Source organism: Theropithecus gelada, chromosome 14 (genome assembly GCF_003255815.1).
Source record: "Theropithecus gelada isolate Dixy chromosome 14, Tgel_1.0, whole genome shotgun sequence".
In the NCBI taxonomy this organism is placed as follows: Eukaryota; Metazoa; Chordata; class Mammalia; order Primates; family Cercopithecidae; genus Theropithecus; species Theropithecus gelada.
The window spans coordinates 14554390-14626478 of NC_037682.1; the positions used below are offsets into that span (position 1 = coordinate 14554390).

The following is a 72089-nucleotide window of genomic DNA, read 5'->3' on the forward strand; positions in this document are numbered from 1 at the left end:
CCCGGGTTCACGCCATTCTCCTGCCTCAGCCTCCCGAGTAGCTGGGAGTACAGGCGCCCGCCACCTCGCCCGGCTAATTTTTTTTTGTATTTTTTAGTAGAGACGGGGTTTCAACGTGTTAGCCAGGATGGTCTCGATCTCCTGAACTCGTGATCCGCCCGTCTCGGCCTCCCAAAGTGCTGGGATTACAAGCTTGAGCCACCGCGCCCGGCCCTATCAGCACGTCTGTTATCAAAACATAATTATATTATAAGGTTCAGTCTACCTAGATTCTATCACAGAAACTAGATTTTAAATTATATTTTAATATCAGTGACACTGCCTCAGACAAATCACTTGGTGGTAGCTGAACACAATGGCACGAGGAATCCAGGATGCCAGGTTCACACTTCTTTCTACCTATGTATTCTTGTGACCTACAGAATGTCCCTTACATATTTTTACTCATATCTTCCTTTTAATAATATTAATACTTGCCCAAATAGTATTCTTGCAGAGGTAAACATGTTGCTTTTTATCACCCTCTTGAGGGTCTCTTTATCTCTTTGTTCTATAGATCAGTGGCTTTATCATGAGGATAAGGATTACACAGAACACGGACAGCACCTTGTCCTGCTTCATGCAGTGGCTAAAGCTGGGATGCACGTACACAGGCAGGACTGTACCACAGAAGAGGGCACAGCTGACGGGTGGGAGGCAAAGGTATTAAAGGCCTTGGTACAACCTGTGGTTGAGAATATTTTCAGAATGAAAGCTGTGACAAAATTGTAAGACAAGAGAATATCAAGCTAAAACTGTACCCAACAAAAATAGCTACTGAAAGAAGAATCATCTGGCTGATGAAAGGATTGGAACAAGACAAGGAAATAATCTGAGGTAACTAACAGAAGAAATGTTGAACCATGTTTGCCTCACAGTAGCAAAGATGCAAACAAGAGATTGCTTGAATAGATGGAAAACAGAAAGAAGCAGGAATTGCTCTTTTAATTTCAGTAAAAATAGACTTTAAATCAGCAATGATAAGAAAAGTCAAAGAAGGGCATTACATAATGATAAATGGTTCAATGCAAGAAGAAGACCTAAATATTTTAAATATATATGCACCCAAGACAGGAGAACACAGATTCATAAAGCAAGTTTTCAGAGACTTATGAAAAGACTTAGATAACCACATTGTAATAGCGGGAGATTTCAACACCTGCTCACAGTATTAGACATATTATCAAGGCAGAAAACTAACAAAGATATTCAAGACCTGAACTAGGCACTCAAGCAAATGGGCCTAATAGATATAAAATCAATGTATGAAGATTAGTAGCATTGCTATGTACCAACAACACCCAAGCTGAAAGCCAAATCAAAAACTCAATTCCATTCACAATAGCCACAAAAGGAATAAAAACATAGAAATACAGTTAACCAGGGAGGTGAAAGAGCTCTACAATAAGAATTACAAAACACAGCTCAAGGAAATCCGAGATAAACAAATGGAAAAAACATTCCATGCTCATGGATAGAAGAATCAGTATTGTTAAAATGGTTATACTTCCCAAAGAAATCCACAGAATCAATGCTATTCCTATCAAACTACCAATAACATTTTCAACAGAATTAGAAAAAATACTTTAAAATTTGTATGGAACAGAAAAAGAGCCCAAATAGCCAAGGAAATTCTAAGCAAAAACAACAAACCTGGAAGCATCATGTTAACTGACTTTCATTAGTCTACAAGGCTACAGTAACCAAGCAGCATGTTACTGACACAGAAACAGACACATAGACCAATGGAACAGAATAGAGAGCCAGAAATAAAGCTACAAACCTACAACCATCTGATCTTCATAAAGTTGATAAAAACAAGCAATGAGGAAGGGACTCCCTATTCAATAAATGGTGCTGCAATAACTGGCTAACCATAGGCAGAAGACCGAAACTGGACTCGTTTCTTACACCATATAGCAAAATCAACTCATGATGGATTAAAGACTTAAACTTATAACCTAAAATTATAAAAACCTTGGAAGATAATCTAAGAAATACGATTCTGCACATAGGCCTTAGCAAAGATTTTATAATGAAGACGCCAAAAACAGTTGCAACAAAACAAAAATTGACAATGGAACCTAATTTAAAAAAAGAGTTTCTGCACAGCAAAAATAGAAACAACAACGACAAAAAACACACAAACAACTATCAACAGAGTAAACAGACAACCTACAGAATGGGAGAAAATATTTGCAAACAATGCATCTAACAAAAGTCTAATGCTCAGAATTTGTAAGAAACTGAAACAAATTAAGCAAAAACCAAACAACTCCATGAAAAAGTGGGAAAAGACATAAACAGACCTTTTCAAAGGAAGGCACACATGCGGCCAACAAGCTTATGAAAAAATGCCCAACATCACTAATTAGTAGGGAAATACAAATCAAAAACACAGTGAGATATCATCTCATGCCAATCAGAATGGCTATTACTAAAAAGTCAAAAAATAACAGATTCTGGTGAGGTTGCAGAGAAAAGGGAATGCTTATACACTGCTAGAGAGAATATAAAGTAGTCCAGCCATTGTGGAAATCAGTGTGGTGATTTCTCAAAGAACTCAAAACAGAATTACCATTTGACTCAGCAATACCATTATTGGGTATATACCCAAAGGCATATAAATTGTTCTACCATGGAGACGCATGCATATATATGTTTACTGCAGCACTGTTCACAATAGTAAAGACATGGAAGCAATCTAAGTTCCCATCATCAGTAGCCTGAATTTCAAAAAAGTGGTATGTATACACCATGGAATACTATCCAGCCATAAAAAAGGAACAAGATTATGTCCATTGCAGGAACATGGATGGAGCTGGAGGTAATTATCCTAAGCAAACTAACGCAGGAACAGAAAACCAAATACTGCATGTTCTCATTTATAAGTGGGAGCTACACATTGAAAACAAGTGGACCGACAGAAGGGAACGATAGACACCAAGGCCTACTTCAGGGTGGAGGATGGGAGGAGGGAAAGATAAAAAAACCACTTATTGGGTGCTACGCTTATTGCCTAGGTGACAAAATAATCTTTAAACCAAACTCTTGTGACATGCAATTTACCTATAACACAGCTGCACATGTACCACTGAACCTAAAATGAAAGTAAAACAGAAAAAGAGTTCACTTGAACTAAGCTACTAAGGACCCCAGGATGCCATCAATGCTGAATACTGCAGATGGTTGCCAATGGCCACATATCTGTTGCAGGCCATGGTGGCCAAGAGGCAGCTCTCATCCAGACCATCCAGGCCCCAACAAAATACTGAGTAGTACAGGCAAGAAAGAAATTTTTTTTCCCTCTTTTAGAAAGTCTGAAGGCATCCTTGGGCTGATGGCAGAAGAATAGCAGATGTCTATAAATGACAGGAAACTGAGAAAAAAGTACACGGGTGTGTGCAGGTGAGAGTTCATCCTGATGAGGATGATAAGAGTCAGGTTTCAAATCAGGGTCACAAGGTAGTCCCTCAGGGAGATTAGAAAGAAGATGAGCTGCAGTTCTTTTTTGTCTGAGAGTCCCAGGAGAACAAACATGGCTACAGAGGTGTGGTTTCCACTGCCTTCCATGGATCTGCTTGGTGCCATGTGCTGTAAAAAAAAGGGGAAAGAAGGAAATGGGTTTATTTCCAAAAAAAAAAAAAAAGAAACTTTAGTTTTTTATTCAGTTGTGAAGCTAGCTAAATATAAAACCTTGAATCATCAATGTTGAGTTAATTTATACCTTTCATGTACAATTATCAAACTTAACTGAAAAATTCTCTTTGATAAATATTATCATTGTTAATTTTGCTGAAGGAGAGCATTAAAAATATTATCATTCCAATAATACTTATGTAATAATGATGGATGGGTATCATTAGTATAATATCTCTTAAAATGGCTTAATTTCATGTTTTCTTATGTCATAATTTGCAAATATATGTGACTGTGGACATAGGCCACATTAGGAAAATATTGTCACCTCTCTGTATGATGAAAAAAGAAGATTCTGCTCAGGCATGGCTCTGCCATTCAGTCAATAATTGGAGAAGCCACTGACTCATGCTGAGGCACATGTGTAAAATGGAGATGGTGGAGTAGTTGCTTTTAAAAATCTCTTCGATAATTGACATTCAATGAATGTATAATCAGGAAATATTGACAATTCTTTAACTGTCTTTCTGCTTGCATAAAGCCTAGAGAGACATAAGAACAATGTAGTAGAATGGTAGCAGAGTCAAACAAAAAGAAGACACTTGGAAACTGATGTGGTTTAACCAAGTTAATTACTCTAGCAAGGTTCCTGAGAAGTTAGGTAAAACAAGGCGGAAAGCCATTATGCTCTCTTCCTCGGAGGTGCATATTTGTATTTTCTCAAATCAGAGACTTTTACAAATTAAATTTTCTAGAACAGGGTTTTTTGATCTTCTTTGGGTCAGTGACACTTGTACAAGTCTTTTAGAAACTACAGATCTTCTACTCTGAGAATACTGCAATCACTTTTCACTTTTGCCTACAGTTTTATTGAATCCTCAATCACCCTGAAGCCTATTAATGGTACCCAGGTTAAAGACTTCTCCTATAAGGAAGAGTGACTTGAACTCATGTAAAGTTTAGGATACTTAGGTGATTACATGGGGATGGGGAAACTGAGGCAGGATTTGGGAAGTTCTTTTCTCTTTTTCACTTTGGAGACAGTTCAGGGAAAGCAAAGCCCTAAGTCTTTAGCCAAATGGTAACTAAGCAAAAGAATATTTTTGCCTCAGGCACTATATGATCTCTTCAAGGTTCTGTAGCTGTGATTCTCTCTAGATAGTCATTATAACATCCCCCAACCAAACACATATTTACTCAGATGCACTCAAGTTAGAAAGAAAATCACGGGAGGCTTTGATCTGCAGAAAATAGCTGTCAAATATAGCCTAAGAGTTGTGTCTAAGGGCAGAAGTAGAAGTCTTAAATATTTCCCCTAAGAAAGACTGAAATTAATGAAATAAGCTATGTGTGAACTACAAATATTTGTCAACATTAGCCATCTAAGTTGTCTTCCTTCTCCCCAACCATTTCCCAGTTTCCTAGCTACACAAATGAATAAAACAAGAAAATCCCCATAGAAGCATAAGGATATATTTAGAGAAGTAGGTCCAAAGTGTTCTTTTCCCAAAATCAGATCAGTCATTGCTTCCTGATGCACTGTTTCGAGACAAATTCTGGAAACATGAGATGATTAATTGGAAAAGAAAGTCAAGGTATTTGTCATCAATATGAAAGGGAAGAATGGCAGCAGATGGGCAACATATCTATCATTGCAGACTTCTGGGAGTTTCCGTCTGCAGTGAGATTGAATGAACAATGAAGCTCGTGGGATGAGAGCAGAAAATTGTATTCATCATGTTTTTCTTCATCATAATCACCAACAGTCTTGAGAAGAAAAAGATTTAGTGAGTAGCTACAATACACACTGATACTCTCTTTGAAACTATAAAGATATGCACACCAGCCTGGGCAACATAGCAAGACTTTGTCTCTACAAAAAATACAAAAACTAGCTGGGCATGGTGGTGTGCACCTGTAGTACCAGCTACTTGGGAGATTGAGATGAAGGATAACTTGAGCCTGGGAGGCGGAGGTTACAGTGAGCTGAGATGGTGCCACTGCACTCCAGCCTGGGTGACAAGTGAGACCCTGTCACAAACAAACAAACAAACAAACAAAACTGATGTGCACAGCTTCCTCTAATTTCAATTCAATATAGTAACCTTAGATCTTATGTACTGTTTACTAAACACAGTATTTGTGTTCTGAAAATTGCCTCCATTTCTGTTGTATGTCTCTGGAACCTGAGTTAAATGTTCATCGGATCTTTTTGCTCTATCCTCCACATTAGTGAAATATTCATTATTTCTATTTCTTTGTTGTTTTCTGTTTTATTTTTACAGACCTCTTTTCTAATAAATTCACTCTATCATAAGTTGTGTTAACTGGCTGTTTATCACATCCATTGAGTTTCAAATTTTAGTCATAATATTTTGTGTTCTATAGGTTCAATTTTTCTCTTTTCCCACATGGTTGATTTTGATAGTCTCTTGTTGTTTCATCATACTTTTATTATCCTTTATTTAAACATGTTAAACATACTCATTCAAATTATTAGATAACTTAAATATTTAATTTTGCAAGGCTGATTCAATAGTTTGATGTTATGGCTGACTCTTGTTTAAGATGCTCTATTTTCCTGTGCGTTTAGTGAATTTTGATCATAAGTTCATGTTCCTTTAAACTTTATCTGCAGGAAGCATTGAGGCTTGATTCTAAAATGTGTTCCTTTAGATATTGTTTATCTTACTTCTGTTAGGGCAACACCTCCCCAGAATCCCTTTAATCAATAATTTTTACTTGGGGTTTCTCAGGGCCACAATAGTTGTAAAATTTAGGCCCCACAGCGAAATACGTACATGTTTGAGGTTAAGAATGATCAGAGGAGGCTTTTTACTTTTTCTTTGTCTCCCAAACTAATACTGAGAGAGTTGCTTACATCACTGTCTCAATTTGTTGGGTTACGTTTTTTTCTGTGTTGCTCCTTGAGAGTGTCACTCTTGGGAGCTCTTTTTCAGTGGCATGGAGGCCGCCTCTTACCAACCTCACCCACCGTCTTTTCCTCCTACCCTTCATCTACAGACCCATTAAAACTCACAAAGACTCTTTGCTTGGCCAAACTTTAGTCAGGCTTCTGAAGCTTCTCCTAGGCCTATCTGTGTAATTCCTCATAAAATTCAGTTTTAGTAAAAATCTCTCCTAAGTTAGGTTAGCCAGAAACCTCCATCTTCGATAGCTGATTGGATTTCTCATCCTTCATCATCCCCTAGTTGATGTGTAATCATCCTGACCTGTCCTAAGCAAGAATTCTGTTAGGTCAGTTTAGTCAGAATCTCCCTTAAGACATGATTGCTTCTACTTAGTAATTTTCCATCCACTGATCTCCATGACTCTTTGGCTGCACATTTCCACTTGTCCGTGCTATATTGGAAGTTGAATCCGATCTCTCTCTCCCTCACTGCACAACCCCATTGCAGTGGTCCGACACCTGTAGTAATGGTCCTGAATAAAGTCTTCCTTAGTGTGCTTTTACAAGTATCATTAAATATTTTTTTTTTTTCTTTAACAAAACCAGGTGTTAGGTCACCAGGGTTTAGCAGATCCCTCCTGGGAAAATGTTGGCCACAGTCCACTACTTTCTTGGGTTTGTACTTTCTTGTCATCTCTGTACTTTCAGGAATTTATTCCTTTCTCACTGACCAAGACATGAAAAAATGTGATTTAGATTTTATGTAGCATTTTTAGTGGTTTCTATGAATGTATAACCCACCGTATTCCCAGAAGCAAGTCTAAAAACAATGGTTTTGTGAAAGTTTTGGCTATCTCAGCTTATTACTGGCTAGTTTTTAAAAAAACTCTAAGTTATTTGATTTGCTTGTATTTTTCCTTTCCCTTTTTTGGAGCTGGGATGCTCTTTTTCTCCTGCCCTTGAACATCAGAACTCCAGGTTCTCCAGCCTTTGGACCCTAGGAATAGCCAGTTGCCCCCTAGTACCTTAGCCCTTCAGCCTTAAACTGAAAATGGCACCATCAACTTCCCTGGTTTTTAGTCCTTTGTACTTAGACAATCATGTTACCAAATCCCAGGGTCTCCAGCTTGCAGATGGCCTCTCGTGGGACTTCTCATCTTCTATAGTCATGTGAGCCAATTCCCCTAATAAATTCTTATTGATCTATTTATCTATCTATCTAATCTATCTATCATCTATCTAGAGAAATAAAGAGAGGTAGATAGATATGCATCCTATTGTTTCTGTCTCTTTGGAGAATGCTAATATACAAATCATCATGGGAAGAAATCATTTCTAGCAGGACTAGAACAAGGGATTCTGTACTTGTATGACCCTGAAAGTGAGTGTCTTCTTAAAGTTTTTAAAATGAGTGTTTTACTTACCTCATTTTTGTTCTGGCCTTGAATCCTAAAGCAGAAATGAAGAACACAGTTAATAGCTGGTGAAATTTTTTTTTTTCCTCAACCTTGGGCATTTGGAAACTAAAGCATTAGCTGGGGAGTAATATTCCAGGCAGTCACATTGGAGGGAAGTCATCTGGCTTGTGCTACCCAGCAGGACCCTAGAGGATAGGGCTAAAATAGTTTATATAAGACCACTGTGGATGGTCATGGCTTAGGGAAATGAGACCACTCATATCTCATCTGCAGTTTTTGGCTACTCTTTAAATCAGCATTTGCTTTTGTTCTTTGCCAGTTTTTGGGTAGGCTATGTCAGAGGGAAGATCTGGGACTCAGGGGCTGCTGTTCAGATTCTCAGACAAACAAATGCTGAGAGAATTTTGCTAGGCTTTTACAAATTTTTGGTGTTATATTACAGGCTTAAAATCAGCAATCTCTTTGGGATTCAGGGAATGAAAAACTAGAGGAGAAGCAAATGGGAGAGATTTGCTGAAAAGCAAGGCAGCAATCTACAACCTGATTTCTGACTGTGAAGGCAATGACAACTTGAAATAACCTGGAGAACACCAAGATTTCTTGGGGTTTCCTAGGAATATTTTCCTAGTCCCCTTAGAGGGAACCTAGGAAAATATTGGACTTATGCAGTTATGCAGGATATAAACTTGCACTTTAAAAATTGTATATGAAAAGAAATTGTAGCCATAGGCTGGTGAGATCAAGGACATACAGATATTGTTTATGATATTTAAAACTTGGTTATAGGGAAAAAAATGATGGCACATAGGAATCAAGACTGACTTGCAGTTCCCACTCAGACAGACAGAGAAACATGCAGAGACTCACGTAATGAAGTTTTGCTCCAAGAACTACCACAGAAACATACCAGGAAAGCCGAGAGATGCCACAGATCCTTAGAAGGAACTGGGTCACTGCTGCAGGCTCCATGAGACAGCCAAAAAGCTGTGAGTCAGCTTGCTTTCTCCATGGGGAGGCCTGTAGCCTGGGGCAAGTTCTGAGCCCTGATTGCAGGCTGCCTGGAGATAACTCAGTGTTGTTGGGGAACATAGTGGGAGTGAGACCGGCCATTCAGGCTGTGAACTGTGTGGGAGCTGGGTGAGGCCTGTAACTGCCAGCTTTCCCCCACTTCTCTGGTGACCTGTATGACTCAGCAGAGGCAGCCACAATCCCCCTAGGAATAAAATCCCTTTTGGCCTGAAAAATCACACCCCCATCCCTCACAGCAGCCACAGCAAGCCATGCCTAAGGAGAGTCTGAGCTCGGACATGCTTATTCCTGCTTCTACCTGATGGTTTTTCCCTATCCACCCTTGAAATTGAAGACAAAGAATATAATCTCTTGGGAGATCTATGACCCTGCCCACTACCTGCCCACTACTTCACTGACAGCACTAGACAGGTCATCAAGACAGAAATTCAACAAAGAAACAATGAACTTAAACTATACCCGAGAACAAATGAACTTAACAGATATTTACAGAACATTTTACCCAACAACCACAGAATATACATTCTATTCATCAGCACATGGAACGTTCTCCAAGATAGATCATATAATAAGCCACAAAATATGTCTCAATAAATGTAAGAAAATGGAAATTATATCAAACACTTGTTCGCACCACAGTGGAATAAAATTGGAAATCAGCTCCAAAAGGAACCCTCAAAAGCACCCAAATACATATAAATTAAATAACCTACTTCTGAATAATCATTGATCAATAATGAAATCAAGATGGAAATTAAAAAATTATTTGAACTGAATGATAATAGTGACACACCCAGTCAAAACCTGTGGGATACAGCAAAAGCAGTACTAAGAGGAAAATTCATAGCACTAAATGCCTACATCAAGAAGTCCAAAAGAGCACAAATAGACAACATAAGGTCACAACTCAAGGAACTAGAGAAATAGGAACAAAGCAAACCCAAACCCAGCAGAAAAAAAAAGAAATAACAAAGATCGGAGCAGAACTAAATGAAATAGAAACAAACAAAAGAAATACAAAAGATAAATGAAACGAAAAGCTGGTTCTTTGAAAAGATAAATAAATTTGGTGGACCATTGGTGAGATTAACCAAGAAAAAAAGAGAATATCCAAATAAACTCAATTAGAAATGAAATAGGAGGTATTACAACTGATACCATAGAAATACAAAAGATCATTCAAGGCTACTATTAACACCTTTATGCACAAAACCTAGAGGAGATGGATAAATTCCTGAAAATATACAACCCTCCTAGGTTAAACCAGGAATAAATAGAAACTTTGAACAGATCAATAACAAGCAGTGAGGTTGAAATGGTAATAAAAAAAATCAACAAAAAAGTCCAGGACCACGTGGATTCACAGCTGAATTCTATCAGATATTCAAAGAAAAATTGGTACCAATCCTATTGACACTATTCCACAAGATAGAGAAAGAGGGAATTCTCCCTAAATTATTCCTTAAAGCCAGTATCACCTTAATATCAAAACCAGAAAAAGACATAATAAAAAAGAAAACTACAGACAAATATCCTTGATGTATATATGATATGGTTTTGCTGTGTCCCCACCCAAATCTCATCTGGAATTGTAGTTCCTGTAATCCCCACGTGTCATGGGAGGGACCTGGTGGGAAGTAATTGAATCATGGGGATGGTTACCCTCATGCTCATTTTGTGATAGTGAGTTCTCATGAGATCTGATGTTTTTAGAAGGGGTTTTACCACTTTTCTTGGCACTTTTCTCTTCTGCCACCGTTTGAAGGAGGACATGTTTTCTTCCCCTTCTGCCATGATTGTAAGTTTTCTGAGGCTTCCCCAGCCATCCAGAACTGTGAGTCAATTAAACTTCTTTCCTTTATAAATTAACCAATCTTGTGTATTTCTTCATAGCAGCATGAGAATGAACTAATACAACATAGATGCAAAAGTCCTCAATGAAATACTAGCTAACCAAATCCAGTAGCATATAGAAGAGATAATTCACCATGACTCAGTAGGCTTCATACCAGGGATTCAGGGATGGTTTAACATATACAAGTCATTAAACATGATACACCACATAAACATTATTAAAGACAAAAATCACATGATCATCTAAATAAATGCAGAAAAAGCATTTGGCAAAATCCAGCATCTCTTTATGATTAAAATCCCCAGCAAAATTGGCATAGAAGGGACATATTTTAAGGTAATAAAAGCCATCTGTTGCAAATCCACAGCCAACATTACACTGAACAGGAAAAAGTTGAAAGCATTCCCCCTGAGAAATGTAACAAGTCAAGGACACCCACTCTTACCACTTCTATTTAACATAGTACTGGAAGTCCTAGCCAGAGCAATCAGACAAGAGAAATAAGTAAAGGGCATCCAAATCAGTAAAGAGGATGTCAAACTGTCACTATTTGCTGATGATATAATCGTATACCTAGAAAATCCTAAAGCTTCATCCAAAAAGCTCCTAGAACTGGTAAATGAATTCAGCAAAATTTCAGGATACAAAATTAATGTACACAAATCAGAAGCTCTACTATACACCAACAGTGGCCAAGCTGAGAATCAAATCAAGAACTCAGTTGCTTTTACGATAGCTGCAAAAACAAACAAACAAACAAAAAAACTTAGGAATATACCTAACCAAGGAATTGAAAGACCTTTATAAGGAAAACTACAAAGCATTGTTAGAAAAAATCATAGACAACACAAACAAACGGAAACACATCCCGTGCTCATGGATGGGTATATTTAATATTGTAAAAATGACCATATGGCCAAAAGCAATCTACAAATTCAATGCAATTCCAATCAAAATACCACTGTCAGTCTTCACAGAACTAGAAAAAACAATCCTAAAATTCATAAGGAATCGAAAAAGAGCCTGCATAGCCAAAGCAAGACTAAGCACATAGAAAAAATCTGGAGGCATCACATTACCTACTTCAAACTATAAGGCCATAGTCACCAAAATAGCATGGTACTGGTACAAAAATAGGCTCATAGACCAATGGAACAGAATAGAGAATCCAGAAATAAAGCCAAATACTAACAGCCAACTAATCTTTGACAAAGCAAACAAAACCATAAAGTGGCAAAAGGACACCCTGTTCAACAAATGGTGCTGGGATAGCTGGCAAGCCATACGTAGAAGAATAAAACTGGATCCTCATATCTCATCTTACACAAAAATCAACATAAGATGGATTAAAGACTTAAATCTAAGACTTGAAACCACACAAATTCTAGAAGATAACATTGGAAAAACCCTTCTAGATGTTGGCTGAGGCAAAGACTTCATGACCAAAATCTCAAAAGCAAATGCGAAAAGCAAAAATAAATAGATGGGACTTAACTAAACAAAAAAGCCTCTGCACAGCAAAAGGAATAATCAACAGAGTAAACAGACAACCCACAGAATGGGAGAAAATCTTCACAATCTATACATCTCACATAGGACTAATATCCAGAATACATAAAGAACTCAAACATGTCAGAAAGAAAAAAACAAACATCTCATAAAAAAGTGGCCTAAGGACATGAATAGACAATTCTCAAAAGAAGATATACAAGTGGCAAACAAGCATATGAAAAAATGCTCAGCATCACTAATTATTAGGGAAATGCAAGTCAAAACCACAATGCAATACCACCCTGCACCTGGAAGAATAGCCATAAAAAAAAAAAAATAGTTGTTGGCACAAATGTGTTGAAAAGGGAACACTTTTACACTATTGGTGGGAACGTAAGCTAGTACAACCACTACAAAATACAGTGTGGAGATTCCTTAAAGAACTAAAAGTAGATCTACCATTTGATCTCTCAATTCCATTGCTATGTATCTACCCAATATGCTTCACAACTCTTTTTTTTTTTTTTTTTTTTTTGAGACCAAGTCTCACTCTGTTGCCCAGGCTGGAGTGCAGTTAGTGTGATCTTGGTTCACTGCAGCCTGCACCTCCCAGGTCAAGTGATTCTCCTGCCTCAGCCTCCCAAGTAACTGGTACTACAGGCATGTGCTACCATGTCTAGCTAATTTTTTGTATTTTTAGTAGAGATGGGGTGTCACCGTGTTATCCAGGATGGTCTTGATCTCCTGACCTTGTAATCTTCCCTCCTCTGCCTCCCAAAGTGCTGGGATTACAGGCATGAGCCCCAGCGCCTGGCCCACAACTGTTAATTGGTTCACGAAGGATGGTGAATGAGACAGATGGGACCAGCTGAGAACATTTCCCACTCATTTTCCTTATCCAACACTCCTGAGAATAATTAATGGAAAATACTGTCTTCTGATAATTGCTTCTTCTTTTGTGTTTTTGTTTCCCTAAGGAAACATCTAAGAGAATCTCTAGTGGAAGGCATGTCTCCTGAAAAATAACTCTATGCTATTCTGAGGACCAAGGGCAAGGCTGAGGTATAGGACCAAGACAAACCAGCAGTGTTAGCCATATTCCCAGGTTCCACTTAGGCACAGAATTGTGAAGGATATCTTTGTAAGTAATGTTGGCAGAGGCATCCAAGAACAATTTGTCTTCGGTGTCTCCAATTCACCATCAACACTTGCTCCACACTGTCCTTTGTTTTTCCCTTTCCTCTTTTGTCTTGCTCTCCTAACCCATGGGTGGGCTTCAAGTAACAATGTTTGCTCCTCCCTCTTATTACCTATCTTCCCTTTTCCAACACCTATTATTTGTTGTTTTGTCATATTACCTTCACTTATCCAAAGTAGTTACTTATGTTTTGATAGACACCAGGGTCTCTTGGCTAAAAGTGAAACCTCTTGTGTGGAATGTTACGCATTACCCAGGATGTGGAGTGGTAATGGAGAGCAGAGATTTCCTGAGACCACACCATGCAGGACCGTGGTTCCAAATTCCACATTACCAAATGATTCCCCTTTTTGCTATTATTAACCCCAGCCTTGAAAGATTTACCCTCAAAACAACCATGTAAGTAATAATAATTATTAACAATAATAGTACAATAATAAACTCTTACTGTAACAACTATTAATCAAGAGTCTGCTCTTGCATTAGGTACTGTTTCCTATCTTAGAGCTTTAAACGACCCTGCGAGGTAGGCATTATTATCATTTTATATAAGATTAAAATAAAGCTCAGAGGAATTAAGTAATCTAACTAAAAGTCATAGCATAAACAAATATTGAAATTTAACTTTCCTCTTAATAATAAATTTCTCCATTTTTATTCATCAAAAACAATAAAATATTCTTAGTGTGACACAGAGAAACCACAGTAAAGTGCTGTTGTTCTCATAGAAAGCAAAGGAATTTAATGGTTTAATTTATCTGTATAGTGTACGTTAGAATAAATGTACAGATTTCTATTAGCATTTGAAATATTGATAATGGCTTGCTGCTGTTTTTGTAGGCTCTGGCAATTAATAAATATAGTAATTATTGATATAGGAGGTGACTTACCAATAATTGATATTGGGCCTGCATACCTCTTTTGACCTCTTACATTATTTTTTAACTTTAAAAAGCCAAAACCTAACATATTATTGGATACCCAAAATGTCTAATATGTATATTTTTCCAGAAAAATCTCGGATGGTGTTAATTTAAGCCTGTTCAAAGGCAGGAAGATGAACAAAACAACATCTGAAAATTCCCATTAATACCAGGAAGGTGATAGTATTTTCCAGCAATAAGAAAATCCAACATTGTCCTTTCCATTTGTTTAGATTGGAATGGTTCAACCTAAACAAAGCTTTGTAGGTCCTGACAGAGTCTGTTGATTCTTGCAAAAACTCATCTCCTCTGCTCTACAGTATTTGGACTATTGGAAGTGTTCACAGAAATTTACAGGAATGAACGTGGGTCCCTTTTGGAATGAGTTGAATTATTTTCCTTTATTCTGTTGGAATTTTTTGTTTCAAAACTGGCCTTTATGCAATGAGGAAATTTACTTAAATCATTTATTTTTAAAATTTTTCTTGTTTTTGCCTTTTATTGTAAAATTTCTACACACATACAAAATACATAAAGTATAAATGTACACTGCAATGGTATAGAAAAACACTAGTGTAACCACAACTAACATCAGGAAATACAGCACACCATCATCTCAGAGGCCCTCTGTGTCTTTCTGAATCACAAAAGCCTCCTTCCATATCTGATGTTACAATTTATTGCTTACTGTATAATTTTGCTATGTGTGTATCACTAACCAAAGTAGTTTAGTTTTGCTTCTTCCCAAGTTTTAAATTTTTGCAATCCTATTTAAATATCCTTTTGTGTTTTGCTTCTCTTACTTAATGTTATAGTTACAACCTTCTTCCATGTAATCCTGCAACCACAGTTTGTTTCATTTTTATATAGCACTTCAGTGTATAGACCAAAATTTCCATATCCATTCCACATTGATGGGTATTTGAGGCTAATACAATGTTGTTCTGGAGAAGTAGAATTACTGAGTCGTAAGGAATAAGCATGTTGTGTGAATTTTCAACTTTCCTGTTTTGAAAAGTTGTTGTCCAAGGTTGGAACTCCAGAAAACAAGCTGTGAGGCCAAAAGTTGCCTCCAGGAGATTTATTGTGGAATATTCTCAGAATCCACACTTGAAATGAAGTGGCTTTCCATGTACATTTTAGAATCAGTTGTCAACAATTGGTCACTTTGTGTATTAGTCCTTTCTCATACTGCTATAAAGAAATACCGGAGACTGGGTAATCTAGAAAGAAAGGAGGTTTAATTGGCTCACAGTTCCACAGGCTGTATAGGAAGCATGGCTGGGGAGGCCTCAAGGAACTTACAGTCATGGCAGGAGAAGTAAGGCACATCTGACATGGTGGCAGGAGAGAGGGAAAGCCAGGGGAGGTGACACACCTTAAAACTGTCAACTCTGGTGAGAACTTACTCTCTATCAGGAGAATAGCAGAGGAAAAATCTACCCCCATGACCCAGTCATCTCCCACAAGGTCCCTCCTCTGACACGTGGGGATTACAATTCAAGTTGAAATTTGGGTATGGACACAGAGTTAAACCATGTCAGTGGCTCCACTGCTGGGGGCATCAAGGTCGCTACCAATGGCTCACAATTTGACCCGTTGGCAGCAGCTAGCAGAGGCAGTGACTGGGGATGGAGTATGTCCATGGGGTTCCAGGGATGTGGAGATGCGTGGGCTGTTGTGTCCCAGGGCAGGATGCAATCTGCTGGGGGCTGGGCTTTTAAGGTGGCACTGTGCTGTAGCTGCTTAGGACTCAGGGAGTATGTGGGATCCAGTGTGAGCTCCCTCTCTAGAGCAGTGCCATCAAATGGTCTTCAGGCAGCTCTCTAGGTTAGTCTAGGACCCACATAGATTGATGGTTCTCTTGTGGTTATGATTACAGGAGTTCTCGGTGGAAATGTGAACCACTGGGGTTCTCTCACTTATGCTTGGCTCACATTGGGGAGCCTCTGCAGGTTCCCAGCTGATCCCAGCTGGGCAGGCTGCCTTGCTTCCCTCTCCTTCCTTGCCATAGGTGTTTCCTGTTACTTCTCTGTAGAATTCCAGTGTTCTTTCTTAGACAATCTTCTTGAAGTGTGATTATCTACTTGCTATTTTGGTTCTTCTTTGTGGTGGAGGAGAGTAACAGATGCCTCTAGTCAGCCATCTTAAAGCTCCTCCTCCTCTTTCCCTCTATTTTTAAAAGCTCCTTCTTCTTTCCAAATTTCATTTTTCTCACTTTTCTTGAAGCCTATTTTCTACATCATTTGCTGTTTTTAGTAGCTTATTTTTGTCCTCATTGCTACTCCCACACAGATTTCATTTTTGCGTTTCTGTGGTGTAATTTTTTCTTCTTCATAGCTGAGTTATGCCAAGGCATTTTTCATCCTCTTCTGTTATCTTTTCATTTCTGTCTTAAGCTTTCATATCTCTGTTTTAACTTTTGTATTATAGGTTTTAAAAAATTAACTGTTTTGATTTCATGGCCATATGTAGAAATCTTGTTTTCATCAGCTATTGGACAATAATTTTTAGGTGTATTTCCTTCATTTGCCATTTATTTTAGTTGTTCCCTTATTTTTCTTTTGTTATTTTTGATGAATTTTATAAAGATTTATTTTGTTTTTATTTTCATTATTTCTTGGCCTTTTTGGATAGATTAGAATTATTTTTACATTTTCTCCTCTACTTGTTGAATGTGCACATTCTATTTCTATTACTTTCATGATTACCCCAGAAACTTAATTATGTGTATATCTTATCAAATTTTAACTTTAATCAATATTTTTATCATTTTGCTGTGTGATTCAAGGACTTTTGATATTTTTAATTCTAATTACCCCTTAATTTATGCACGATTTTTATTTGTATTTTAATTTCATATAATTTTCTCGCCACATAAAATATCTTACCAGTTTTATATAATGTGTATTTTTAAACTTTATTATGTATTTCTACTTCCTATGCTTTTCACTCTTACTACATCTCATAAGCTTCCATTTAAAATCACTTTCCTTTTGCCCAAAGTACAAACTTCTTCAAGAATGCCTTTTATCAGTGTCTCTGGCCTGTCCAAAAACATGTTGTATTTCCCTTCATTCTTCAAGTTACTTTCACTGGGCTGAGACTTTTAGATTGACTGATTTGTTAACGTGTGTTGGTGGGGAGCATTAATCAGGGCTATTTCCTCTAACTTGGTTCAATATTTCACTTGGTTCTGTGTTCATTTTGGATACATGGTGGTTTATTTCAACAGAAATTGGAGTAACAACTGACTTAGAGATTTATACAGATTCTAGAATCACCAGTGCAATGACTGTGGAAAGGAGTAGTATGACAATTACAAAGTTCATTCTCTTGGGATTCTCTGAATATCCAAAGACCACTATTTTTCTCTTTTCAATGTTCCTAGGGATCTACCTCCTGACCGTGTCCTGAAACGTGAGTCTCATCACACTTATCAGGAGGGACTCCCATCTACATGCACCTGTGTACTTTTTCTTTAGTAATCTATCTTTTTTGGACATCTGCTGTGTTTCCACTATAGCCCCCAAGATGCCCTCAGACTTTTTCAAGAAGCAAAAATTCATCTCCTTTATGGGGTGCACCATGCAGTACTTCTCTAGGCTGAATCTGACTGAGTGCTGTCTTCTTGCAACCATGGCTTATGATCAATATGCTGCCATCTGTGATCCTCTGCTCTATATGGCCATCGTGTCGCCCACTCTATGTATGCCAATGGTGGCAGGATTTTGTACAACTGGTTCTTTAGCTCATTTATTCAACTATGTGCCTTGCTTCTGCTCCATTTCTGTGAGACAAATAGCAGCCATTTCTTTTGTGACCTGCCCCAACTGCTGATTCTATCCTGTTCTTATACTGTTTTTTTTTTTTTTCTCAAGTCATGACCTCTATGCTCAAGTAATCTTTATACTCACGTCTGTCTTGGTTATCATGATATCTTATGGTTATATCATTGCCAACATTCATCTCCTTTATGGGGTGCACCATGCAATACTTCTTCTCTAGCCTGGGTCTGACTGAGTGCTGTCTTCTGGAAGCTATGGCTTGTAATTGATATGCTGCCATTTGTGACCCTCAGCTCTACATGGCCATCCGTGTCCCCAACCTCTGTGTGCACATAGTGGTTGGAACCTGTATAACTATTATCTTTGGCTCATTTATCCAACTATGTGCTGTGCTTCAGCTCCATTTCTGTGGGCCAAATAGCAACCATTTCTTCTGTGACCTGCTCCAACTGTTGATCCTATCTTGCTCTGACACCTTTTTCTGTCAAGTCATGACCTCCATGCTTACAGTGGTATTTGGACTCACGTCTGTCTTGGTTATCATGATATTTTATGGTTATATCATTGCTACCATTCTGAAGATCATCTCAGTTGAAGGCAGGTCTAAGGTCTTCAACACTGGTGTTCTCCCCTGATAGCAGTGACTCTCTTCTACTTCTCAGGAATCTTTGTCTATTTGTGCTCTCACTCTGATGCTTCTCTGAGTGGAAACAAGGTGGATTCTATTGTATACACCGTGATGATCCCCATGTTGAATCCATTGATCTACAGCCTGAGTGACAAGTAAATCAAAGATGCCCTGAAGAGTTGGCCTTTTCTTTTTGAAGGAAAAGAGTTGCCACCTCTTGCCTGCTTTCCAAGCAATAACTTCAAACTAAGGCAGCTGCCTTATAAAATGGCACTTGTTGATGTTGAGATATGCTGTGCCCTCTCTCATTACTTATAGGTTAATAACCATAGTCAGTTTTCATCACCACCCAAATGGATCAATAGTCCAGCTCTAAGAGAAAATATATTACATACAAAACGTTTTGGAGCACATGGAAAATATGTACTCACAAGAAAGTAAATCTTGAAGATGCTGGACCAGGGTACATGGAATATAATATCAGTGGAAAATTTATGGAAAGGATTCAATATTTTGACAAATACACCTGGAAGTGATGCTAATAGCCTATTAGAAAGGGCTCCATGAAATTAACCTAGTGATCAATCAATGGTAGATTGGATGAAGGAAATGTGGTACACATCTACCACTGAATACTATGCAGCCATAAAAACAAATGTCATTTGCAGCCACATGGATGCACCTGGAGGCCATTATCCTGAGTGAATTAATGCAGAAACAGAAAATCAGATACTACATGTTTTCACTTATAAGGGGGAGCTAATCGTTGGGCACTCATGGACATAACGATGGCAACAATAGACACTGGGAAGGGAGACGTGGGGCAAGGGTTAAAAACCTACCTATTGGGTTCTATGCTGACTACCTTGGTGATGGGATCCGTACCCCAAGCCTGAGCATCATGCAATATATCCAGGCAACAAACCTGCACGTGTACTCCTGAATCTAAACTAAAAGTTGAAAAAAAAGAAAAAGATAGAAATGGCTTCATGATTTTGGACAATCTGATGGCTTACAAGCATGAGGTAGAAATGCCAGAAGTTTCACAGGATAGTGTTGAGAAATAGGACACAAGGCTCAAAATAGTAGCAAAGATAGCATGAATTTACCAGGCAAGGGCTGAGAACCCACCACCTGACTATGTTTTCAGAGGATACTTTTTTCTGTAAGGTACTAAATAATGCATGTGTGTGGGGTACTCATGCGTCTTTGAGAAGCTTGGGGATGGTTATCTTCTGTAGAATAAAGCTGGAAGTAGAATGGAACTTGGAATTGGGCTCACATTTAAGCTTTGACTCAAGCAAGTCCAGAAGGTGTATGTAAATTACAGGAATAAGTGGCCCAAGCTGTGATGTCACCTTCTTCAATTCTACCTATAGCCTCATCTAGGCCAATTACCTATGACCAACTGAAGGGTACAGAAATAATTCAGGACTTATTTACAGATGTGTTCGTGTGCCAATGTAACCAAGTGATCCACTGATCTCATATTGTATATTATTATCTAGAAGTATCTGGCTTGACAGCCCAATTAAGGAATCAGCTAGAGAAAACATACCTTTGTGGTTAAGACAGTATTCTCCAGGAAGCTGTATGTGCACTAATCAGTTAATATATGATGCTGTTCCCCCAATAACTAGAATATATGCAGCTAGGAACCAAAGAATGGAAGCAAGATTTTTACTTCTTGACCGTCATTCTCAATGACCAACTTCTATGGCTTGTGTTTTGTTTTCCCACAGATTTAGATTCCATTAAGTTAGAGGTTCTATATTTCAGGGGCAAACACATCTTCCATACAACACAGTACGATTCCAATAAACATGAAACTGAAACTTCCTCCTGATGCTAACAGGTTAGCAGGCAAATAAAGGACTTCCTATATGGTGGGTATAATTGATTTGAGAAGTTGGGGTTGCTTTTATGCAACAGGGACTGGAACATGTCTGGAGCCCAGAGGACTAACTGGAATATCCTGGGACATTTTGGTGCTTGGGGCAAATATTTAATTAGAAATTGCAGCAACCAGGAACTATTAAGAGCAAGGCAACTAAGGGATCTGATCCTTCAGGGGTGTGGGATCTGGGTTAACCCGCTAGACAATCTCGACCAGGTGAAGTAATGGCTAAGAATGAGGGAAATCTGAAATCAGTGGTGGAGAGGGTTAAGATTAATCAGCTCCAACCTCAGAATCACCTGATATAGCAAGGATGATAACCTGCTTAACTAGCCAATTCATTGTACTTCACCTTTTGGGGAAGAAGTGAGCACATCTAGTTCTTGCAAAAAAGGAAGCTCCATATTGTAGCACTGGAGTCTGATACAATGGGATGGTGTAAACATGTGTGAATGGTACAAAGGGCAGATACTTCTTACTCACCTTGTCAGATCATCTTAGCCTCACCTATGTCTGAGAATTTTTGTGGTAGCCCCAGCTATTGATGTGGCACCCAGTCTGTGAACCTTCTAACACTTTTCATTCAGACGCTGCCTGACAATATCTTACCTCATGATTGCTCCTTGTTCCACACAAAATATTAACTGCATCTCTAATCTAGAAGAAAAAAAAAACCGCCTACTTTTTTTCTTTTTCTCTTAACTGTTCTGAAATATTTGAACAGGTAAGCACACATTCTCCAATCAAAACCATCTCATTGCATAGCAATAACCAATGTTAGGGTAATGAAAGAGAGAAAAGTCTTTGGGAGGCCGAAGCAGGTGGATCACAAGGTCAGGAGATGGAGACCATCCTGGTTAACATGGTGAAACCCCGTCTTTGCTAAAAAAAATACTTAGCCGGGCTTGGTGACATGCGCCTGTAGACCCAGCAAGTCGGGGGGCTGATGCAGGAGAATCGCTTGGACCTGGGAGGCAGAGGTTGTAGTGAGCTGAGATCGCATCACTGCACTCCAGCCTCGGTGACACAGCGAGACTCCATCTGAAAAAGAGAGAGAGAGAAAAGTCATCACTCACATGAAAGATGCACAAGTTTAAAACCAGAAGATATATTTAAACAATCAGAATAAACCCCTATGAAATGTACTTACTGGTGAGGAAAATAGAAACAGAGAAAGGCTTTTAAAAATCCACTGAACGGCATTTAACAGCCGCCTATGACTCTACAGGACTTGTGATCATTTCTCATGGCTTCCCATAGGCTCTCGGACAGGGGATCCAAGCAAAGCGCCAGGCTTGTAAACTGACACAGGTGGAGGCATGCACCTTCTAAATTTGGATATTAAAAACAAGTTTGCAATATAACCTAAGAGATAGTCTTGCTAAAAATATCAAAGCTGAATCATATTAAGTATATCCAGGTCAGGCGTGGTGGCTCACGCCTGTAATTCCAGCACTTCAGGAGGCCAAAGCAGGATTGCTTGAGCCCAGGAGTTTGAGACTAGCCTGGGCAACATGATGAAACCCCATCTTCACTAGAAATACAAAAATTAGCCAGGCATGGTGGCATGTATCTGTTGTCCCAGCTACTTGGGAGGCTGAGGCGGGAGGATCACTTGCCTGGCAAGTTGAGGCTTCAGCGAGCTATGATAGCACCACTGCACTGCAGTCTGGGCAACAGAGCAAGATCCTGTTTCAAAAAACAAAAAACAAAAAAGGGAGCTCCAACTGCCAATTTATAGGAAATATGGAGTACAGAAAATCAGATTAAACTACTACGGGGAGATAATCAGCAAAATTCAGATTGTGAGAAGTTCCAAAGGAAAAACAAATAGATTTGAGAGACAGAGAGGGAGGGAGAGAGGTAGAGAGAGAGATAACTGACACATTTTATAAAGCCAAAACTAGTATTAGCAACTTAATATTTAGGTATGTACATTTGAGTGATAAAGCTATAAGGAAAAGTAAGGAAATAATTATCACAAGATCAGAATAGTGGCTACTGTTAGATGTCAAACGTATTTTCATCATAACTCATTAAGCTGAATATTTTTGCTGTTTTCTGTATTTGATTATTTTTAAAAATAAAGTTAAAAAAATTTAAATAAAATCCAAGTATAACCTGATATTTCTTAATGTTTAAAAGTTACGATTCCACAGAACTCTCCATTCCAAATCAACAGAATATACATTCTTCTCAGCACCACATCGTACTTATTCCAAAATTGATCACATAGTTGGAAGTAAAGCACTCCTCAGCAAAAGAACAGAAATCACAACAAACTGTCTCTCAAACCACAGTGCAATCAAATTAGAACTCAGGATTAAGAAACTCACTCAAAACTGCTCAACTACATGGAAACTGAACAACCTGCTCCGGAATGACTACTGGGTAAATAGCAAAATGAAGGCAGAAACAAAGATGTCCTTTGAAACAAATGAGAACAAAGACGCAACACACCAGAATCTCTGGGACACATTTAAAGCAGTGTGTAGAAGGAAATTTATAGCACTAAATGTCCACAAGAGAAAGCAGGAAGGATCTAAAATTGACACCCTAACATCACAATTAAGAGAACTAGAGAAGCAAGAGCAAACAAATTCCAAAACTAGCAGAAGGCAAGAAATAACTAAGATCACAGCAGAACAGAAGGAGATAGAGACACAAAAAACCCGTCAAAAAATCAATGAATCCAGGAGCTCGTTTTTTGAAAAGATGAACAAAATTAATAGACTGCTAGCAAGACTAATAAAGAAGAAAAGAGAGAAGAATCAAATAGATGTAATAAAAAATGACAAAAGGGATATCACCACCGATCCCACAGAAATACAAGCTACCATCAAAGAATACTGTAAACACCTCTACACAAATAAACTAGAAAATCTAGAAGAAATGGATAAATTCCTGGACACATACACCCTCCCAACACTAAACCAGGAAGAAGTTGAATCGCTGAATAGACCAATAATGGGCTCTGAAATTGCAGCGATGATTAATAGCCTACCAACCAAAAAAAGTCCAGGACCAGATGGATTCACAGCTGAATTCTACCAGAGGTACAAAGAAGAGCTGGTACCATTCCTTCTGAAACTATTCCAATGAATAGAAAAAGAGGGAATCCTCCCTAACTCATTTCATGAGGCCAGCATCATCCTGATACCAAAGCCTGGCAGAGACACAACAATAAAAGATAATTTTAGACCAATATCCCTGATGAACATCGATGCGAAAATCCTCGATAAAATACTGGCAAACCAAATTCAGCAGCACATCAAAAAGCTTATCCACTATGATCAAGTTGGCTTCATCCCTGGGATGCAAGGGTGGTTCAACATATGTTAATCAATAAATGTAATCCATCACTTAACAGAACCAAAATAAAAAACCACATAGTTATCTGAATAGATGCAGAAAATGCCTTCAACATAATTCAACAGGCCTTCATGCTAAAAACTCTTAATAAACTAGGCATTGATGGAACATATCTCAAAATAATAAGTGCTATTTATGACAAACTCACAGCCAGTATCATACTGAATGGGCAAAAATGGGAAGCATTCCCTTTGAAAACTGGCACAAGACAGGGATGCCCTCTCTCACCACTCCTATTCAACATAGTGTTGGAAGTTCTAGCCACAGCAATCAGGCAAGAGAAAGAAATATAGGGTATTCAATTAGGAAAAGAGGAAGTCAAATTGTCCCTGATTGCAGATGACATAATTGTATATTTAGAAAACCCCATCGTCTCAGCCCAAAACCTCCTTAAGCTGATAAGCAAATTCAGCCAAAATCAATGTGCAAAAATCACAAGCATTCTTATACACCAATAACAGACAAACAGAGAGCCAAATCAGGAGTGAACTCCCATTCACAATTGCAAGAGAATAAAATATCTAGGAATCCAACTTACAAGGGATGTGAAGGACCTCTTCATGGAGAACTACAAACCGTACTTAGTGAAATTAAAGAAGACACAAACAAATGGAAGAACATTCTATGCTCATGGATAGGAAGAATCAACATTGTGAAAATGGCCATACTGCTCAAGGTAATTTATAGATTCAATGCCATCCCCATCAAGCTACCAATGACTTTCTTCACAGAACTGGAAAAATCTATTTGAAAGTTCATATAGAACCAAAAAAATAAAAGCCCGCATTGCCAAGACAATCCTAAGCCAAAACAACACAGCAGGAGGCATCAGGCTACCTGACTTCAAACTATCCTACAAGGCTACAGTAACCAAAACAGCATGGTACTGGTACCAAAACAGAGATATAGACTAATGGAACAGAACAGAATCCTCAGAAATAACACCAGACATCTACAACCATGTGATCTTTGACAAACGTGACAAAAACAAGCAATGGGGAAAGGATTCCCTATTTAATAAATGGTGCTGGGAAAACTGGCTAGCCATATGTAGAAAGCTGAAACTGGATGCCTTCCTTAAACCTTATAAAAAATTAATTCAAGATGGATTAAAGACTTAAATATTAGACCTAAAACCATAAAAACCCTAGAAGAAAACCTAGGCAATACCATTCAGGACATAGGCATGGGCAAGGACTTCTTGTCTAAAACACCAAAAGCAATGGCAACAGAACCCAAAATTTACAAATGGGATCTAATTAAACTAAAGAGCTTCTGCACAGCAAAAGAAACTACCATCAGAGTGAACAGGCAACCTACAGAATGGGAGACAATTTTCACAATCTACCCATTTGACAAAGGGCTAATATCCAGAATCTACAAAGAACTTAAACAAATTTACAAGAAAAAAATAAAATAACCCCATCAAAAAGTGGACAAAGGATATAAACAGACTGTTTTCGAAAGAAGACATTTATGCAGACAACAGACATATGAAAAAATGCTCATCATCACTGGCCATCAGAGAAATGCAAATCAAAACCACAATGAGATACCATCTCACACCAGTTAGAATGGCGATCATTAAAAAGTCAGGAGACAACAGGTGCTGGAGAGGATGTGGAGAAATAGAAATGCTTTTACACTGTTGGTGGGAGTGTAAACTAGTTTAACCATTGTGGAAGGCAGTGTGGTGATTCCTCAAGGATCTAGAGCTAGATCCTTGACCCAGCAATTCCATTACTGGGTAAATACCCAAAGGATTATAAATCATGCTACTATAAAGACACATGCACATGTATGTTTATTGTGGCACTATTCACAATAGCAAAGACTTGGAACCAACACAAATGTCCATCAATGATAGACTGGATTAAGAAAATATGGCACATATACACCATGGAATACCAGGCAGCCATCAAAAAGGATGAGTTCATGTCCTTTGTAGGGACATGGATGAAGCTGGAAACCATCATTCTGAGCAAACTATTCTCACATATTCTCACTCATAGGTGGGAATCGAACAATGAGAACGCTCGGACACAGGGCAGGGAACATCACACACCGGGGCTTGCCGTGGGGTGGAGGGATGGGGGAGGGATAGCATTAGTAGAAATACCTAATGTAAATGACAAGTTAATGTGTGCAGCAAACAAACATGACACATGTATACACATATAACAAACCTGCACGTTGTGCACGTATACCCTAGAACTTAAAGTATAATAAAAAGAAAAAGAAAAAAAAAGTTATAAATAAAAAGCTAGTATGACATGATATTACAGTTAAGGTTAATGAGACCAGGAACATCTGGGTTGCATTAATGTTATTAACAAGACAAAATACAAGAGTTCAAGAGTAAAATAACTATTAAATTTTGAAGTAGAATTTACAAAGTTTTAAAAACTTACAATGTCATATAACAAAAGCTGAATGTAAAAAACTATACCTATAAAATGAGCACAGTTTTTTATAGAAATATCAACAGAAAATGGAGAAATTAAAACAATAATATTATTAACAAAAACAAAATGCTAACATTTATTGAGTACGTCAAGGTACTTTCCAGGTATTTCATTTGAATTCATCACAACCCTATAAGATAACCCTCTTATGTCCTCCCTTTTACTGATTAATAAACTGAGGCATAGTGAGATTAAGAAAGATGATCAAGGGCCCATATCTCATAAGCAACAAAGTCAAAATTCCAACCCAAGCAAGTCTGTTCAGAGCCACAGCACATAATCAAAAAAGACACAATAAATAGCAGATTTTGGCTTAAAATGTTGGTGATCAAACAATCATCTGCCTGAAACAATCTCTGTTTATGTTTGCTGTCCTGACAAGATTATTAATAACTCCCTTTTTCATGCCCAAAGTTTTCCAGTTTAGGTAATATATGTAATGGTCACCCTACCTTGAAAGTCCCTCCCAGATATCATGATTCTAAAAGTATGAAAAGAAAAATTAGAACTTGATTCAATTAGGTGATGAGGGGCACACTGTTGTGTAAAGAAATGAAATCAACTGGGAATATTTATCTGTGTTTTCTCTAGTGTTTCTCATCATTCTAGAGAATAATTAATGGTGCCTTCTGTTAATTGCCTCTTCTCTCCCCACACCCAAAGGAAACGTTTAAGAGATTCTTTAGTTGTAAACACCTTTCTTGCAGCAATGACCAAAGCACAGAGCCATGGCCAAAGCACAGAGCCTAGGGGAAGCTGAACACTTGTGTTACGATGCTTGTGGCCTCTAATTTTTGAAAGAACACGACACTCATCTGGGGACGAGAGCACACTTCAGTGGAAGGCAGCGTGGCAGCAGTACCTCCCAGAATTTCACGAAGATACACGTGTCAGGAGCCAAACACCTGCATGAACATTTGGGTGAGTGAAATCAGAATGGCGGAAACTTGGCTTCCATGCTTGAAACCCTTTCCTTTTTTCTTCTTTCTGCTGTAACCCTGCTCTCTTATGCACTTGACAAAGACCTCATGCATCCAGGCTCAACATCTGTTTTTGTTTGTTTTTGGAAAACTCATGATCCCTCTTCCCCACTCTCATAGAATAATATTAATTTTAATGGAAACCAAGGTATTGGAGTTGAAAAAAATAACCTTATAGTGTTTCAAACACTAGCCAGTGAGTAAAGTGGAATGGGGGGCATGAAGTTTTCCTGATAGCTTATCATCTGGACCATGGAACCTAATATTTTTACCACCAAATAATCCTATTTTACCTATAAAAATGTGTTTTAGTTAGCAAACCACCTTTAGATATAGTTATTATTATTCAGTATTAGTATAACGTCTCTCATTTTTGACAGCCTAGTTGTTATTTTACATATCAGAGTTACGTCCTTACAAAAGCATATGAAGTGATGATGATTCTTCCTTTAGAGATGAAGAAATGAAGGCACATAAAGGTGAATTACTTTGCCCCAAATCACAAAGTTGATTAATGGTGACACCAAATATACTCTGCTTTTCAATAGTTAATTTCCCAAGTTTATTTGTCAGAGATAATTAAAACTTTCGCTGAGTCTAAAATAGAGTAGGCAAAGGGGGTTAATGTAATTTTATGCTAAAGCAACTTGACAGTGTTGTTTTGTATAAATATATAATTTTAATAACTGTGAAATATTAAAAATGATCATTTATGGCCATCTTTGCATGCCAAAGGGATATTAATCATTGCAATAGTTGATGCAGGGGGCAATTTACCGTAGCTACAATTTATGTTGGGCCAGTGTGACCTTTAGACTCCACCTACTTTTATTTTATTTATGATTTCAAATGAATCCTCAAAGCTCTAACAACTTATTCATTAATTTAATTAAATGGTGCAATGCTAATAGTGACTAGGAAAATAAAGATGAAAGAGATACAAACTGTATGTAAATTAGTAGTGTAGTATAATTGTTCAATGCTGGACCCTGGTGTCAGTCTATTTGAGAGGGTTCCCAGCTGTATCACTTATTAATATTGAGATCATGGGAAAGATCCCTGACTTCCTGTGCTTTATATTAAAATGAGATTTTTGTGAAGACTAAATAAATATATTAGAAGAATGGCTATGACAGTAAGTGCTGAATAACTGTTACATATTATTATTATTATTGATGAAGTACTCTAAAAATTATAGTTGATTTATCTTTTTGATATTCAAAATCCATTAGTATGCAAGCTATATTAATAGATTTAAGCCACTTATTACTCACTGGTTCTGTTCTGCTTGTTTTCTTCACTCACTATATATTAATTATTCCTAGTGTTCCATTATTGGAATGCTAAGCATGTGGGAGTCATTTATTTTATTTTATTTTATTTATTTATTTTTTATTTATTTATATTTTTTTCCCTGTGCTTACTTTAAGGTAGTAATTTTTTTTTAATTATTATACTTTAAGTTCTAGGGTACATGTGCACAATATGCAGGTTTGTTACATATGTATACATGTGCCATATTGGTGTGCTGCACCCACTAACTCGTCATTTACATTAGGTATTCCTCCTAATGCTATCCCTCCCCCATCCCCTCACCCCACAACAGGCCCCGATGTGTGATGTTCTCCACCCTGCATCCAAGTGTTCTCATTGTTCAATTCCCACCTATGAGTGAGAACATGCAGTGTTTGTTTTTCTGTCCTTGCGATAATTTGCTCAGAATGATGGTTTCCAGCTTCATCCATGTCCCTACAAAGGACATGAACTCATCCTTTTTGATGGCTGCATAGTATTCCATGGTGTACATGTGCCACATTTTCTTAATCCAGTCTATCAGTGATGGACGTTTGTGTTGGTTCCAAGTCTTTGCTATTGTGAATAGTGCCACAATAAACATACATGTGCATGTGTCTTTATAGTAGCATGATTTACAATCCTTTGGGTATATACCCAGTAATGGGATGGCTGGGTCAAATGGTATTTCTAGCTCTAGATCCTTGAGGAATCACCACACCACACTGTCTTCCACAATGGTTGAACTAGTTTACACTGCATGTGAGAGTCATTTATATCTTACTGCTCAAGGTCATCGCAAAGGTCTGATTTTTCAAATTCAAAAAATTGCAACCTCAGGCATAAATGGGTTATTGTGATTAAAATATTTTAATAAAATAATCTATGAAAATTTATAATTATCCAAAACAAAAATAGCTTGTGAGGAGTAGCATTGTTTTACAGTTTTGAAAATGTCATAAATGTCTGTTTCATAGAAGACAGCTGGATTCTTATATTTGTTTCTCTTTTAATCTGTTTCAATATACAGTTTTGGTTGAGGTAGATGAGGAAATCTGGTCTCACAAAGATATGTAATTCGAAAAAGAAGGAGTATTTTAACAGTCTTTTCAGAGAGTTTTTGTTTTATAGAGGATTTTGTTTTCTAGAGAATACACTTAGCATTGGAATTTGAGGGTTATATTGTGTTTACATATTCTTCCATATTAAAGGTTACTGACCTGCTTTCCAAAGCCATCATAGTAGTTTGCACTCCCAATAACAGGGGATGAGGATTCCATTTATTTTATGTTCTAGTCAATGCTTGATATTGCCCCACTTCTTAATTTTTGTCAAAATGGCAAGTGTGAAATTGTATCCACTGTTTTAATTTGCATTTCTGTAATTATTCATTAGATTTAACATTATTTAATATTAATAATGTTCATGAATGGTTTCAAAATATGTAAGTTTTCAATTACGACATTTCTCTAATTATCAATTTGCTACTGATTTTTAACTTAATAACACTGTAGTCAGAGAATGTTACCTATATGACCCCATTAAACATTTAAATTTAAGTTTTTCACAAATCAAAAGAGTGCTTCAAAATTATACTAGAAAGATATCCCCTAATGACACCACTTTCATACCATTCGTGCTATGTGCCTGACAGATACCATACATAACCTCAGTTAAAACCTGAGACAGGTTTACTATCCCTGTTTTACTGATGAAATAACAAGCACAAAGATATTAACACAGTTTGTAGGTAGCAGAACCACAATCCAAAAACAGCAGTGTGACATCTAAGTCCATGCTCTTAGTCACTGACTCATGCACAGGATTTTAATTCCATTAGCGATATGCTAACGTTTCCAAAGTGTCTTTTAAAAAGTCCCTTCCAAATGTTCTTATACTTTCTTTTGTTCTCATAAGAGCCTGATATACAATGAAAAGTGTAGTCATCCTCTTCTACATGTGGAAAAACTAATGCACAGAACCATTGTAGTTTTTTTTTTTTTTGCTTATGCATTTTTTTAAAAAACATTTTTTATTATACTTTAAGTTCTAGGGTAAGGGCCAAGGTTAATCAGGGTTATTTCCTCTAAATTGGATCAATATTTTGGTTGGCTCTGTGTTCAGTGTGGATACAAGGTAGTTTATTTCAATAGAAATTGGGATAACAACTGACTTAGATATTTATGCTCTTTTTTCCTACAGATACTAGAATCACCAGTGCAATGACTGAGGAAAGGAACAGTACAACAATTACAAAGTTCATTCTCTTGGGATTCTCTGAATTTCCAAAGCTCGCTATTTTCCTCTTTTCAATATTCCTAGGGATCTACCTCCTGACAGTGTCCTGGAACATGAGCCTCATCACCCTTATCAGGATGGACTCCCATCTGCATACACCTATGTACTTTTTCCTTAGTAATCTGTCATTTCTGGACATCTGCTATGTTTCCACTATAGCTCCCAAGATGCTCTCAGACTTCTTCAAGAAGCATAAATTCATCTCCTTTATGGGGTGCAGTATGCAGTACTTTTTCTTCTCTAGCCTAGGTCTAACTGAGTGCTGTCTTCTTGCAACCATGGCTTATGATCGATATGCTGCCATTTGTGACCCTCTGCTCTACAGGGCCATCATGTCACCCACCCTCTGCAGGCAGATGGTGGCAGGATCTTGTATAACTGGATTCTTAGGCTCATTTATCCAACTCTGTGCCTTGCTTCAGCTCCCTTTCTGTGGGCCAAACGTCATCAACCATTTCTTCTGTGATCTGCCCCAGCTGCTGATTCTATCCTGTTCTGACACCTTTTTCTTTCAAGTCATGACCTCTGTTCTCACAGTGATCTTTGGACTCACGTCAGTTTTAGTTATCATGATATCTTATGGTTATATCATTGCCACCATTCTGAAGATCACCTCAGCTGAAGGCAGAGCCAAAGCTTTCAACACTTGTGCTTCTCACTTGACAGCAGTGATCCTTTTCTTTGGCTCAGGTATCTTTGTTTATATATATCCTAATGCTGGTGATTCCCTGAGCCAAAACAAGTTGGCATCAGTCTTATACACAGTTATAATCCCCATGTTAAATCCAGTGATCTACAGCCTGAGGAACAAGGAAATCAAAGATGCCCTAAACAGATGGAAGAAGAGAATCTTCTCCTGGTGTTATGGAATGAAATAATGGAATTTGTTTCAGATGTATAAATAATGTGGGAAGAACAGCTAAACATTTATTTTCAACTCTCCTAATTGTTGGCAGAATTGTAGTTGCTCCTTATATAAACTCAGGGTTGGCACAAAATCAGGCAAATGCATAAAAGGTATCTTCAAATTTAATAACCATTCTTTATTAGTTGTACTCTAATAAATCAATAGGCCAGGCAAACCACAAGTACTTTTTGTAGCTAGTTGTGGCAATGGGACGGTTCACCTTGAATATTCAATTTCTATCTAACATGGCACTACCTCAAGAACTAGAGATGCTATTACTGGTCAGGGCTTCCAGGAGACTAGCAAGCCTTCTCATAGCATCTTATTTTAGGTAGAAGAGGGATTACTATTAATACAGAGAGATCTTTTTAAAAATAATTTCCCAATTAAGCTGAAACTCACATTTAACCTATTCTTTCACCTCTGGAAATTTTGGATTAATTTCTTCATTTATGCATTTGTCCAAAGCCAAATATTCCTATCAGGTAAAAGGCTTGCTAAAGTCACACAGATGAAATTTGTTGTAATAGGAATGCTTAACGTGTCTGCTAAGTTAAGATTTGGTTGAGCAGTTTTCTAGCTGGGTATTCCTAGACAATTCCTTGTATGTTATTCCTATAGTGTCTTTGTTTTTCCATCTTATCTCTACCATGACACCAGAAAAGAGAATCAGAAACTGGCCCACTGTTGGTGACATAATTTAGTCCCTGATTTTTGCATTTCCAACTGTCTTACTATTAACATTTTTGGCTTAATAGGCCAAGTCCCCGTTACAAAGTTGTTTTTCCAATAATTAACAAATAGGAAGTGGTTGGTAAAATCATCCATAAAGAACGGAACCTCTGGGACCACAAGAAAGTCTGAATTTGGCTGTTTCCCTTATAACTTACTACAAGATACAGAGGAATACTAGAGGATTGAGATTTAAAATACCAAACAAGGAAAGGAAGCTGAGGCAGAAAGCACACTTCTGTTGTTTAATCTTCTGGTAGGATTCTGACTTCCATAATCTTAGGCCTGAAATCATGGAAATTTTCAAGAGATTATATCCAGTAAAAGGCATTTTGTATATTCCCCCCACCTCCCTCTGTATTCAGAAGGGAAAATTTCAAATCCCCATGAGTGTTCAGTTGCTAAAAATCTTACAGCAAACCTTTTAGATAACTGTAGGCACTACAATGTGAGAAGTTCTGCTTCTAATAAATACTCCATATCCCTGTGGGTAGAATCCAATTTCAGGGAGCTTGGAGATGAAAGGGAAAGTTATTTCGGAAGACAACTGATTTACAGTTATCGGATAGGATTTTGTTGAGAAGTTTGAGATGGGGTTGCAAGCCTAGGTTTCATGTAAAGTTTTTTGTTGTTGTTTTTGTTTTGTTTTTAACTAACTCTTGTTAGTGACCCCATTGAGACCTCCCTTGGCTTTAGTTTAAAACAAAGGATATTAGCTGATGACTATACTGACATTGAGAGAGAAGTAACTTCCTAAGTGCCATTCATTTCATTTGGTTGGGTGTTTAATGTTTTTATGGTCACTGATTATTAGAATCTCTGAAGATAAATACTACTTGGAGTTGATATCACAATGAGCAGAAATGCTTTATTATGTAATATTCAAAAGCTCCTTAATTATGAAAAACATAATCTTCAGAAAAGAATGATGTAGCCTTTAAGTCAGAAAGCCCTATCTCTACAGAAGACCAGAATACCTTTTATTCTGATATTGAAATCATCTGTAGGATATGGGTGTATAGGATGCATATCCCCGTGCAGAAATTTCTTATGAACAACAAAGGTTCAGAGATTAACTGGTCATAACAGACGTTCATAAATTAAAGACAAATTCTTGGGCAATATCATATATTTCTCTTTTTGTAACTACTCGTGATTAACATTTTTGTATTGGTGATGTATTTTTTAAACAAAAAATGTACTTTATGTGGTGTACTATGGGAAAATTGTCTGCATATTTCAATTATATTCTATAATATTTTATCGGTCTTTAGGCTGCTGCAGAAGCTTAGCACCATGGCTGGAAACGAAAGACCCTGGATATGAAACAGTAAATTCTGTGCTTTAAGAAGTTGCATTTTCCTTGCTGTGTTAGTAGAAGAGGATGGGGTTTAATATATTCTAGGACTCTGGGCATAGGCCGAACACTCCTGATTGCTGATTGGCAGTTCTGTTTATCACTATATATCTCGATTAATTTATATGCAAAATTTGGAAAATGATTTTATATATGCCTATATCACATTTTGCATTAAGTGCTCTAATAGTTTATTTTTGGCACATGAAGGTGGAAAAGTGAAGATAAGAGTGGAACTTTCAACAGGTCCCTGAGTTTTCTAGGTTGAGCCATATCCAGGGAAGTAGATCAATGGATGGCTATACCTATGCAAAGGCTATACCCATGCTTGAGCAGGGTTAGCACCTGGTACACAGGGAATCAGTATACCTGTTTTTATCTGAGGACATGATGACTATGCCCACTGTAAAAACAAGATCTGACTTGTTTTACAAGATATGCTTTCTACAAGAAACTCGCTTCACTTATAAAGACACATATAGACTGAAAATGAAGGGATGGGAAAAGATAGTTCATACAAATGGAAAACAAAAAAGAGCAGGAGTAGCTATACTTATATCAGATAAAATAGATTTTAAGACAAAACCTGTAAAAAAAAAACCAAAGAAGGTCACTATATAATGATAGAGGAGTCAATTCAGCAAGAGGACATAACAATTGTAAATATGTATGCACCCAATGCTGAAGCACTCAAATGTCTAAAGCAAATATTATTAGAGCTAAATAGAGAAACAGACCCCAGTGCAGTAATAGTTGGGAGTTCAACACCCCACTTTCACCATGGTACAGATTATCTAGACTACAAATGAAGAAAGAAAAATTAGACTAAATCTGCACTATAGACCAAATTGACCTAAACTATAAAATACACAGAAATTAAACAATCTGCTTATGAATGACCATTGAGTCAATAAAAAAGAAGTAAATTTAAAAATGTATTGAAACAAATGAAAATGGAAGCACAATGTACAAAATCTATAGGACACAGCAAAAGCAGTATGAAGAGGGAAGTTTATATCAATAAACATCTACATTAAAATTGTAAAAGACTTTGAATAAATAATCTAACAATGCATCTCAAGAAACTAGAAAAGCAAGAGTAAAATGAATCCAAAGTTAGTAGAAGAAAATAAGTAACAAAGATCAGAGGAGAAGTAGTTAATTGAAACTAAGAAAACAGTACAAAATGTAAAAGGAAAAGTTTGTGTTTTAAAAGATAAACTAAATTGATAAAACTTTATCTGGACTAACAAAAAGGTGAGAAGACATAAATAAGTAAAATCAGAGATGAAAACAGAGGTATTATAAATGATATCACAGAAATTTAAAGGATCATTAGAGACTATTATCAGCAACTATGTGCCAATGAATTGGAAACGTAGAAGAGATGGATCAATTTCTAGACTCATACAACCAACTGAGATTGAACCATGAAGAAATACAGAACCTCAAGAGACCAATAACAAGTAATGAGATAAAAGGAGTAATAGAAAGTCTCCCATCAAAGGAAAGAACAGGACCTGATGGCTTGCATTTTCTTTGCTGTGTTAGTAGAAGACGATGGAGTTTAGTAGCTTCTATTCATTGCTAAATTCCACCAAACACTTAAAAAAGAAGTAATACCAATCCTACCCAAACTATTAAAAAAAAAATCAAACATGAGGGAATACTTCCAAACTCATTCTATAAGGCTAGGATAATCCTGATACCAAAACAAGACAAAGACACAACACGAAAAGAAAACTCTAGGCCAATATCACTGATGAACATAGATGGAAAAATTCTCAGCAAAATACTAGCACACCAAATTCAACAGCACATTAAAAAGATACTTTATCATGATCAAGAGGATTCATCCCAGGGATGCAAGTATGGGTTAACATATGCAAATCAATAAATGTGATACATCACATCAGCCAAATAAAGGACAAAAAACATACGATAATTTCAATAGAGAGTGAAAATCATTCCATAAAATTCAACATCTCTTCATGATAAAAGTTCTCAACAAACTGGGTATAGAAGGAACCTACTTCAACATAATAAGGTCCATATACAACAAACTCATAGCTAGTATCATACCAAATAAGAAAAAAATGAAAGCCTTTCCTCTAAGGTGTGGAACAAGAAGAGAATGCCCACTTTCACCACTTTCACTCAACATAGTACTGAAAGTCCTAGCCAGAGCAATTAAACAAGAGAAATATAAGGCATAAAAATTGTGAACAAAGAAGTCAAATTATTCCTGTTTGTAGGTATATAATCTTATATTTAGAAAAACCTAAAGACTCCACCAAAAGCTATTCAAACTGATAAATTTAGTAAAATTGCAGGATACATAATCAACATGTAAAAATTAGTAGCATTTTTATATGCCAACATTGAAAAATCTGAAAAAGAAGCCAAGAAAGCAATCCCATTTATAATAGCTATGAATAAAATACCTGTAAATAAACTTAACTGAAGAAGTGAAAGATCTCTACAATGAAAAATGTAAAACACTGATGAAAAAAATTGAAGAAGGACTCAAATAATGGAAAGATATCCTATGTTCATGGATTGGGAGAATCAATATTATTAAAATGTCAATACTACCCAAAACTATCTACAGAGTCCATGCAAACCCTATCAAATTACCAATAACATTCTTCATAGAAATAGAAAAAAATACTAAAATTTATATGGAATCACAAAATACCCAGAATAGTCAAAGTGATCCTAATCAAGAAAAACAAAGTTGGAGGCATCACATTACCTGACTCAAATTGTACTACAAAGCTATAGTACCAAAACAGCATGGCACTGGAATAACAACAGATACATAGACCAAAAAACCCCAGAAATAAATACATATATTTACAGTAAATTTATTTTTGACAAAGCTACCAAGAACATACATTGGGGAAAGAACCATCTCTTCAATAAATGATGCTGGGAAAACTAGACATCTATATGCAGAATAATGAAACTAGACCCCTCTCTTACCATATCCAAAAATAAAAAAAAAAGGATAAAAGACTTAAGTGTAAGATCTGAAACTATAAAACTACTAGAAGAAAATATTGAAAAAATGCTTCAGGACTTGTTTGGACAAAGTTTTTTTGTTTTTGTTTTTGTTTTTGTTTTTTTTTTTAGTGAGAACTCAGGAGCATAGGCAACCAAAGCAAAAAATGGGCAAATGTAATAACTTTCAGCTGGAAACCTTCTGCACAGAAAAGTAAACAATCCATAAAGTGAAGAGACAACTTCTTGAATGGTATAAAATATCTGCAAACTATTTGAAGAGAAAATCTCTTACAACTAAGAGTGCCACATATCATGTGGAGAATTAATAAAACCAGTTTAAAGTAGATTCAAATATTAAATAAAGTCTAATTGTTCTGTAAGACTCTTAAGCAATATTTTATTTTTTTAAGCTGAAGACCACCAACTTTATAAAAGCATTTTTGCTCTGAAGACAGAGAGAGGAAATTGACAATTGTGAAGAAATGAATTTAACCAAGATCATTTTGTCCATTTTTCAGATAATCAGTTTCATCTCAAAACAAAATGACTGTGTAATGATTAATACATCTCTATCCAAAAAAGCCAGGATAGTAGAAATAAACATCTCCTATTAATAAATGGGTAAGAAGGCATTCTTTGGCATTCCCAGCCAGGTGTGACTGCTTTTAAATTGATTGTCTGAACCTATTGATGAGCAACTTAAGAAGAGTGATGTCTTGAAACTTCGATCAAAGATATAATGTAGGTAGTGCACAGAGAGAACATGTTGTTTTCTCTGTCTTCCTGCCTCATCTGGCAGAGACAATTTCTAGACTAATTTCAGATTTTCTGTACTAATTAATGATTCAGTAAAATAAACAGATACTTCATGACCTATAGCTCTCCCTCCTCTTTGCCCCTTTTCCCTTCCCCAAACCTTCAACATCCACATAGACTGAAGTGTCCTTTATTTGTCTGGATTTTTATGACCTCCCATAGATGAGGTATTTCCCACCATCTGGGATGCATCTGGGTAGCCCTTTCCAGTGAACATCCATCAACCTAACTGCCTGGCTCCAAGCCATAACTGCCTCTCTTCCTTGAGATTGAGCCTAGCCAACAAAATGCCACTTTCAAGATCAAGCAAGTTCAGGGTGACTGTATTTTTCCCAAGTCACATCACCTCTGGATAATTTTCAGAGCTATTTTCAGGGATAACTCGATGTCACAATGCACATCAAGTTAACTGAGTCAATTGGATGCATGATTCCCAATGACTCCATGCTTGCCCATATTCCTGGTCTCAGAAAGCTTTTTAAAGAAAAGCTCAGGGTGAGCTCTCTCAGCAGGGAATACCACAGCATTGTGGCTTCCCAGAAGCGGGTTTACCCCTCCCATCACTCCAAGCAGGATCAAAGAATCAGAGTCTCTTCAAAGGACAGACAGCAGGCACTATGGGTGGAAGGCCACAGATGCCCTACAGATGTGGTTGGGCAACTATTTTCTAGGTTTTACCAGGCTGGTTTATAAGTCTATTTGAAGACTGAGAATTATTTTAGAGAACACCTTCTTCTATTTACCCTGGAGACAGTAAAATAAATAAATGAATGTTTACATTATTTTCAATGAGTGAAAACAGCTACTTGCAAAGACAGACAAGACCTGCTTTAAGCAAAAGTATAAAATTCTACAACTTTATCCTCTGTGCCACTGCCTCCCTCTTTAAGCCCCTCTCATCCTGATTCTGGGTTATTTGTTCTTTCCATTACCACTTGCCTGTGTTCTCATGCAGCTGTCTTTTCCTGTGACTGAAGGTGTCAGCTAAATTCTGGCCCTACCAATGACTGGCTGTGATCTAGTGAGCAGCCAAGGCAGAAAACAACTGCCTCAGAGAATCCCTCTCTGAAAAACACTGAAGTGTTTGCTTCAGTCTCAAAATCTGGTCCACTTTCCCTAATTTTGAGGATTCCTTTGCTTGACATTGCCAGCTACTCTTCGTACTTTTCCACTTTCTTCTCTCCTTTCACTGCTATACTGGCATAACTTCCTTCAATACCTGGCCTTGCTGCAATCCCCTCTGAGCCCCTATCTGAGACTGATGAGTTCCGCCCTTACAGATCTGTTGAAACTGTGCTGGTAAGACCACACCTTCCCTCGTTCTTGCCAAATCAATAGCCCTCTGTTCATATTTTTCCCCCTTGAGTTCTGTGTCATGTTCGCTAAGTATCACCGGGTGGTGACAGACTTGAGGATCAGGATAAGGAATTTGGATGTCATCAGGCCATGAATGAACAAAAAAACTAATGAAGGCTCTTGAGCAAAGAATGACATGATTGGATTTGTACTTTAGGGAGGTTCACTTGCAGATTAAGGAGGAAGGATTGAATTGGAGATAGTCTGAAGGCAAATTATTAACAATCACTTTAAAATTGGGTGAGTCCCCACTGACCGCCAAAAATTGCCTGGAGGTAGAGACAGCATGAAAGAAGGATTCTATTGATTCTATAGATAATTAGATCTGTGGATAAGTAGTATCAAAGAACAGGAGAATTCATGCTGAAGGTGGGAGCAAGGGAGGGAGGAATTGTAAAACACCATGGTCTTTTCTTCTAGTTTGCTATCCTTACACCCTTCAGTCCACAATAAGAAGTGAAGAAAACAGAGGTTTCTTTAGGTTTCCAGGATTTTTTTTTTTTCATAAAAAAGATTTAATTACAAACTACTGCATTGGCCATAGTAATCACTTCTCCAGTATCTAGCCTTAGAGAGAGACCCCAAGAATGCAGGCATAATGCCCAGAGCTGGGAACGTGAGGAGGGGGTATAATTTGTTTAACTTCACAGTAGGAGACTCTGGCCCTGGCAGAGGAGAAATTGATGGAGTTTTGGGTGGAGAAGAGAAACCGTAACATATTTTTCTTGTCTGGATGCAAGTTGAAGAGCTGCCAACATCAGCATGGTGTGGCCACCATCTTTCACAAATCCTTGAAAGAAGCTGCAGTGTCCTGTGGGTTTACACAATGCCCACTTCCTTCTGTTTCTTGTGTGTTCCTCCCCAAATCGATTCCCAAATTATTTTTGTAAATAAAGACTTACTGGAACAAATTCATGCGCATACACTTTCTTATCACCTACTTTTGGGCTATAATGGCAGAGTTAGGTAGTTACTGTAGAAACCATTTGGTTGCAAAGCCTAAAATATTTACTAGCTGATCATTTAAAGAAAATGCTTGTCAATCGCATTCTAAAAAAGTCCTAAAATGAATTTTTTGACAAAGCAACTAATCACTTCTTTTTGTTTTTTTTTGGTGGGGGGAAGAGTCTCTCTTTGTCACCCAGCCTGGAGTGCAGTGGCTCAATCTCAGCTCACTGCAACCTCCACCTCCCGGGTTCAAGCAATTCCACTGCCTCAGCTTCCCTAGTAGCTGGGATTACAGGCGTGCACCACCAAGCCCAGCTAATTTTTGTACAGATGGAGTTTCATCATGTTGGCCATGCTGGTCTTGAACTCCTGACCTCAGGTGATCCACTCGCCTCAGCCTCCCAAAGTTCTGGGATTACAGGTGTGAGCCACCGTGCCCGGCCGCAACCAATCACTTCTCATTTACCTGTGTCATTAATCCAGATGACATTGCAATCAGATTGTTTTCCTTAGATTCATGGCTTTGTTTAGGATATGAGTAAACAATATTCGGGTGGTCTCTCTGAGTCAATATGATGTCCCATACTGTCAAATAGGTAACCAGGGAGAAAGTCAAGTTCCTTAGACTCTCTAACATGCCTCTTCCCCTACTCCCATCCTGAAGACTGCATAACAAGCTCAGCAAAGCTGAGAGCTGATACACATTGAGCTCCTATCTGCACCTTGTAGAGCTTTACATGGAGGATTGCAGCCAATCCACTTAGCAACTGCATCTACTGTATAGAGGAAGCTCCTATTTGTGTTTCACAGTTGGTAAGATGAGGACTTAGGGAAACCTCAGGACTTGTGCAAAGTTACCTACTGGGCTAGAATGTAGTTTATATTTCACTTCTGAAATCTCTATTTCCCATCCACATTTGTCATTCTAGCAGTTGAGATATTTGAGTGACTAGCAAAGCAAAAACAAAGTCTAGAGAATGAATAGACTCAAAATCCAGGCTTTGCTCTTAATCTTATATTGAGATTACCAACAAATAGAAGACACAATAGGAATATTTCAATAGAGGACCCAAAGCTCCCAACTCTACACAACTCTGTGATGGAAGAACCACTTAAAGTGCTTTTTTCATCTTAACTTATTCATGGTTATTTCAGGTGGAAAGAAAAATGGTGGCAATTTTTACTTTACTTTAGCTCAAAGTTTATCTGAATATCGCATGGTAAAAGAGGAAAAGATTGAATGTGAGATTGGTTTTATGTTACCGAATAATGTAACAAATTTAGAAAAATGAAATCTGCCAGTAGTTAACCTAGAGAGACCAAGTGCAGTTCAGTCTTTTCTTTTGTTCAAATCTTCCTCAAGAAGGACGTCACGTGACAGGAAGATGTGGAGACTGAGAAATGAGGACATAAGAGAAATTCCACTGTGTGTGTTTCCAGTCTTGTGTGTGCAAAGCTCTTTATGTTAAATCATTTGCAGCTGAAGGAAAATGTAAGGGGAACTTTTTAGGTTAGGCTGATGTCATTTGGAAGCCTGAAGGCAGATGGGCAGGGGAAGTGAGTTGGTCCTAACGCTCAGTCCTTGTAGAGCTTAGCTTGGAGGGCAGATGGAGAGGGAACAATAGCGCTGAGGGGTCAGTCTGTCTCCTAGACTCTTCAAATGACGAATAACAGATGCTCAAGGAGAATTTATTTAATGATTGATGAATTAGGCTTTCACTAGAATGTCCTGGAGAACTGTGTTGAGAATAATGGTGAGGCAACTTCAGAATAAAGTGAAAATCAAAGGTATGACTGCTCAGTTATGTCTGCCATGACGTGGAATACCAGTGCGGAAGCCTAAAGGCTAAGCTTTTGCCACATCAGGGTGTTCCCTTTCTCTTCTCTTCTCTTGTCTTCTCTTCTCTTCTCTTCTCTTCTCTTCTCTGCTCTGCTCTGCTCTGCTCTGCTCTCCCCTCCCCTCCCCTCCCCTCCCCTCCCTTTCCCTTCCTTTCCCTCCCCTCCCCTCCCCCCCTTTCTTCTTCCTCTTATTTCTTTATTTCTCTATCTCCCCTCTCCCTCCTTCCTTCCTTTCTTTCTTTCCCTTCCTTCCTTCCTTCCTTTCTTTCTTTCTTTCTTTCTTTCTTTCTTTCTTTCTTTCTTTCTTTCTTTCTTTCTTTCTTTCTTTCTTTCTTTCTTTTTTTCTTTCTTTCTTTCTTTCTTTTTTTTCTTTCTTTCTTTCTCTCTTTCTCTCTCTCTTTCTTTCTTTCTCTTTCTTTCTTTCTTTCTTTCTTTCTTTCTTTCTTTCTTTCTTTCTTTCTTTCTTTCTCCTTCCTTCCTTCCTTCCTTCCTTCCTTCCTTCCTTCCTTCCTTCCTTCCTTCCTTCCTTCCTTCCTTATCTGTCCATCCATTCATTTGTTCTTTGTTTCTTTCCTTCCTTCCTTCTTTCGAGACAGGGTTTCGGTATTTTGCCCAGGCTCACCTTGAACTCTTGTGCTAAAGGGATCTCCTGTTTCAGCCTCTTGAGTAGCTGGGATGACAGGCTCACACCATCACACCATCACACACCATCACACCAGCTCTCTTTAGTCCAGTCCACCTCAAATCACTAGCATGTGTCCTCCAAATCTAAATTTGCAAAAGGTAAAGAAAAAAGGAGCAGAAAGGGAATAAGTGATGATGAGAAAATGGATCAGGGAAAGTGAAAGAGAGAGGAAGAAAAAGAGTGCTAATACAGAACACAAATGAAATGGCATGGGCCACCAAATTCTGGCCTAGCTTTTAATGGGAATATGCAACATTTCACATGGGCCTTCTGTTTTCACCCTCCAGATTAAAAGGAATCATAAAATCACTATGTTCTTATTTCTGTGCTCAGTACCCAAACAATGCTCGTGGAAAGAACAGCGTCTGAGGGGAAGGAGCTGGCAAGGCAGCCCTTAACACATCAGGTTAGGAGTCAACTGTTCAGAAAAGAAAATACTGGCAGTTTGTTCACTGATACCTTCCATATTTGTTATAACAAAGTTTATTCCAAAGTCTATAAAATCCATAGTTCTCTGATCCACTTAGTGATTTTTTGACTATCAGTTTTCACACTGGTCTCCTAGATTCCTGCTGGAAGGGAATTGTCCCAGCAAATGTAACTAGACATTTCTCCCCATTTTAAACCACAGCTGAAAGACAGAAATAGGAAACACCTGGACTAGTTCCAAGTCCACACAGGAGTGAACCTCAGACATGAATCATGGTTTGACTCTGTATGAGATGGTGTCAGAAGGTTGTATGTGATCAACCTGAGAAAGAAAGCAGGTGTGGCACTTCCCTCTTGCCTCTTTTACGAGGAAGAAAAATGGCTCTTTTGCAATGTAAACGCATAATTTTTGTAGACAAGATGCCTCTTTATTTTAGAGACCGAAGTTCAGTTTTAGTCTTAGGCTGTTACTCCTCAAGTGTGGCCATCTAGGGAAGTTACATATGCATCCTAGTACAAGAAAAAGCAGAGGAAATTGCTGATGAACATAGTAAAACAGGAAAGGCATGGGTGAAACACATTGGTCACCACGTACTCACACCTGACTGTTAACAAGCAGTTCTTCTGCTTCTGGCATGCAAAATTAAGTTAAACACAGTTCTCATCATTTGCACCTCTCCTTTCACTGTTTTCCAGTGAATTGAAAAGAGAACGTCCTTGAACACAACAGTCACAGAATCCACAGGCTTTGGGTCATTTCATGCATATTAATATTCCAGAAATATTTGTTTCTTTTGTTTTTAAAATGGGTGTGTGTTTGTTTTCTTCCTGAGCACAAAATTGACAATTACCCAATACCCATCATTGTTTGGTACTTAGTACATTCTCAAAAAAAAAATTTCTCAAGTGAATAAAGACATGCTTATTGTTGAAAACTTGAAAAACATGGAAAAGAGGAAACAATTAAAGTAATTCAGAAAAACATCCGTTTGAGGTGCTTGTTCTCTGGTGCCATAAAGAAATAGCACTTGAACATAAATTTAATTTCCTCAGCAAGGCCATTTTTTTTTACTTTATGCAGAAAGGGTACACTCACCAGCAGTTTTGCCATGAGAGTACACCGAACAAAGGAGACAGGGTCATTTATAACCTGACATTGTCTATACTTGCTTGGACCAGTATAAACATGCCAGGGCAAATATTTAGGCTAAATTGTAGGAGCTAAAAACATAAAGTACATTGATTTCTTTATTATGGCTAGCAGATATTTAAGAATGTTAGTACAGGTCTTTGAATAAATTTTGCTTCCGAGAGAAGTTACTATTTATTCCTAATTAGATGGGGAGGAAAGTCTTTGAAGAGGAACCTCTACTTTACTTTTTACAACTCCTCGTCTTTTTATTTCATAATTCCTCTTCAAACTTGTTTGATATATTTTTGACTTAATTGTTTTGTTTGTCCTTCTAAGAAAAGTAATTTTTCCGAACAGGGTGGAGGAGAGTTAGGAGTTAACTCTGCAAGAGTGGCAGAGAGAAGTTTTTGTATAAAACTTTGAAGGCAGGGAATAATATAACAGCCTACAAGAATAAATACACCATTAACAAGAGTGAACAAGGTGAGAATTGAAGTTAAAATTTCTTTTTATCCACTGAACCAATGTTTGATTATTTCAGAAAAAGGGTTATTTATTTTAGAATTTTTGGCAAGTTTATTGGATAGGGCTGTTAATCCTTGCAGCGCCTTTGTTATCGTTCTGTCAGGGGCAGTGTTATTAGGAACAAAGGTACAACATTGAGTTTTAATTATGACACAAACATCTCCTTTTTCTGCTAATATTACATTTAAAGCTTTTTATTTTTCTAGTCCATCTGGCTGGTAGGTCCTAATTGCTTAGCGATCCCTTTGATGGCATCTTTAGTGTAATTTATGAATCATTGCTGATTGTAATAGATATAGTTTATTTTGTCTACTTTTTTTATAGTTATCTACCAGAACAACGTGGATTTAAATTCTGCAGCCATATGATTTTGTGCTTTAAACTTATTTGGCGCTTCTCACAGGACCTTAATAGCATTTATATAAACCTGAGGATTAAAGGATGCATAAGGAGTTTCCCTTGGCCTGTGGTGTTTTGTTTTTACTTTTTTTTTTTTTTTAGATTGATGAAATGCCAGGGTGAAGGGGATAGCCAATTGGATTAGAGCACAAGTACTGCTCCAATTATTGGGCAGAGTGTCCCGTAAAGGTCCTCCACAGTACCATCATACATTTGCTTGGGGATGGCTAAGTGTGGACTGATGGGCAAGCTCTTGGAAAGGCTTGAGCTCCTTGCATACTTTTATGCTTCCAAGGAACACCAAATTTTCCCTTTGCCATGAGAAGCATGAAGTAAATTTGTCATTTAGTGGTGGAAGCTGGATTGCCCCTCAGGGGCTGACCCACAGGGTGTTGAATTTCAGGAAATAGCAGATAGAGAGCTTGGCATGATGGATTATCCTAAGCAGTGGGATTCTGAAAGAGAGCCACCATACAGTCCATATCTGGTCAATGAAGAAACCATCTGAGTGGAAAGGGGATAATCTAGGTCTCTGGCCTACCGTGCGTACAAGCATAATAATCACTTTTATTTGAAGTGTGAACAGAATATTTAATCCATCCCAGTCACACATTTGCATCTTGATATCTTGTCTTGATGGCTAAGGTCTGCCTTAGATCTCTTATTTTTACAATAGACACCCTAGTTTTATTATTAGATGTAGGAGCAACTGGTTTGGGATCTAGAACTGAGGCTACTGAAGAAGGGGAAGATGGGGGAATAATGCGTATTTAAAAAATACCTAGGGGGTTTTTTCCATTTATGTCAATCCCCATACCATAGAAGCGACTAAGGGCAGGTCTAGAGTTAGTTAAGGTGGAGGTGGTAATAGAGAGAAGGATAGGGTTACATTGATAAGGCTGACAGTTAGAAGGGGTAGTCCTTTTAGTGAAAGAGATGAGGGGTTTTAGATCTGCACAAACCTTTTTCATGGAAGGCCAACTTTGCTCCTGAGTAGTTTAAAGGGCATAGTGCCATTTACTATAGGGTTACCAGGCTGTAGGAGCAGAAAATCAGCGTCCTGGCTGTAGGTAATCACAACAATGAGTGTTGGGGTAACTGTGTTAATTAGAGGGCTGGGACATGCATATTTGTATGAAAAGGCTAGCTATTGTTGATCTCTTACATTTCCACAAGATATGACAGCAAGCATTAATGGCAATGGTCTGAGGTGAGTCAGACTTCGTTACATTAATAACAAAGGAGCTAGTAACAGATTAAGGAAAGGAAAGGAAGCAATACAGAACGTATATGAAAATTAAGCTTTCTTTAACTTTAAATTAGTAGGGCTTGATCCTAGTACAGTAACCCATGATTCTGATGAGGAAGATGTTTTCTTGACTCGAGTATGGTGGATTCATTCTTTCTTGGCTGTGTGGATGGCAGTCTCAGTGGTTAACAGCATAAAACAAGGTCCTTCCTAGGCTGACTAGAGGTTTTTTTTTTTTTCTATCTTTTGATGAGAGTGTGGTTTTCAGGCTGGTGCTGGTGTACTGGAAATTCTAGGGCTGGTACCTGGGTTAAAAGACTTGGTTCTGAGGGAAGGGAAATTGGAAGATAAATTAAGTATATAATTTCTGTAGCATATCCTGGGGCTTGAGGCCCCATGGTGATGCCTCCCACTCCATTCCTGCTCAGCACTGCCCAAGGGACACTGTGGCCCTGCCCCCACTTAAGGTCTTGGCCTTCTTGTGGCCTTCACTGCCCCTGCGTGTTGTGGCCTTGGGAATGAGGGGCCTTGTGACTTACCCAGCTGCCCTCAGGCCTTAAGAAAGCTAAACACAATTTTATATTTGACAATGCTTTTTGTATTATTTTATACCAGATAAGTTAAAATTTACCTTTAATATTAATGTGCTATTAATGTTAAGTTTAATTTTAATAAAATCTCATAGACATTATTTATCCAGTTTTAATGTCTGACTGTAAGGTAAGACTTTTATAGACTCTTTTTAACTTTTTATAATTTTTGTTAAAGGGCAGGTTAGTGCTTTAAGAAAAATCTATTGTGCTTTTGTTTTAATGTCCAGTTCACAGAAAAACTGGATTATACTCCTTTAACTTTAGCCAATATGTTCACACACAGAATTTCCTTTACAATTAACATTTTAAAAATTGCTTAAACTTTTAAAACAAAATATTTTTTTAACCTTTTAATGCAGGTAAAAATCCATATTCTTATGCTTCCTTATCCTTTTATTAAAAGTATATTTATTTTTCTTATATACCTTGTATATAAACTGTTTTTAAATCTCATTTGCACTTTTTTTCCTCTCTCTCTGTCATTCCCTGTTTCCTTTTTCCCTCCTGAGTTCTTCTGCTCTCCTGTTTTTGTTTTTTTCTGATTTCCTTTTTTACTTTTTTCCCTTCTTCCTACACTTAGTTTCTCAGGCCAGGTGGGATTTGTGCAGCTGCAGTCCGAGCCCGGGTCATTACCGGCCCTGAGGTTTGGCAGATGCCTGCTGCAAGTTGCAGGAATTATGCCCTTTCACCTCCTCTGCTCTCCTCCTGGCACTGGTCCCTGCTCCCTTTTTCACAGAGCCAGGCTGGGAAGAGGGACTTAACCCTTTGTGTGCTTGGCTGTTTGGCACGACACTGGCTGTTTTTGCCCTCTTTCTCTCTGACTTCCTCTCCTAGCTTCTTTTTCTTCTCTGCTGGGCTTCCCTTTGCCTCTGCCAACCACCTATGCTGCTGTTTCCCCCCCTCTCTTTCCCCTTACTCTAGGGCAATGACCAGAAGGAGAGGAGCTTAGCCTTTTTCTTTCCCCAAGAAGAGGGGACAGGGGAGTTTTGAATTTTGTTTTTTTTTTTTTGTTTTTTTTTTTTACTATCGGAGGTTCGTGTGAAGTTCAACCCCCTACCATGGGGATTTCTTACCTCTTTTTGAAGTTCAACTCCCACCATGGGGATTTTTTACCTCTTTTTGAGGTTCAACTCCCACCATGAGGATTTCTTACCTCTTTTTGAGGTTCAACCCTCCCAACAATAGGAATTTCTCACCTCTTTTTAACCTCCAAGACATTCTGACTAAGGAATACTTCCCTGCCCACTGCGGCTTTCTTTCCCTAGTCAGACCAGCGAATGCTTTACTGCCCTTGTGGTCTCTCTCTCCTTGGTATGTCCTAACCAAGGAATGCTTTACTGCCCTGTGGCTTTTTCCTTAGTCCCAACCACCAAGGAAATACCTTACTGGGTCTCTTGGTGTTTTTTTCCTCAGCCTGTGCAGAGAGTTTCCTGGTTCACATGATATGTGAGGATCCTTTACTCCAGGTCACTAGGCAAGTTTGTTTGTTTGTTTGTTTGTTTGTTTGTTTCTGCACTGCTGAGAGTCTGGGTTTATTCATCACACTGGGTGGGTCTCGAGTCCTTATCTCTGAGGCCACTGCAATGAGGCAGAGGAGCACACTCCCTCATGAGAGAGGACTGGAGACTGCCCCCGGAGAAGAATGTATCCCCATATGGATTGCCACGAAACTGTTTGAAATGCTTGTTCCCTGGTGCTGTAAAGAAATAGCACTCCACGAGTGTACCCTTTCTGCAGAAAGTTAAAAAAAATGGCCTTGCTGAGGAAATTAAATTTATGTTCAAGTGCTATTTCTTTATGGCACTGGGAACAAGCATTTCAAACACTCCCAACCAGATGTAATTACTGTCTGTGCATTGGTGTACATCTCTCTAGTTATGTACATAGTTGGGGTCATGCTGAATATACAGCATGCTTTTTTCATAACATCATTGTCAGAGGCATTTGAACCAGAGCGACTCCATCTTGAATAGGGGCTGGATAAAATAAGGCTGAGACCTGCTGGGCTGCATTCCTAGTAGGTTAGGTATTCTAAGTCACAGGATGATATAGGAGGTTGGCATAAGATACAGGTCATAAAGATCTTGCTGATAAAACAGCATGCAGTAAAGAAACTGGCCAAAACCCACCAAAACCAAGATGGCAACAAGAGTGACCTCTGCTCATCCCCACTTCTCATTATATGCTAATTATAGTGCATTAGCATCCTAAAAGATATTTCCACCAGTACCATGACAGTTTACAAATGCCATGGCAATGTCAGAATATTACCCTACAAGTCTGAAAAGCAGAGGAACCCTCAGTTCTGGGAAGTGCCCACTCCTTTCCTGGAAAACTCATGAATAATCCACCCCTTGTTTAGCATATAATCAAGAAATAAAAATAAGTATCCTTAGTCAAACAGCACATGCATCTGCTTTGCTTATGGGTTAGCCATTCTTTTGTTTATTTACTTCTTTAATAAACTTGCTTACACTTTACTCTATGAACTCACCCTGAATTCTTTCTTGTTCAAGATCCGAGAACCCTCTCTTGGTGTCTGGATCAGGACCCTTTTCCAGTAACATCTTTCCGGTGACCATGAAGGCATGATACTAAGGAGACCCCTGTCCCAAAGGAAATAGACTGCAGCACCGATTGGCTGACTTTGGGTAAGTTGTGGGGTATCCAGGTAGAGAATGGAATTTGGTTAGAGGCCAACTTTAGAGGAGTTAGAGTCTCTCCTAAGACAGGCAGGTTAAAGGCCCCTCTTAATAAAAGGCAAACACGCTTGACCAAGCTTGGGTTCAAGGCCCAACTTAGAAAGGTTAGAGTCCTTCCTAAGATTTAGGAGTTACAGGCTCCCTCTCAGTAAAGTCCCTCTGTGCTAAGAATAGGTTTGGCACTACGGGATGTTAACCATTATTCTCTTTGGATTATTCTGCCTTGAACTCTTTGCTGATGGCTATGGGTGATAGCATTAGGCATGTACAGGACCATGGGACATGAAGAGCTTTTTCTCCCTAAAAGGGGAAACTTGAGAGCTGATGGGACTGCTGGAAAATATCTTTTGAGACTGACAAGTGGCCACCTCAACTTTACAGTGTCACTGCAATGGGTGGGTCTTTCTCTGGCGTCCCTGAGCTCCTCACCTTTCCCACTCTGCTGCAGGCAACACTTTTCTCCCTTCCATTTCCCCTCTCTGTGCAAACAGATTGAATGAATGGCAAAAGTTGCTGTCTATCTGCTCTGTGAAGGTTTGATTAATGGGACAAAATATTTGTGAAGTTAGTCTTAAGCTGTAGCAAATCTGATATACGTTGTGCTATAAATTTGTCTTTCTGTATCATTCTGTCATAAAGAGGGGTACCTCAGGATTGAATGTTGGGCTAGGACCCCATAAGCCCGCTGTTCAAACCAGCCTAGCAAACTGGTCAGTTACAAACTTCATTGCAGGTCCTTGGAAAAAAAACTGGATGAAGTTTCCCTCTTATCTTGTTTTATGTCTCTGGGAGCTGGACCCTATAACCACATGGTAGAATTTTCAACTAGTCTCTAACATCCAGGGAACAGGAATTTGAGGGTTCATATCAGCTAGCCCTAAAAATTATCTTGAGCACTTAAAAGCCTTTGGAAGCTTAAAATTGGCTGCCTCTAAGCTTCTTCTGGGAAGGGTAATGGGAACTGCCCAGTGCTATAGCTCAGCAACTAAGGCACTGCCATTTTACAATGGCTGCCAGGGTTCAATTTCTGGCACAGGGAATGAGTTCCTTCTGGTTTGATATCTGTGTGACCTTTACCATGTGTTAATTCTCCTCCCCTCCACCAACCGTCTTGAATTTTCCTTTCTCTGAGCACCTGTGAGGTTACATGGGAGGTTATGTTTGGTAAAGTTCAAAAGAAGTGTTGGCTGTTTGGCCTGGCTAAAGTCAAATAATAAGAGATTTAAAAGGACTTTTTTTTTTTTTTTTTTTTTTTAAGGGTGTTATGCTTAAAAGTTGGCTTAATTAAAAGTGAATATTCAAGCCTGGGACTCCTTGGGAAAAACAGGAGGAAACACAGACCCTGTTTTGGGAAAAGCCTTTGTTTTTCTCATGAAACCCCAGGAATTGGAAGTGGATAGATTCCTTTCAAAATCTAAGGCTCTGTTCTGTTTTGCATTGCATTATCTGACATTTTTGACTCTTCACATTATGAGAGCTTTGGTGTGTAATAACTAGGTAGAAAATATACTTTGGGGGATCTCTAATGGCAGTTATGGGAGAATATGTGACTCTTTGCATGTTTGGATTAGAGAAGCATGCTCTTGGCCACCTTGAAGGTATGGAGATGTCCTCACCCCTGCACGGAGAGATAAGACTCCCATTGGGGGATGGACTAGTCACAGAATGGGCTGATTGGCTTTAGATTGCTTTGCAATAAAATGTACAGCAAAATCATAGCAATGTCTTGTTCCATATCATTTCTCTTTTGGAGATCTAGGATCTGGTATAAAAATGAGACACAAGTGTAGGGGATCTGTTTTGCCTTCCAGCTGTGCCTGCTAATTAGGCTGTATAGCCTGCATGCTTTCTTGACCCTGTTCCTCCATGGGCTCTCTGCCCTGAAGCCAATAATCCAATTAAGAAACTGGCAAATGAAAAATCTTACAAGTACTGGATCTTCTGTCTGTGTATTTTTATATGTTGTGTGTGTGATATGGAAGAGCTTTGATTAATTGGCTTAAAAATAATAAATGTTTAAATCAAATATTTTATCAGAAAAATAAAAATTGTAATGCCTTTTAGTTCATGTGACTTAAGTAATCTTTAGGAAATAAAGACAATTCTAAAGATTGTTGGTAAAATAAAAATATCTTCAAAAATGTAGACATTTGTTCTAAGTTAAGCAGGTCAGATATTAGGTTTACTAAATGCTTTAAGGTCATAAACTGCTTCTTTGATTTTTGAAAATTGTTCAACATAATCGAAATTGCTTACTAACTAGGTTTTTCACCAAAAGTAAAAGTTGCTAAAAGTTAACATTGTAACATGTAACTGAGACTTACTGAAGAAACAGTTTTACAGTAAAGGTGTGTAGGAAAAGTGAAATGTGTTTTTGCTGAAGATTACATACGAAGTCATGGGAATGTGATTTTTTTTTTGCCTAGATTAGGTTATAGGATTGTTTTAAGTCAGATAAGGTAAAACTAAGGGTTTGAGCAAGTTGTGGAAGGTTTGTAAAAAATTAATCTTGTGAAAACAATTCTGTGTGAACATATTGGCTAAAGTTAAAGGGATATTATTCAGTTTTCCCCTAAATTAAATGTTGAAATAAAATCATAACAGTTTTTCTTAGAGCACTGGTCTGCTCTTTAACAAAAATTTATAAAGGGTTATAAAAGGTTTATGAGAATCTTATGGTCAAACTGATTAAAATTGGCTTGATTTATCTATAAGGTTTTATTAAGAATTGGGTTTAACATTAATAGTACACTAATGCAAAGGTGAAATTTGGCTTATTTGGTGTAAAAATCATACAGGAGCATTGTCAAATATGAAGTGGTGTTTGGCTCTCTTTGGGCTGTATTTGTATAAATATGTTATTGGTACATGTTCCAAAATTATAGGAAATGCCTATAATTCTGATATGACTTAAAGTACATTATCAGTAATAATTCTAATTGCTACATAAAATTCTTGTGATAAGGCATGGTGGTTCATGCATTTAATTCAGCACTTAGGGAGGTCAAGGTGAGTGAATAACTTGAGGTCAGGAGTTTGAGACCAGCCTTGCCAACATGGTGAAACTCTGTTTCTACTAAAAATACAAAAACAATTAGCTGGGCATAGATGCTGCATGCCTGTAATCCTAGCTACTTAGGAGGCTGAGGTGGAGGTTGCTTTGAGCTGAGATTACCTCACTACACTCCAGCCAGCCTGAGCAACAGAGGAAGACTCCATCTCAATAATAAATAAATACATACTTACACACATGCATACATAATTAACTAAATAAAAATAAAATTAAATAAAAATTGTTATATGCCACAGAAGAAACCAAAATTCCTAGTTAATTGCAGTTTTAATAGAGGCTGCCCTAAGGCATTTTGTCATCCATGGACAATTGCTGTCTTGATTTAATCTTCTTTAAAATGTGGTTTTTAATCAGCTATAGGACTTTGACAGGTGCTTTTAAATGCAGGTTTCTGATATTAAAATAGAGTAAAAAATTTTCAGAACTCATAGAGAGCTGAAATGTTCTTGATATTAAGCAGAACAGGAGTCAACCACATGGAATGAACTAATAGAAGAGTGAAGTAATCTTTTTTTTGACTTTGTGTAAGACATTGCTGATCCTTTGTTTTGTTTTTCAGAACCAAGAAAACCTTTCTATTAAGTTATTCACAGTTTTTAACAATTGAGTAAAGTATACTCTTATTAAAAATTGGGAGCACATTTGTTTCTCTCTACCTGATTTCTCCAGGATTTTGAAACTATTTATGAGTATTCTTAATTTATGGCAATATACTTATTTCATAAGTGCAGTAAGAATCTGTTTTCTTTTGCAAGAGGACACAATTAGAGAAACTGGTTATTTTGCCAAAGCTTTGACTGAAATAAAGTGCTTTCCTTTAAGGAATCAAATTTGAAAACTGGTCTCATATCTTGTCTACACAGTTCTTGTACAGGATTCCCAACAGGTAAGTAAAGAATGTCACTTTCTGACGGGCCCAGAAGCCCCAAGTTACCTTGGGAGCTCAAGAGGAGAGGAATTTGCTCAACTCATAGGTATTTCGGTATACAAACCCATGGTTGAGCTTGCCTTAAAAAAGGTCTTATCTGATGTTCCTTATGGAGCAGAGTTCCATCAAAGCCAATTTTAAAAGCCTATGTGAAAACTAATTATTTTTGCTGCACTTTATACAAATAATAAGGCCAAGTATAATAAAGTAAATTAGTCTTACCATAATTTATCATTAGTAAAAATGGGAGACTAGAGAGAGAAAAGATGATGCTTCAAAAATGATAGTACACCTGCTATTACATTCTCTCATCAGTTGTTTTTTCCTGCATTTTTTTTTTTTTTATAAATTACAGAGTTTTGTTTCTGCAATTTATAATGACTATGTTTATTCTTGTGAACCAACCAGTGGTCTCTGGCTGTAGCTCAGAAAAAACAAGAGGGATATGTAATGCAAAAACCTAGACCAGTATTCTAGTTCTGGACACATACTGGAATCAGCTAGCAACCCCGTATCACTTTGGTTCCAACAGTTGCCCATTTCATGGAGAGCCATCTTATTTAGTTTGCTTGGGATAATTTACTTATTTTGCTTTATGGTTGTGGATCATATTTGCTGTTGTACTCATTGTGTAGGAATGCACAATAAGCTTACCGAAATGTCTTCATAAATTGAATACTTATTTCTTTTCCAGATATCACCTTTTGTCAGTTATGAATGGCCCTTACCGTACTGGTGCTTTCCTACTGAGCTCCTTTCTACCCTGAATACAAGAGACCCTAATAGTTAGGCAGAAATATCGTGGCCCCTATTCAGCATGAAAAATTACAGAGGATAGATCTTCATCCCTCTACAACCCTTAGGATTCAGGGTTCTCTTATAAAAGGGATGGGGAAATACGTCAGAGGTGTTTGAACCAGAGCAACTTCATCTTCACTAGGAGCTGGCTAAAATAAGACTGAGACCTGTTGGACTGCATTCCCAGTAGGTTAGATATTCTAAGTCACAGGATGAGAGGAAGTTGGCACAAGTAATAAGACCTTGCTCATAAAACTGCATGCAATCAACCGGTCACCGTGGGTCACACCTGTAATCCCAGCACTTTGGGAGACTGAGGTGGGCAGATCACTTGAGGCCAGGAATTCAAGACCAACCATGGCCAACATAGTGAAACCCCATGTCTACTAAAAACACAAAAATTAGCTGGATGTGGTAGTGTGTGTCAGGAGTCTCAGCTACTCAGGTGACTGGGGCAGGAGAATTGCTTGAACTCAGGAGGCAGAGGATGCAGTGAGCTGACATTGTGCCACTGCACTCTAGCCTGGGCAACAGAACCAAAGACTGTCTCAAAAAGCAAGGAAACAAACAAAAAAGAAACCAAAAAACCAGCAAGCAGTAAAGAAGCTGGTGAAAACCCATCAAAATTGAGATGGCAATGACAGTGACCTCTGGTCATCCTTACTGCTTATTATATGTTAATTATAATGCATTAGCATGCTGAATGACACTCCCACCAGTACCATGACAGTTTATACAAATGCCATGGCAACGTTGTCAGGAAGTTACCCTATATGGTCTAAAAGCGGGAAGAACCCTCAGTTCTGGGAATTGCCCAACCTCTTCCTGGAAAACTAATGAATAATCCAAGGATTGATTATATGCTAATCAATCCTTGATTAGCATATAATCAAGAAATAACAATAAGTATTCTTAGTCAAGCAGCACGTACCTCTGCTCTGCCTATGGAGGAGTCATTCTTTTGTTTCTTTACTTCTCTAATAAACTTGCTTTCACTTTATTCTATGAACCCACTCTGAATTCTTTCTTGGGTAAGATTCAAGAATCCTCTCTTGGGATCTGGATCAGGACCGCTTTTCAGTAACAATATGGCATAAGAATCTCTCATGCTATTAAAATTGTTTGAAATAATTGTGGTGGCTGTAAAATATTTTGTCTTATGAATACAATGTAATTTTGCTCTTTTTGGTTCTTTTAGCTATTTTCCTTTATTTCTGTAATAAAATGAAGTCAAAGGCTGTAGAAGAAATAAAAATTACAGTGACAGGGCATCTGGAGAAATAGGAGCACCAGAATATAGAATTATTTTTATTAACCTTGCTTGTATTCTCATTTCAGGAGAGTGAAGGCTCATCAGGATCTACTAAAGAGAAAGGAGAGGGTGACAAATTGTCAGCTTGTCTCCAGTGGTGTAAGTGAGAGAGTATTCTAATTTTGATGAGCAATCCCAGAAATAGTTTGAAGAGAAATGTGTATATATTTCAACAGATTTATTGGAAGTACTCAAGGGCATTCAACTCTCATTTTTCTAATTCTGGGATCATGCTGCTGAGGAATATATTTATAACTGATTTATAAATTAACCAGAAGATCTTATGCAAAAGTTTGGTTCTCTAGCCAAATATAGACTGGGCAATGGTTCATAAATTAATCCCTCTTGGCTAGCTGGTGCCAACTCCCAGAAGCATGATAATCGTGGCACAAATACACTCAGAAAGGATGGGCACGGTATCTCGTGCCTGTAGTCCCAGCTTCTCTGGAGGCTGAGGCAAGAGGATAACTTGAGTCCGAGAGTTCTGGACTGTAGTGTGCTATGTCAATTGGGTGTCTGCACTAAGTTCAACATCACTATGGTGACCTTCCTGGAGCAGACCACCAGGTTGCCTAAGCCGGGGTAAAAAGGCCCAGGTTGGAAATAGAGCAGGTCAAAACTCCCATGCTGATCATGGGACCATGATCATAGTGGGACCATGCCTAGGAAATAAGTGAGACCCTGTCTTGGAAAAAAAAAAAGACTCAGAATGCAGTATTTCTGGATTTACAGAACACCATCATGGTTTTTATAATAACTAGTGAAACTGAGCCTTGTAAGCTAGGCAACTAGCCTCATTCTTTCTAAAAACACTTCTTAGTTGCATCAATGACCATCAGAGGAATTCAATTCCTTGGAATCTTCCTTCCAGGATGCATACAGGTGATGGCGTAGTGATACCTGTGAATTGCAACCTGACTTTTTCAGTCTCAGCACCGCATCTGGTACATGGTATAATTTTGGGAATGTTAAGGATGCAATTGGGAGCTTCATTAACTCCTCTGGAGTCCCCGGCTATCATTAAGTGTACTAAGGCACAGCCTAATTGTCCTAAAGAATTAACAGAGTTGGGTCTCAATCAATCCTGGCACCAGATCAATGGGCCTGGAAACATTGTTTTAAATTATGGTCTCTAATAGAGTTTGCATTGGCATATGAGAAGACATGTATGAAATTATATTCTTCTAATGATGTAGCAAATGAATTGTTGCTTTTTTTTAATTTATTATACTTCAAGTTCTAGGGTACATGTGCACAATGTGCAGGTTTGTTACATATGTATACATGTGCCATGTTGGTGTGCTGCACCCATTAATTCGTCATTTACATTAGGTATGTCTCCTAATGCTATCCCTCCCCTGACCCTTCCCACAATAGGACCCAGTGTGTGATGATCCCCTTCCTGTGTCCAAGTGATCTCATTGTTCAATTCCCACCTATGAGTGAGAACAAGCAGTATTTGGTTTTCTGTTCTTGCAATAGTTTGCTGAGAATGATGGTTTCCAGCTGCAGCCATGTCCTTACAAAGGACACGAACTCAGCATTTTTCATGGCTGCATAGTATTCCATGGTGTATATGTGCCACATTTTCTTAATCCAGGCTGTCACTGATGGACATTTGGGTTGATTCTAAGTCTTTGCTATTGTGAATAGTGCCGCAATAAACATACGTGTGCATGTGTCTTTATAGCAGCATGACTTATGATCCTTTGGGTATATCTCCAGTAATGGGATGGCTGGGTCAAATGGGATTTCTAGTTCTAGATCCTTGAGGAATCACCACACTGTTTTCCACAATGGTTGAACTAGTTTACAGTCCCACCAACAGTGTAAAAGTGTTCCTATTTCTCCACATCCTCTCCAGCACCTGTTGTTTCCTGATTTTTTAATGATTGCCATTCTAACTAGTGTGAGATGGTATCTCATTGTGGTTTTGATTTGAAAAATACTGAGTAATGAAGAGCCACATTCTTTTTATGCACCTAAACTGAACACACACACTTAGCAATGGAATGAAAAATTAAAGGTATAACAGGCACCAATTTCATGCAAAATGCACACACACAGGGGCTATATAAATGTGTGTACACATACACATATGTTCCTTGGCCCCTGTCTGCCATCAGTAATCAAAATCTAGATAATAGTGTGGTTTTGTCTTGAATATTTCTACCTGAGAGAAAACAGGTCAGTATGGGGGCCCCTCGCTCTCACTCTGAATGCTTAGGACAATGCAAACTGGGGTTTTTCAGCATATTTCAACAGAATCCTTTTCAGGCCTTGTCAGCTCTGCCCCAGATAATGTCATCCCCGAAGACAGAACTATTAGGGCTTATAACAATGAAACCTACAGGACAAGTGTCCAAGAGTTTCACTCCTTTCTTTTGTGGAAACAGCCTCTACCCCCAGGAAAATGGGAAACCGAGTTGGCCTTGACTTACAGCTTGCATGGGTATGGTGGAGGCAGGGTGTTTCAGTAAGGATGATGTTGTCATTCGTCTCTGTGTTTCCAGTAAAAGGAAACTGGAATTGGAGTCCCAGGAAACAGCAATCAGGGAAATTGTAAAACATCAAGTCTAAGAGAGTGAGAAAAAAGAAAAGACAAACTTTCTGGTGGCAGAAGCAGTAGGGTGTGGGGTCACACTTTTTCTAAGTGCACACCCCTGCAGCAGAGTGACCAGCCAGGGCTGGGGGAAAATTAGGATAGTTAACTCTTGGGAAAGTAGGGCTGTGTTTGCATGTGTAGCATGGCATAAATTTTTCAAAGTCCTGATGGACTTTTATATTCCAACCAACTTTCATTTCCTTATTTTGCAATTAGATTAGCTTAAAGAGAAACTGGTAGCTTTTGGAAAACTGTTGAATTTTGGAGAACTGTTTCCACAGCTGCTTTCTTTTTCTCCATTTAGTTTGCCTGAAGCTTGCTGGCCGCTGTGTAGGCTCCTGTGTGGCTGGGGCTGTCTGAGCCATGAACAGTTTCAGGGCTGCCATCTTTATCTGGACAGTGGCAGCATAGGCTACATCAGGCAAGCCTTTGGGAGAGACAGATGAAGTTGATTTCAAAAATGCAAGGATGCCTTGAAACTGCCTGTCCTGGAAGTCCTACCTGGAGGGGGCTGGGACAATCTGCAGAATGTGGATATGGGACGGGTTATGGAATTGACTTACACCAACTGCAGGACAACTGAGGATGGACAGTATATCACCCCTGATGAAATCTTCACCATTCCCCAGAAACAGAGCAACCTGGAGATGAACTCAGAAATCCTGGAATCTTGGGCGAATTACCAGAGCAGCACCTCCTACTCCATCAACACAGATCTCTCTCTCTATTCCAAAGTCAATGGCAAGTTTTCCACTGAGTTCCAGAGGATGAAGACCCTCCAAGTGAAGGACCAAGCTATAACTACCCGAGTTCAGGTAAGAAACCTCGTCTACACAGTCAAAATCAACCCAACTGTAGCACTAAGCTCAGGTTTCAGGAAGGAGCTCCTTGACATCTCTGACCGTCTAGAGAACAACCAGACGAGGATGGCCACCTACCTGGCAGAACTCCTGGTCCTCAACTATGGCACCCACGTCATCACCAGTGTGGACGCTGGGGCTGCTCTTATTCAGGAGGACCACATCAAGACCTCCTTTCTCCAAGACAGCCAGAGCAGTCGTAGTGCCGTGACCGCCTCTGCTGGACTTGCCTTCCAAAACACCGTGAACTTCAAACTTGAGGAAAACTATATCTCACAGAATGTCCTTACCAAGAGCTACCTCTCAAACCGAACCAATTCCAGGGTGCAGAGCATCGGAGGGGTTCCTTTTTACCCAGGCATCACCCTCCAGGCCTGGCAGCAGGTGGCCAACCCCCAACCAGCTGGTGGCCATCGACCGCTCTGGCCTGCCACTGCATTTCTTCGTCAACCCCAACATGCTGCCTGACTTGCCAGGCCCCCTGGTGAGGAAGGTGTCAAAGACGGTGGAAACTGCTGTGAAGCGCTATTACACATTCAACACCTACCCTGGCTGCACCGATCTCAATTCTCCCAACTTCAATTTTCAGGCCAACACAGATGATGGCTCCTGCGAGGGGAAAATGACCAACTTCTCTTTCGGTGGGGTTTATCAGAAATGCACTCAGCTCTCAGAGAATAGGGATGTCCTCCTCTGCCAAAAGTTGGAGCAGAAGAATCCACTCACTGGTGATTTCTCCTGCCGCTCTGGCTACTCCCCAGTGTACCTGCTATCCGAGACTCGTGAGGAGGGTTACAACCATCTGGAGTGTTGTAAGAAGTGCACCCTCCTTGTCTTCTGCAAGACCGTGTGTGAAGATGTGTTCCAGGTGGCAAAGGCTGAATTCAGGGCTTTTTGGTGTGTGGCCAGTAGCCAAGTACCTGAGAACTCAGGACTGCTTTTTGGAGGCCTCTTCAGCAGCAAGAGCATAAACCCCATGACAAATGCGCAGTCATGCCCAGCCGGCTACTTTCCACTGAGACTCTTTGAAAACCTCAAGGTCTGCGTTTCTCAGGACTATGAGTTGGGAAGCAGGTTTGCGGTCCCTTTTGGTGGGTTCTTCAGCTGCACAGCTGGGAACCCCCTGGTGGATCCAGGCATATCCAAAGATTGAGGGGCACCTTCCCTGAAAAAGTGGCCAAGGGACTTCAGCCAACACCTAGCCCTCATCAGGGATGGATGCCAAGTGTCCTACTGCATCAAGGCCAGGCTCTTTACAGAAAAGTTCCTTCCTCCTGTTAGTCTCCTGCCTTTCACCCAACCACCCCTTATGAGTGAGGCTGACACCAACGCTGTCATAGTGACCAGTTCTGAGAATGTGAGATCCTGGCTTAAAGATTCCCAGACCCACCAGTGGAGGCAGGGAGAGTCGATAGAGCTGCACAGCACCATGAATGCCATCCATGAGGATGGTGGTGGTCTGTCAGGAGGGACTACAGCTGGTATCGCAGTGGGGGCCACCACCATTCTGGCTGTTGTCATCACCCTGGCCATCTATGGCACCAGGAATTTCAAGAAGAGGGGATACTGGGCATTTTGGAAGAGGCAGAGTTTGGTTTGAGGCACTGCAGCAACTGGAGACACCCCGACCAAGAGCATTAAATCTTAAATCTCTCCCTGAATAGGTTTCTCTCATCTCCAAACAGCGTGGTCATTTCTGATTACTTCTGTTTTCCTAAGCATTGAAATGACAAGTGCAACCAAAATCACATAGAAATTTGAGACTTCTTGTTTAGGTCTCTGGGCCAGGAAATTCATATTGCTACTTGAACAAGGGTGGGGTTGGGGAGCGGGAACAGTTGGGACTCTTGAAGCAAAAGTCATTCTGGGACTAAAATAGGAAGCAGGTGCCCTTTCCCAATGTGTGTCACTTTCTTCACCTGAAGGCATTTGTGTGAAAACAGAGCGGGGGTGGGGGGGAATGTTAACATTTGGATTTGGAAGCTATGCATTTACTCTGAAGTCTGCGGTGGTTTCCAATGTGTGTGCTGTAAAAATTTCTGCTTAAAGGCACCTCTCTCTCTCTGTCTTCCCCGCTCCCTCACCTTTAAAGTTGTCTGGATTTCATGCTACTAGAGCCTGGCAAAACCCTGAGAAGACACAAGTCCTGCTTGGCCACTGCTTTTTAACTTTTGGGCCTCCCTGTTGACAGACTGTGTTATCTCCTCCGTGTCATCTAAACAGCATCTGAAAAGAAAGATGTTGCCTGAGCCAATTCCACTTTTTTCCAGCTGCCCCATTAAGTCTTCCTGGGACCAGACCACTCTTGGACTTCTGACTAGTGTCATGAAGTCCTCCGAAAATATTTTAACATATAAGCTTCTATTAGTGGGTCAACGGGGAAGGGACAGTTTGTAGACAAGGAGTAAGGAAAGACAGATAAAAACTGAAAAAGATTGTGGTGCTCAGGAGAAACTGAATTTCTTACCCACAACCAACTTCCTCTTAGCTCATCATAAATGGGGCATTGAAAGGAGCTGTAGATTTGGATAGACCAAATTTTATGGTTTCATGTTCTATGTTACCAAAGTACAACCCCTTCCTCTTCCAATAATGGTCCTTACCCTTCCCGTCTTCCTGTTATATGCGCACACACACACACGCACGCCACATTTCAATAAGTTTGCATTGTTCTGGGGGTGAAAAAGGCAAGAAGTTAAAGTAAGCCCACATCTAAGTATTATTTCTTCCCTAAAACCAACACAGATTAGGTAACACCAGTTATGGACCCTTCCTCTTTTTTTCCAGCAGAAAGGGAGCTGACCATGATCAAATCCATGTTTTCAAATGAACTGAAAAAGGCATCCAGCACCATTTGTAACCCATTTATTTCAGTTCCAGGTTGACAGCCCTGTGACAGTTAGCAGGACACATGATTGTCAACTGGTAATAGTTGGGGTTTTACTCAATTTTAATACCAATCTCATCTGATTGTAATTACTCCACTACTGTCGTGTTCCCTCCCAAAATGTTTTTTAAATGATATATTTATTCACCAAATCAAATATCATTACTGAGTTATCTTCTATGAAGGATGAATGTTCTCTTTGTTAATGTTCACAATCAAGATCTTGGGCTGAGAAGAGGCCCTTCACCAAGGAGTTTGAAGTATCACAGCGTGTAGGAAGGTGGGAATCAGGACACCGATTCATTTCCAACTGAGATACAGGGAAGTGAGTCATAGAATTTGACCCCTGCTCTCCTGACTGCCCAGCCAGGGACACTGATTTCTATAGCCCCTTTACTTAACCCTGCCTCTTAAGCATAAAACGTTCTTCTAAACCTCTGAGTGTTTTGTGGGTTCTGAGTGTTTTGTATGTTTTAGCCAAGTTAACCACTTGTCTGCAAATGCTGACTTCCTATGAATTCTTTGAAGATTATTGAGTCAGAAAGGAAAAATATAGCCCCAAATTCCCAGGCTTTTAATGCATTAACTGCGTATTGAAACGAGAGGTTCTTCACAAACTTATATTCCCACTAACAAGATTGCACATAAACATGCATTAAAGTATGTACTAAGAAACCCTCTGTCCAACGGCTCATGCATATGAAGTCTGAACATGGCAGTTTGCAGGTTGCATTTATCAAGTCATTTTGCAGAGTCAGATCCCAGATGGAAGAGCTCACAGGCTCTGCCTTCCAAGTCCTGGGTTCCTAACTGGTGGTCTTAGGCTGGGGTCTGTGGGGAGACCAACCCTGGCTTCCAAGAAGACCACATCCCATGGACTATCAGAAATAGACACAGATTTGGGTAACAAAGGTGGCTCTGCATTTGTGTTTTGTTTTTGTGTTCTTGTCAGTTTTGAGATGATTAACATTAAACATTTATTCGAGAAACAACAGGCAGAAGCAACAATTCAAACATGCATCATATTGTAGTCAGGCGAAGGAACCTTTAAAAATGAACATTCACAATTTTAACGATGATTTTTCTCCCACATTTTCACTTACTTATTTTCCCAGCCATATTGTCTGTTCTATTAGGTAAAGAGTCTAACCAGGTCAAATATGTGGGTAAGAACAACGTAGAATATATATATTTTAAGTGGGGGTTGAAGGGACTTTCCCCCCATCCAGTGGAAGGGCTTGTGGTTGCTTACAGACTCAGGGAGATAACCGAAATCCCTCACAGATAGGTGCACTAATCTACAAAAAGCGCAAGGTCAACAACAGCAACAATTTTGTGGTGGTTCATTTGCCATTTACTGTTCTGCACAGACACCTCATGAACACCAGGTGGCGGTGTCCTCTCTCAGCGCAACACCAAAGACTTCAAAACACTCCAGTTGCAAATAAACAATTCACATTAGGACATTCACCTGCCTCTCCCAGAACCCCCAATCTAATGCCGGGGACCACAGAGAAGGAAAGGGGTCAGGGGTCCTTTCTTGTACCACATGGGCATTCCCCCAATTCTCTCATGCATACAAAAGTGCATCGCCAAGACGAGTACTTTTGACCAAGTATAAAACCACAGAGACGACCAAATTTTACAGAAAGGGGAAGAGAATGAAAACACAAAGGCACCACAGCCACAAATACACACTTAACCTTTTAGGGGATGGGCACCTGATGAGGTTTGTCTCCACTTACATTTGCCATCCCTGGAGACTCTGGAAGGGAGAAACTTGGCTGCTGGCGCTAAGAGCATGAAAGGGAAGGCATGGAATCCCCTACTTGGGCCAGGAGAACATAGCAGGGCTTCTGGTGGGAAAACACCCTGTGTCAAGGTAGTGGCTGCACAGGGCTCGGCTGGCAGGGTTCTCACTGAAGTCTAGACCGCACTTTTCCAGTTTGGCACAAGAGAAAGGGCAGAGGAATGCTCCCTGCCTTGCCTGGCACAGTGTTAGAAAGGAAGTTCAACATCCCTGCTGCCCAGAAAGCCACACAAGAACAGCACAAGGATGAAGTAATCTCACTGGACATCTGCAGAAAGGACAAGAAATGGGGCACAGACACAATCAAAAGCCCAGGGGAAAAGGCTTGAAGGTATGAAGACAACCTCTCCAAGTGATATTGCCATGGGCACAGCAGCTCCCTTTCCATCTTGAGTCCTCTTCCTTCTGCTCCCGGCCACCCCCTTCCCCACCTATACCTTCTTCTCCCTGATGTGGGGAAACGGATCTCTCCCCACTGCCTAATTCCATTGTGAAAGTCTGTCTGCTTTTCTTCCCCACCTCCGACTGCCTCATCGTGTCTTTCTTCCCAAGAACCCTCAGCCTATTTCTGCACCCCTCCGTGGCCATCTTTCTGTGGCCTAGAAGTCCAGCAGATACTTGACCAGGTTGCTAAAGGCAGAGATGGCATGAGACTCTCCAAATTATCTCTGGTAACCTGGCAATGGGCAGCAGTGTGACATTAAACATTGCAAGGATGTCTCTTTTATTTAGCTCAGGTGTTTCCTTACTAAGTGTGGGAGGAAATTGCCCTGTGGTTCAGTAAGCTCGAGACCGTTATCACTCTGGAGGTACTTAGTGAGTCCAAAGCAAATAATTGGCTCATTGATAGTACTTTTATTACCTCAGAGGCTTCCTCTATCTGGCATGGGAATACTTCTACCCAGTTAGTGAAGGTATCCACCCATACGAACAGAGGCTGGATGTCCCTTATCCTTGGAATATGGGTGAAACCCATCTGCCAGTCTTCCCTTGGGTAATCTCCTATTCTTGGTGTTCTGGGGGAAGAATCTGTTAGTTGGCGTTATGTTTAAGGCAAGCCTCACAAACATTAAGTACCTGTTTGACCATTCTAAATAAATTTTTACGTATTGCCATCCTCTGAGTGTCACCATCCTGAGAGCTGAAAGCTCTTTCCCTGAGAGGTGGCCCATTATATCTCCACAGGAGAATACTGAGGGTTTTTTTTCTTTTATGGAGCCCTTCCAGATCAGGGGGACCTCAACTGGATCAGAAATATGGGGCGCTTTTGCTGTCAATTTAGCTTGGTCTGCCAACTTATTTCGCTCAGCTGTTTTATCTGTCCCCTTTTGGTGGCCTTTACAATGTATTACTGCCACTTCCCATGGAAAGAAGATTGAGAATAGTAGCCTGTCAATTTCCTGATGGTGTTTAATGGGAGACCCATTGGCTGTGAGGAAGCGTCTCCCTTTCCAGATAGTGCTATGGGCATGGATAATTGAGAAAACATACTTAGTATAAATATTAGCTGCTGTATTAGCGTTCTCTAGAGGGACAGAACTAAAAAGATATATATATATATATGATTTTCTTATTAACGCACATGATCACAAGGTCCCACAATAGGCCATCTGCAAGCTGAGGGGCGAGGAAGCCAGTCTGAGTCCAAAAACTGAAGAACTTGGAGTCCAGTGCTTGAGGGCAGGAAGCATCCAGCATGGGAGAAAGATGTAGGCTGGGAGGCTGGGCCAGTCTAGTCTCTTCACATTTAGCCATGCTGGCAGATGATTAGATGGTGCCCACCTATATTAAGGGTGTATCTGCCTTTCCCACCCCACTGACCCAAAATGTTAATCTCCTTTGATGACACCCTCCCAGATACCCAGGATCAATACTTTGGATCTTTCAATCCAATCAAGTCGACACTCAGTATTAACCATCACAAGTCCACCACTTGTCAACTTGAACCCATACACATCTCCTAAGATCATACATAATCTTCAAAAAGGACAATAATAAAGTCATAATTACACCTAACATAATACAACTATCCTTCATACAACTGGAAGTGCACCTATCCGCAACCCAAATACTGTTACATAAAGTTAACAATACTTAAATTCTGACATAAGTCAAAAAATCTTATGTCACATGATAAAGGAAAACTGGAATGAAGATATTTTCTTAGTACAAGTGTGTACATGCACAAACATGTTCTTAACAAAAGAAGGAGGAAATCATAACGACAACCACAGTCCTCGTTTCTGCAGCTGATCACATGGTCGTAGCTGGTATTGATAACCACCTTCTTCTACTACCCATTCTGTATTCCCTTTGCCTTCAGCAAACACCTCAGCAGGTTGTGTTTTTTTTTCCTGGTGGAGCGACCCAAACCTTTATTTCTGAAAGGTCTGGGACATTCGTAGTCCTGTCTAGATTGGACTGTTATAGTTTTCCATTGACCTTAATCACAGGGGATGGTAATACTAAGAGAGGCCCTAATGGATCTCGTGTGTTCCATGCATACTCTTCCTTACCTCCATTGTGGAATAGTAGACTGATTTCGCCTTGACAGTCCGGGATAATCAGCCCAGCCAACACTGTAACTCCCTTCTTATCCTGTTAACTTAAAAGTAAGAGGAGCCCAAAGTGTCCAGGTGGCAATCTGAACTTCCAGTTTAATGGAATCATTGTTGTGTCACCTGGTGACAGCGCTCCTCCCTCTGGAACTAAGACCTCTAGGCCAGCAGAACGTAAAGTTGCAGAAACAGGAAGCAAAAATTTTGCTAGTGAACACTAGGAGTGGTGGTGAGTGGTGCCATTTCCACTTTCACCCCTTGATTCCTGGACCCGTAAATCTTGGCTATGGGAGAAACATATTGGGTGCTGATTCAGAGCATACACAGCCTTCTGGAGAACTTTGCCTCAGCCCTGCAAAGAATTGTCACCTAGTTGACATAATTGTGACTTCAAAAGGCCATTCCAAGGCTGGGCGCGGTGGCTCAAGCCTGTAATCCCAGCACTTTGGGAGGCCGAGACGGGCGGATCACGAGGTCAGGAGATCGAGACCAGCCTGGCTAACACGGTGAAACCCCGTCTCTACTAAAAAAAATACAAAAAACTAGCTGGGCGAAAAGGCCATTCCAGCATCCTATCAATCCAGCTGCTTCAGGATAATGAGGAACATGGTAAGACCAGTGAATTCCATGAGCACGATCCAACTGCTGCACTTCTTTAGCCATAATGTGAGTGCCTTGGTCAGAGGCAATGCTGTGTAGAATACCACGATGGTGAATAAGGCATTCTGTGAGTCCACAGATGGTAGTCTTGGCAGAAGCATTGTGTGCAAGATAGGCAAACCTATATCTGGAGTAAGTGTCTATTCCAGTGTGGACAAACCTCTGCCCTTTTCTTAATGGAAGAGGTCCAATATAATCAACCTGCCACCAGGTAGCTGGCTGATTACTCTGAGGATTGGTGCCATATCGAAGGCTCAGTGTTGGTTTCTGCTGCTGGCAAATTGGGCACTCAGCAGTGGCCATAGCCAGGTCAGTCTTGATGAGTGAAAGTCCATGTTGCTGAGTCCATGGGTAACCTCCATCCCTGCCACCGTGGACACTTTGTTCATGGGCCTATTGATTGATGACAGGGGTGGCTGGGGAAAGGCTGAGTGGGGTCCACAGAACTTGTCACCCTATCCACTTGATTATTAAAATCCTCCTCTGCTGAGGGCCCCGGTTGGTTAGCACTCACATGGGATAAAATGTCTTCAGTTTTTGACCACTGAGAGAATTCCATCCACACACCTCTTCCCCAAATTTCTTTGTCATCAATTTTCCAATCATGCTTCTTCCAAGTCCCCAAATTCCCGGCTAAATCGTTAGTCACAGTCCACAAATCAGTATATAATTGCACATCTGACCATTTCTGCTTCTATGCAAAGTGCACGGCCTGGTGCACTGCTCGAAGTTCTGCCCACTGGGAAGACTTCCCTTCACTGCTTCAGAGATGTCCTAGAAAGGAGCTGCAGTGCTGCAGCTCTCCACTTTTGGGTAGTGCCTGCATACTGTTTGTGAACCCAGTCCTTAGTCTTCTCTTCCTCTGTCAATTGATCATAGGGAACTCTCCATGAGGCCATCGGTGCAGGCTCGGGGAGAGAAGGCAGGGTGGCAGGAGTGAGACCACGGGCATTTGAGCCACTTCCTCATGTAATCTACTTGTGCCCTCGGGACCTGCTCGTGCCCTGTCACATATATGCCACTTCCATTTGATGATGGAATGCTGCTGTGCATGACCCACTTTATGGCTAGATGGGTTAGAAAGCACCCAGTTTATGACGGGCAGTTCAGGTTCCACGATGACTTGATAATCCACAGTCAAACATTCAGTTTCCTTGAAAGCCCAGTAACAGGCCAAGAACTGTCTCTCCAAAGGAGAATAGTATCTGCAGAAGATGGCAGGGCCTTGCTCCAAAATCCTAGAGGCCTCTGCTGTGATTCACCTATGGGGGCCTGCCAAAGCCTCCAAATAGCAACCCTATCTGCCACTGACACCTCAAGCACCATTAGATCTGCTGGGTCATATGGCCCAAGTGGCAGAGCAGCTTGCACAGCAGCCTGGACCTGTTGCAGAGCCTTCTCTTGTCTTGGACCCCACTCAAAACTGTCAACCTTTTGGGTCACTTGATAAATGGGCCAGATTAACAAACCCAAATGAGAAATGTATTGCCTCCAAAATCCAAATCGTCCCACTAGGCATTATACCTTTTTCTTGGTTGTGGGAGGGGCCAAGTACAGGAACTTATCCTTCACCTTAGAAGGAATATCTCCACAGGCTCCACACCACTGGAGCCCTAGAAATTTTACTGAGGGCTGGGCACAGCGGCTCATGCCTGTATTCCCAGCACTTTGGGAGACTGAAGTGGACAGATCACCTGAGGTCAGGAGTTGGAGACCAGCCTGGCCAACATGGTGAAACCCTGTCTCTACTAAAATTACAAAAGTTAGCCAGGCTTGGTGGTGTGCACCTGTAATCTCAGCTACTCAGGAGGCTGAGGCAAGAGAATCGCTTGAATCCAGGAGGCAGCAGTTGCAGTGAGCCAAGATCATGCCACTGCACTCTAGCCTGGGTGACGGAGTGACACTCTATCTCAAAAAAAAAAAAAAAAAAAAAAATTAAAATAAATAAATAAATAAATAAAAGAAAAGGAATTTTACTGAGGTGGAAAGTCCCTGAATTTTAGTTGGATTTATTTCCCATCTTCTGGCACACAAATGTCTCAAAAAGTAAGTCCAGTGTGTTTGCTGTTTGCTTTTCACTGCATCCAAGTAGCATAATGTCATCAATATAATGGAACAGTGTGATATCTTGTGGAAGTGAAAAGCAATCAAGTTCTCTCCAAATAAGATTATGTCACAAAGCCAGAGAGTTGATATATCCCTAAGACAGTAAGGGTATATTGCTGGCCTTGCCAGCTGAAGGCAGATTACTTCCGGTGGGCCTTATGGACGAGAATAGAGAAAAAGACATTTGCCAAGTCAATGGCTGCTTACCAGGTACCAGGAGATGTGTTAATTTGCTCAAGCAATGAAACCACATCTGGTACAGCAGCTGCAATTGGAGTCACCACTGGGTTAAGCTTATGATAACCCACTGTCATTCTGCAAGATCCGTCTGTCTTCTGCACAGGCCAAATGGGAGATTTGAGTGGGAATGTGGTGGGAATCACCATCCCTGTATCTTTGAAGTCCTTGATGGTGGCACTAATCGCCACAGTCCCTCTGGGGATGTGATATTGTTTTTGATTTACTATTTTTCTAGGTAGAGGCAGTTCTAATGGCTTCCATCTGGCCTTTCCCACAAAATAGCCCTCACCCTACCAGTCAGAGAGCCAAGTGTGGGGGTTCTGCCAGCTGCTAAGTATGTCTGTGCCAATTATGCATTGTAGCACTGGGAAAATGACCACAGGATGAGTCCAGGGACCACTGCACCCATTGTAAGTCAGACTTGAGCGAAAACTCCATTAATTACCTGACCTCCATAAACCCTTACTTTAACTGTAGGACCACAGTGATGTTTTGGGTCCCCTGGAATCAACATCAGCTCAGAGCAAGTGTCCAGTAGTCCTTGAAATGTCTGATCATTTCCTTTTCCCAGGTAATGCACAGTTACCCTGGTAAAAGGCCAGCGGTCTCTTTGGGGAAGGATGGAAGAAAGATTAACAGCATAAATTGTGGGTAGTGTAATAGGGTCCTTCCCCAAGAGGACCTGGCCTCCCCTTCATTCAAGGGGTTCTGGGTCTGCAAACTGGCTCAAGTCTGGAAATTGACTGAGGGATTGTGATTCTCTACTTTTATAATTTGAATTTGTCTTTTTTTCCATTTGACCTAGAAGTTTCCTTTTTATATAAATTAAGTAGGAATGCAATAGGCTTCCTATCAATTTCACTTCTAGGAATACTATGATTAATTAGCCAGGGCCGGAGCACTACATGAGTCAGACTACTCTGATTGCTGCTGTGCCTCTGCTGTCCATTACGGTAGCTACACCCACCTTGCCTTTGATGGTTGAGTGCCACCACTTGGCTCCTGCCACCTAGGGATCCAATTTTTCCCATTGTATTTAAAATTTGTAGCTGAGTGACTGCAGATCCCACTGGTAGATCTGACATACAGAGAGGAGCAATTACAGGGCCCTTCAAAGATGCAGATGCTTCCCTCACAAATCTATTTCACAAGGCATTGGTCCAGGGCATATCTTCTGGACCCTCCCAGCTGGGATGAGTAGGTCTAATATGACTAATTTACTCCACCATCCCAATCTCCCTAAGCCTTTGAATCCCTTCCTCTACCTTAAACCAAGGGAGATCAGGCATTTCCAGCTTGCTCATCTTTTAATCCATATTTCAGCCAACAAGGCAAATAAACTATTAGAACCTTTTCTGATTCCCTGAGCTGCAATATTAAATGCAGAGTCCTACTTAGTTGGCTCAAGTCAATAAATTCAGCCTAATCCATCTCTATGTTCTTTCCACTATTATCCCACACCTTTAATATTCATTTCCTTACCTGTTCTCCAGATTTCTGTTTATGTAAATTAGAAAACTCAAGCAGTTCTTTTCAACTGTAGTGTACGTCCTCATAGGTTACACTCTCAACCTCACCTCTAGGGGCCCACCAGGACTTTAGTCTAGTTATAGGTCTAGAAGCAAACAGAGGTGTTGGGAGTGGCTCCTGAGAAGAATTACCATTATCTTGCCTGGCAACCGCCTCAGGAGAGGCCATCACTCTTGCCTCCAGCAGCACAGGGTTTATCTCCAAAGGTGTAAAGGCTGATGGCAGTATGGGTCAGGGAGGGGATGTTGCCACTACTGGGGGTGGGAGGCTGTTTCTTCTGGCAAAGAAAGGTTTATCAGAGTTTGCAAACTCAGTGTCCCCAGCTTCATCAGGGTTCTCCCACACATCCCCACTCCAGGTTGCAGGGTCCCATTTTTTCCCAGTCAATGCCCTCACTTTAACAGTAGACACCTGGCCAGGTTGTGCATGCATCTTTCGTTGCAGGTTAGCCACTTGCATGACAAGAGCATGTGTCTGTTTTTCCACACTTTCAGCTCTTTCTCTACAGGAGATAAGACTCACTCAGGGCAATCTTAGCAGATTGAAGGGTGAGATCTCTCTTTTGAAGTCAGGAGTTAGAATCCCTGAGTTCATCATTTTCTTTCATCACTTTGTCCAGTGAACTTAGGTGCAACCAACCAGCTTCATTATGTTCCTTGGTTTTCCAAATATAGTCAAAGGTATTACATATAGAGTCACTAAACTCTTTGCCTCTCATGAGCAGTGAATCAGGAGTGTCAAATGCATTTATTTTGCATAACTGTCTAAACAGTTCACGCCAAGGATTATCAGTGTTCTCCACACTATTAGAAGTGGAGTCCTT

General features: G+C 39.5%; 1 protein-coding gene and 3 pseudogenes across 2 annotated transcripts; all 4 read left to right on the forward strand.

Annotated features, from left to right (window-relative positions):
• Positions 1–504: 504 nt before the first annotated feature.
• Positions 505–18466, forward strand: LOC112605835 (annotated as a pseudogene).
• A 10-nt stretch (positions 18467–18476) lies between these two features.
• LOC112605836 lies at positions 18477–19078 on the forward strand (annotated as a pseudogene).
• Positions 19079–31148: 12070 nt separating this feature from the next.
• Positions 31149–32102, forward strand: LOC112605837 (olfactory receptor 1440-like). The gene has a single exon (XM_025355775.1). The coding sequence runs from the start codon at positions 31149–31151 to the stop codon at positions 32100–32102; it is 954 nt and encodes a 317-aa protein (XP_025211560.1).
• Positions 32103–58978: 26876 nt separating this feature from the next.
• LOC112605838 lies at positions 58979–61123 on the forward strand (annotated as a pseudogene). Its single transcript, XR_003115567.1, has one exon. The product of XR_003115567.1 is annotated as a macrophage-expressed gene 1 protein-like (transcript).
• Positions 61124–72089: the final 10966 nt, after the last annotated feature.

Excerpts from the sequence above, each read along its gene's own strand:
- LOC112605837 (XM_025355775.1), top strand. The coding sequence starts at position 31,149 with ATGACTGAGGAAAGGAACAGTACAACAATTACAAAGTTCATTCTCTTG.